Here is a 67,153-nt window from a genome sequence, read left to right on the forward strand (position 1 = left end):
GCCAATCAGGAGTGAGTATGCAAATTAACCCAACAAAGATGGCGGGTTAACTTGCATACACAGGCACGGAGCAGCCGGGCAGGGCGGGACACCTGCTATGAGGGGGAGGGTGGGGGGGCGGAGGAAGCTACAGGAGCAGCGCTCCGGCCAGAGTGGAGAAGACTGAAGGTTCCGGCCGGAGCAAAGACAGAAGGCGGTGGCCAGAGCAAAGGCCTGGGTCCCCGGTGCCGGAGGAAAACTGGTGCCGGCAGCCAGTGGAAGGAAAGCCTATTGCACGAATCTTCGTGCAATGGGCCTCTAGTATATATATAAAAGTCAAAACAAAACGACAAAGTCAGCCTGGCTGGCGTGGCTCAGTGGTTGAGCATTGACTTATGAACCAGGAGGTCACGATTTGAATCTGTGGTCAGGGCACAGCCCGGGTTGCAGGCTCGGTCCCCAGTGGGGGGCGTGCAGGAGGCAGCCGATCCAGGATTCTCTCTCATCATGGATGTTTCTCTCTCTCCCTTCCTCTCTGACATCAATAAAAATATATTTTTTAAAAAAACATAAAAGACAAAGTGAGAACAGAGCATGCGTGACCACTCGCGCTCAGTGGCCCCCGGATGTTTATTGCTGACCTGCTCCAACTGGACGCACAACATGTGTCGGGAAGGAGCCACCCCCGTCCGTGTGCCCCGAGCACCGCGGCTCATTGCAAACAGCAGGGTCGGGCGGCGCGCTCGGCGGGCATCCCGACGTGTAAGAGGGTCAGCGTCGCCCCCAGCTTCAGGAGGGGCAGGAAGCCACCCCGTCCTCTCCTGTTGGTGTTACGGCCCCGTTGTTGCCTCCCGCGGGCCCCGGACACGCCGCGGCCGCCGTCACCGGCTAAAACAGCTGAATGATCGAGTCCCGGGACTTGCCGACACCAACCCATTTCACTGAAAGGGAAAGGTCGTTCAGGCCGGGCACGCGGGGAGGGGCGGGGGGCCGGGCGCAGGGTGCGGGGCACCCACCTGCCACGCCCACGTGGTTCTCCACAAACCGCACGTAGCTCTGGGCCTGCGGGGGCAGGTCCTCCCACTTCCTGGCGCCCGTGGTGTCCACCTTCCAGCCGGGCAGCGTCTCGTACTCCACCTCCACCTTCTGCAGGATCTCCTGGTTCGCTGGGGACACACACGGGGCGGCCAGGCCCCTCAGACCTCACTCTGCCGCGGGCAGAGGCTGGGTAGCCGGGACCCCCAGCCTGGGGCCTGCTTCCCTGGGGGCTCAGCGACCAGTCGCCCCACTTGGTTTCCTCAGGGTCCTAGAGGGGTTCTGGGACACTGGCTGTACCCCTTTCAAACGGGGCGACCTCCGCCCGCACGCGGATTTGCCGTGGCTCTGCTGGACGACCCGGCTGACTCAGCTGAGGAGGCCACGGAGGCCGCTTGGAAATTCTAGCAGGAGCCTGGCCGGTGGCTCGGTGGCTCTGAGGTTTTATTTATTTTATTTTATTTTTTAAATATATTTTATTGATTTTTTACAGAGAGGAAGGGAAAGGGATAGAGAGTTAGAAACATCGATGAGAGAGAAACATCGATCAGCTGCCTCCTGCACACCTCCTGGGGATGTGCCCGCAACCAAGGTACATGCCCTTGACCGGAATCGAACCCAGGACCCTTCAGTCCACAGGTTGACGCTCTATCCACTGAGCCAAACCGGTTTTGGCTATTTATTTTATTTTAAAAACAGATTCTTATTGATGTCAGAGAGGAAGGGAGAGCGAGAGCGATAGAAGCACCCATGATGAGAGAGCAGCAGTGATCGGCCGCCTCCTGCACACCCCCACTGGGGACCAAGCCTGAAACCCAGGCCTGTGCCCTGACCGGGAATCGAACCGTGACCTCCTGGGTCACAGGTCGATGCTCAGCCACTGAGGTGGCTCTGAGATTTTTAACGTGTTAAGACCTCCTGAAGGAGCTATGCCCCGCCCCTCCCGGGCAGGGGCCCCACGGGGACGGGTCCCCTGGGCTCACAGGTGCCAGCCACCCGTGACTGATGGGAGACGCTGGAGCAAGCCGGCTACCCCTGGCCCTGACCCTGGGGTCACACCGCACTTCTTCGCCCTCTCAAAGGCCAGGGTCAGTAGGGTGAGCCGGGGCCCTGGAGTCGCTGGTGGGTCTACACCAGGGGTGGGCAAACTTTTTGACTCGAGGGCCACAATGGGTTCTTAAACTGGACCGGAGGGCCGGAACAAAAGCATGGATGGAGTGTTTGTGTGAACTAATATAAATTCAAAGTAAAGGAGCGGAGGGGAGAGCAAGAGAACCGGATAGAACAGCCGGATCCGGCCCGCGGGCCGTAGTTTGCCCACGGCTGGGACAGGGGAGGGCGGGCGGCCCCATGGCCAGCGCCGGAGGAGCCGCTGGTGCCGTGGGCCCAAGTGGAGCCAGGATCCAGCCGGGGACGTGTGAACTCAGGAAACGGTGCTTTTGGGGGGCAGGGGCGGGGGTGGGGGAGCCCAGCCAGGTCTCCCACAGCCACGTGAAGGGTTCTCTTAGGTCACATTTTCATCTCGCCATTCGCGGAGTTTTAGGCTCACCTCTGCTACCAGGAGCTGGGCTTTGACACCCAGGTGCCCGCGGATCCCCAGGGCCTGGGGTTGGTCCCAGTAGCCTCCCACCTGCCACCAGGCCGGTGCCTCTGAGCCCTTCCCCTCTCGCCAGGCCCCAGGCCGTGGGCGGGCACCCGTGCGGCTGCCCAGGGCGGGAAGCCCCTGCCCTCGTACCTGGGAAATAGGGGATCCTTTTCCCGTTCAGCTTGTAGGAGATGCCGACCTTGATCTCGTCCAGGGCGTCCAAGATGTCCAGCTTGGTCAGGGCCAGCCTGTCGGGACCGGAGGACACAGTGGAGAGGCGGTGGGCCCGGTGCTCGTGGCCGTCGGCCTCCTCCACGCTCCCCACCGCGGGGGGGCAGCGAGCAGCGGGGCGGCGCAGGGCAGGCGGGCACACTCAGCGCCCGGGCGGCACTGCCCTCCCGCCCTCACCCGCCTTGTCGGGGTCTGAGCCCGGAGCCTGTGCCCAAGCTCATGCACCTGCTCCGCCCCCCGCTGGGCTGCCATGCAGACCCAGCCCTGCACCCCCCATGCCACGGCGGCACCCAGCTTCGTGGATCTTCCTCCCACAGGCCCTCACCCTCACCCACACCCGCTGCTCTCTTTCCTTCCTCCCGTCAGCCCGCCAGCAGCCCCATCAGCCGGACAGGACTCCGCATCTCCCCGCTGTCGCCCCGCCTTGCGCAGGGTCTGGGTGGAGGGATGCCCACTGGGGAAGGCTGGCCCTGAGCCCTGACGCCCACTGCAGGGGCCCCGTGGGGGCTGGGAGTCCGGGGGTCCAGGTGGGGTCTGGGAATTCGGGGGTCCAGGTGGGGTCTGGGAATTCGGGGGCCCCATGGGGGCTGGGAGTCCGGGGGCCCAGTGGGGTCTGGGAGTCTGGGGGTCCAGGTGGGGTCTGGGAGTCCGGGGGCCCCGTGGGGGCTGGGAGTCCGGGGTCCAGGTGGGGTCTGGGAGTCCGGGGGCCCCGTGGGGTCTGGGAGTCCGGGGGTCCAGGTGGGGTCTGGGAGTCCGGGGTCCAGGTGGGGTCTGGGAGTCTGGGGGTCCAGGTGGGGTCTGGGAGTCCGGGGGTCCAGGTGGGGTCTGGGAGTCCAGGGGCCCTGTGGGGGCTGGGAGTCCGGGGGTCCAGGTGGGGGCTGGGAGTCCGGGGGCCCCATGGGGTCTGGGAGTCCGGGGGCCCGTGGGGGCTGGGAGTCCGGGTCAGCCCCGTGTGGACGGCGCCCGCATGGCCATGCAATGACAGGTGCTCACGCGGTGAAGCCGTTGACCATGTGGGCGTATCGCAGGATGACCAGGTCCAGCCAGCCGCAGCGCCTCTTCCTGCCGGTGGTCACCCCCCACTCGTGGCCGCGGTTCTGCAGCAGGTCGCCGATCTCCTGCGGGAGGACGGGAGCCTGGCGCCTCTGGGGACCTTCCCTCAGCCCGACCTCCCCCGGCTCGCGGCCACGCTAGCAGCTGCACCCCCTACGGACTCCCTGCTCCTAGGCCACGTGCCCCTGGCGGAGGCTCACCCCGGCAGGCAGCGGGTCAGAGGGCTCTGTCGGGAGGCAAGGCCCGGCGCACCCCCTCCCCTTAGCGCTCGGGGGCAGGCGGGAGGGCAGGGGGGCCAGTGCTGTCGCTCTGCTGGGGCCTGCGGTCTGAGGTGACTTCTCCTGGGGTCCCCTCCCTATCCCCGGGTCCCCTGCCCCTCAAAGCTGCCAGATTCTTCCGGACGCAGCACCCCTCTCCCCCCTCACCCGCCCTCACATACACCAGCTCAGGACAAGGGCCTCCTGTCCTCAGGCCACCAGACACCAGGCCAGGCAGGCTGGGGGCCCCCTGAGGACCCCTTTCTGAGCCAAGAGGGGCCCTGACCCCACTCGCCTGCCTGCAGCACCCCCGGGGAGCAGGGCTGCGTGGACACGCGTGTGCACCGCACGTCCTCAGCACCAGGCCACAAGGTGCCACGCTGCCAGGGCCACGGCCTCACATGTGTCCCGCACCCAGGGCACGGCCTCCCTCCCGCCCCGCCTGCGCCGGGGACTCACGTTGATCTGCTCCGTGGGGAAGGCGCCGATGCCCACGCGTGTGGTGTAGGCCTTTACCACGCCGTACACGTCGCCCACGTTCTGGGGCGGGATGCCCAGCCCTGTGCACACACCGCCCACCGTGCAGTTGGAGGACGTCACAAAGGGGTAAGTCCCTGCAAGACACGACCGGTCAGGGCCCCCCGATCACCCAGCCCGGGCCCTCCCCCCAGATCGCCCCAGCCTGGGACCCTCCCCCACCACAGATCATCCCAGCCTGGGGCCCTCCACCCCCAGATCACCCCAGCCTGGGACCATCCCCCCCCCAGATCACCCCAGCCTGGGACCCTCCCCCCCACAGATCACCCCAGCCCGGGACCCTCCCCCCCACAGATCACCCCAGCCTGGGACCCTCCCCCCCAGATCACCCCAGCCCGGGGCCCTCCCCGCCACAGATCACCCCAGCCCGGGGCCCTCCCCCCCACAGATCACCCAGCCCGGGGCCCTCCCCCCCAGATCACCCCAGCCCGGGGCCCTCCCCCCCAGATCACCCCAGCCCGGGGCCATCCCCCCCAGATCACCCCAGCCCGGGGCCATCCCCCCCAGATCACCCCAGCCCGGGGCCATCCCCCCCAGATCACCCAGCCCGGGGCCATCCCCCCCAGATCACCCCAGCCTGGGACCCTCCCCCCCAGATCACCCCAGCCCGGGGCCATCCCCCACAGATCACCCCAGCCTGGGACCCTCCCCCCCAGATCACCCCAGCCCGGGGCCCTCCCCCCCACAGATCACCCCAGCCCGGGGCCCTCCCCCCCACAGATCACCCAGCCCGGGGCCCTCCCCCCCAGATCACCCCAGCCCGGGGCCCTCCCCCCCAGATCACCCCAGCCCAGGGCCATCCCCCCCAGATCACCCCAGCCCGGGGCCATCCCCCCCAGATCACCCCAGCCCGGGGCCATCCCCCCCAGATCACCCCAGCCCGGGGCCCTGCCCCCCAGATCACCCAGCCCGGGGCCCTGCCCCCCACAGATCACCCAGCCTGGGACCCTCCCCCCACAGATCACCCCAGCCCGGGGCCCTCCCCCCCAGATCACCCCAGCCCGGGGCCCTCCCCCCCACAGATCACCCCAGCCCGGGGCCCTCCCCCCCAGATCACCCCAGCCCGGGGCCATCCCCCCCAGATCACCCCAGCCCGGGGCCCTGCCCCCCAGATCACCCAGCCTGGGGCCCTCCACCCCCAGATCACCCCAGCCTGGGACCATCCCCCCCCCAGATCACCCCAGCCTGGGACCCTCCCCCCCACAGATCACCCCAGCCTGGGACCCTCCCCCCCAGATCACCCCAGCCCGGGGCCCTCCCCCCCACAGATCACCCCAGCCCGGGGCCCTCCCCCCCACAGATCACCCAGCCCGGGGCCCTCCCCCCCAGATCACCCCAGCCCGGGGCCCTCCCCCCCAGATCACCCCAGCCCGGGGCCATCCCCCCCAGATCACCCCAGCCCGGGGCCATCCCCCCCAGATCACCCCAGCCCGGGGCCATCCCCCCCAGATCACCCCAGCCCGGGGCCCTGCCCCCCAGATCACCCAGCCCGGGGCCCTGCCCCCCACAGATCACCCAGCCTGGGACCCTCCCCCCACAGATCACCCCAGCCCGGGGCCCTCCCCCCCAGATCACCCCAGCCCGGGGCCCTCCCCCCCACAGATCACCCCAGCCCGGGGCCCTCCCCCCCAGATCACCCCAGCCCGGGGCCATCCCCCCCAGATCACCCCAGCCCGGGGCCCTGCCCCCCAGATCACCCAGCCCGGGGCCCTGCCCCCCACAATTCACCCAGCCTGGGACCCTCCCCCCCCAGATCACCCCAGCCCGGGGCCCTCCCCCCCAGATCACCCCAGCCCGGGGCCCTCCCCCCCACAGATCACCCCAGCCCGGGGCCCTCCCCCCCAGATCACCCCAGCCTGGGACCCTCCCCCCCCAGATCACCCCAGCCCGGGGCCCTCCCCCCCAGATCACCCCAGCCCGGGGCCCTCCCCCCCCAGATCACCCAGCCCGGGGCCCTCCCCCCCAGATCACCCAGCCCGGGGCCCTCCCCCCCAGATCACCCCAGCCCGGGGCCCTCCCCCCCAGATCACCCAGCCTGGGGCCCTCCCCCCCAGATCACCCAGCCCGGGGCCCTCCCGCCCAGATCACCCCAGCCCGGGGCCCTCCCCCCCCAGATCACCCAGCCCGGGGCCCTCCCCCCCACAGATCACCCCAGCCCGGGACCCTCCCCCCAGATCACCCCAGCCCGGGGCCCTCCCCCCAGATCACCCCAGCCCGGGGCCCTCCCCCCAGATCACCCCAGCCCGGGACCCTCCCCCCCACAGATCACCCCAGCCTGGGACCCTCCCCCCCAGATCACACCAGCCTGAGACCCTCCCCCGCCAAGATCACCCCAGCCTGGGACCCTCTTCCGCCAAGATCACCCCAGCCTGGGACCTTCCCCCCCAGATCACCCCAGCCCGGGACCCTCCCCCCCAGATCACCCCAGCCCAGACCCTCCCCCCGACAGATCACCCCAGCCTGGGGCCCTCCGGGCAGAGGGCATGGTGGGTAAGCCCCCCCTCACACAGCCCTCAGGGGGTCTCAGGGACAGTCCTGGGGGAGTGGCCCCCATAGGGTGAGGGACAGGAGGGGAAGGTCACTCTGCAGCAGGTGCCTCTGTGCTGTGTGTCCCGGGGGCGGGGGAGGGAGGGACAGTCGGGGTGCGGCTCTAACCATCCCCGCCATCCCCGCCCCGTCCTGGTCTCTCGGGTCCCTCGGCCTCTCATCTCCAGCCCACCTCCCCCTCTCCCAGAGGGTGTGTTGATCAGGTTGGAGGCAGGGATGAAGGCCACGCCCCTGTCCCCCCCCCCCCCCCCCCCCCCCGCAGACAGGACGGAGCGGTGCGCTGGGGCCGCCTGGGGTCGCACCGAAGTCGATGTCCAGCAGGGCGGCGTTGGCGCCTTCCACCAGGATCTTCTTGGGGGCGCCGTGCAGCGCCTCGTACATGAAGTGCACGCCGTCACGGACCATGGGCCGGATCCTCTCGGCAAAGCCCTGCGGCGGGGGGCGGGGGGGCGACTGTGGGGCCTGGGCAGTCCCCCCCTCCCAGCTCTCCCGACCGCCCGGCTCACCCAGACATCCCCCCACCCCAGCTGGGCCTGGGCTCAAGCCTGACCCCCCAGGGCGTCTGTGAGACTCAGCGCCTCCTCAGTGACCATGGTGGGGGGAGGTGCGTCCCCCAGTTCATCCGCTGGAGCCCGACCCCCAGGACCTCCGGATGGGGCTGGGCTGGGGTCATTAAAGCTCAAGGGAGGTCGTGGGTGGCCCTAATCCAGCGGACTGCGTCCCTACGCTCCGCTCTGTCCTCATTTCCAGCCCAGACACGGCAGGAGGAGCGGGATCCCCGCCCGGAAACTTCCAGAAGGGCTCTGTGCTGACATCGCCCTGTCCCCTCCGACCCCCCGCAGGTGAGCAGGGAGGGCCACTGCACCTCCTGCCTCGGCTGGGACAGCACCACCTCCCGCCCCAGCACGTCCTGGGCAGGTCCCCAGAGAGGACGTGGCTGTGGCCCCAAGAAGGCCCGCCACCCCATGATAACCCCGAAACGGGTGCACCCCACGAGGGAGCCCAAACTGCGCCCGCCCTCCCTCCCCCTACCTTGAGCTTCTTGAGTTGGCCGTCGACGTCGATCTCCAAGGAGGGGAACATGGACTGGTGCTGGTGGGCCAGGTTCTTGAACCTGCAGAGGGGACAGCGACGGGTCCCCGGGCCCTGCTGGGTCCCGAGCCCCCGCTAGCCGGTCCCCCACCCCGGGCTGGGCGGCCAGGTACCTGGTGGAAAACTCGTCGAAGTCGGCCAGCAGGTCGCAGATGCGCAGGCCCGTGCGGGCCGCCTTGGACGAGTAGGCGGGTCCGATGCCCTTGCGGGTGGTGCCGATGCTGAGGGGCGGGCGGCGTGAGCACGGGGAGTCCCCCCGGCACCCCGGACCCATTTCCACCCCGGATGCCATGGAAGGGCCTCCCGGCTGTGAGAAACGACTGGACTTCTCACGCGGCCCCCGGGGGCTCAGGGACGGCGCTGGGCAGGGCGCTTGCACCCCCGGGCCGCTTGCACCCCCGGGCCCCAGGCTCAGCCCGCCACCTGTGTCCGGCCAAGCTGTGTGTGTGCCTGTGGGTGTGCGTGTGTACGCATGTCAGCACGTGTGCCCGAGTGTGTGTGTCCGTGTGTGCGAACGTGAGAACCAGCCCCGCCTCCTGCTAACAGGGTGGGGGGGGGGCGTGGCCCGTGGGGGGTCAAGGCCGCGGGGTCCCAGGGACATGGCAGACGAACGGCAGGTGCACGCCCGGGGTGGCAGCCAGTGGGGGAGCCCAGAGAGGCCGGGGTGAACCGAGGGGGCCGCCCCCGGGGGCTCTGGGTCCAGGTCCCCCACCCGTCGCACTGCCCAGGACACGCCCAGGACCCCAGCCCGTGGCCGAGCCCCGCGGCAGCGCCCGCACTCACTTCTTCCCCTCCTGCGCCTGCCGCTGCACCTCCTGCAGCCCGTCCACGGCCTGGTGGAAGTCGAACACTGTGGGGGTACCGGGCCAGACCAGGTCGAGTCAGACCACCCCGCTGCCCAGCCCCATGGAACCCCCCCAGGCCCTGCTGCCCCAGCCCCGCTGCCCCCCAGGCCCCACTGCCCCAGCCCCATGGAACCCCCACAGGCCCCACTGCCCCCTGCCCCGCTGCCCCCACAGGCCCCGCTGCCCCCCGCCCTGCTGCCCCCAGCCCCTCTGCCCCAGCCCCGCTGCCCCCAGGCCCCATGGAACCCCTCAGCCCCACTGCCCCCCAGGCCCCGCTGTCCCCCCAGGCCCCGCTGCCCCCCAGGCCCCATGGAACCCCCACAGGCCCCGCTGCACCCCACAGGCCCCGCTGCCCCCACAGACCCCACTGCACCCCACTGGCCCCGCTGCCCCCACAGACCCCACTGCACCCCACAGGCCCCGCTGCCCCCACAGGCCCTGCTGCCCCCCACAGGTCCCACGGAACCCCCACAAGCCCTGCTGCCCCCACAGGCCCTGCTGCACCCCACAGACCCCACTACACCCCACAGACCCCGCTGCACCCTATAGGCCCCGCTGCACCCCACAGGCCCCGCTGCCCCCACAGACCCCCACAGCACCCCACAGGCCCCATTGCCCCCACAGACCCCGCTGCCCCCACTGGCCCCACTGCACCCCACTGGCCCCGCTGCCTCCATAGGCCCTGCTGCCCCCCACTGGCCCCACTGCACCCCACTGGCCCCACTGCCCCCACAGACCCCACTGCACCCCACAGGCCCCACCTGCCCGGGGACCGTGAGCCCGGCCGCCCTGAGCTCTGGGAAGGCTGCGTGGCGGAGGGTCACTCACCGAGGTGGGCTCGGTCGGAGATGATGAGCCTCTTCTCCCAGTCCCTGAGGCCTGCGGGGCGCAGAGGGGGGCTGAGGGGCTGGCTCCCCGGTTCGGGGCAAGTGACGGGCCCTCCCCTCGGGGCCTGTCCGCCTGCGGGGGGTCCCAGACCCGCACTCCGAGGGCACGCCCACCCACAGCCGCCCGGGCACCTATGTCCCCGCAGGGCCTCCCTTCTGGCACCTCTTCCCGCCCACTTCCCAGCATCAGGCTCCCACGAGCCCGTGTTGCACCTGCTCTGACCTTGAGGCCTGAACTGGAGTCGGGGGCCCAGGCTCTGCTTCCTTCCTGACCCTCTCGGGCCTCAGGGCGGCTGTCCTGGTCACCCTCACGGGGCTCCCTCGCCAGATGCCCTGGCTGTGGCCCCGGGCACTGCCCACCTGCCTCCATCCCCAAGGGGTCCCCAGGAACCACAACGCTCCCCGAAGGCGTGGCCGGCCACCGGAGAAAACCCACAGGAGGCGCCAGCCAGCACGGCCGCTAGGGACCCTCGGGTGTCGGGACCAGGCGGGTCTGCGGGATCGGACCTACCTTTCTTCTCATTCTTTTCTGCTTCCTCAAACAAACCCGGTAAGTGGACAACCACTCCGTTGCCTGCAACACACGGACGGGAGGCTGAGACGGACGCCGGGACTCAGGGTTACAAGGGCATGAAATTGGCACTGCCGCCCGGCCGGCGTGGCTCAATGGTTGGCTGTCGACCTATGAACCAGGAGGCTGATTCCTGGTCAGGGCACATGCCCAGGTTGTGGGCTTGATCCCCAGTTGGGGGCCTGCAGGAAGCAGCCAATCAATGAGTCTCTCATCATGGATGTTTCTCTCTCTCCCCAATTCTCTGAAATGAATCCTGTACCCTGAGTGGCCAGATGATGATGATGTCTGAACGCATAATAATCTGGCCACTCAGTATATATATATTAGAGGCCCGGTGCATGAATTTGTGCATGGGTGGGGTCCGGCCAGCCTGGCCAGGGGGAGGGGACATGGGCGGTTGGCCAGCCTGCCTGCTGGTCCAACTCCTGGTCAAGGGGACAATTTGCATATTAGCCTTTTATTATATAGGATCTACACTGAGTGGCCAGATTATTAAGCATTCAGAGATCATAATAATCTGACCACTCAGTGTGTTATTAAAGTCTAATATGCAAATCAGCCGAATGGTGGAATGACCAGTCACTATGACACACACTGACCACCAGGGGGAGACGCTCAACGCAGGAGTCAGTGCACTCCCACAGGGGGAGCGCGCTCAGCCAGAAGCCGGGCTCACAGCTGGCGAGCTCAGCCTCTCCCACCTCTGCGGCAGTGTTAAGGATGTCTGACTGATGGCCTAAGCCAGTGGTCGGCAAACTCATTCGTCCACAGAGCCAACTATCAACAGGACAACGATTGAAAATTTCTTTGGAGAGCCACATTTTTTAAACGTAAACTTCTTCTAACGCCACTTCTTCAAAATAGACTCGCCCAGGCCGTGGCATTTTGTGGAAGAGCCACACTCAAGGGGCCAAAGAGCCGCATGTGGCTCGCGAGCCGCAGTTTGCCGACCGCGGGCCTAAGCCGTCAGTCAGACATCCCTGGAGGGCTCCAGACTGTGAGAGGGTGCAAGCCAGGCTGAGGGACCCCCCCCCCAAGTACATGAATTTCGTGCACTGCGCCTCTAGTACAAATATATTTTTAAAAAGAGAGAGAAAGAAATAGGCATGGCCACGTTCCAGGGGCAACAGTCACAGCCGCTGAGACGTGGACACAAGCCAGCGTCCTCACGAGGAGTGGGTCCCCTGACGTGGCCCCTCCACGCCGTGGAATGCCACTCAGACTGAAGAGGACCGACGTCTGACACCTGCTACGACGCGGATGGTCCGCGAGGACGCCGCGCTGTGGGAAACAGCCAGACGCAGACCCTGCGCTGTGGGACCCACTCCCACAGGCCCCTGGAGGAGTCACACCCACGGGGACAGACGGCGATGGTGGGGCCCGGGGCTGGGGCGGGGCGGGGGGTAGGGTTTAATGGGACAGAGGCTCCGTCGGGGAAGGTGGGGAAGTCCCGGGCACGATGGTAGGAGGGATGCACAGCGCTGCGGACGTACTTCACACCTCTGGCCTGTGCACGCACAGGGGCTGAGACGGCACGTTCATCTGTCTGTGTTTTAGGTATAAACACGGCTAGCCCACCCGGCCGGCCGGCGGGGCTCCGTGGGTGAGCGTCAACCTATGAACCAGGAGGTCACGGTTCGACTCCCAGTCAGGGCACATGCCTGGGCTGCAGGCCGGTGTGGGGGTGGGGGGAGGGCGTGCAGGAGGCAGGTGATCCATGATTCCCTCGCATCATGGATGTTTCTCTCTTTCCCTCTCCCTTCCTCTCTGACATCGATAAAATATATTTTAAAAAAACCCACACAGATCAAAACAAGCTCAGCCCGGAGCATGTGCAGAGACAGCAGAGTGGCAGGGGCTGGGCGGGGGCGGGGGCAGCCGATGGCATGGGGACTTCTGGGGTGACAAGTGTTCTTGATTGGGGGTGACACTGTGGGTACACTTCTCGGCATGCACGTTATGCCTGGAGAACGATGCAGGGCTATTTGATATCTAACGGCCTGGAAACGGGAACGTGGCCCCGAACCCTCCAGGGTCGGCTGGTGCGCGGAAGCAGCCTCCCAGCACGGGCAGGGGGCCCAGGTCACACGGTCCCGTGGGGTCCAGGTGAAGCTGGACGCTGGCCCCTTCCTCCAGGCCCCCAGGCCCTGGGCCAGGGCCACCGTCTCCGGGGCGCCCCCCTCCCCCGGGTGGGCAGTGGGGGGCTCAGCGAGGAGACGGTGTGGGTGCGGGTGGGAGTGACTCAGACACTCCGCAAGCCACAGGGAGCACAAAGGTCACTAAATGCCAGGCGTCCTGAACGGCCTGGTGGCAGGGCCCGGGAGTGTCGCAAGCGGAGGGCACAGTCTGACCCCGCGCCCTGGGCCCTGGCTAGTGTGAGTCTGGGCACACGCTGACTGACTGACAGCTGCCCCTGCCGACACCGCCCTGCCCCCTCCCCGACCGTGCAGCCTGGGCAAGCGCCCCACCCCTCCAGGGGTGCCTCCTTGGCCTTGCTTCCTGCCGAGTGGGGGGCGGGGGGGGCAGGCTGGTGCTGGGAGGGGCTGCCTGCAGGGCCAGGCCAGGCTGGGGCGCAGACTAGGGCGTCCGCGGGGTCCTGAGCCACACCTGGGCCTGGGTCTGCTTCCGCGTGAGGGGTGAGGGGCGCTGGCAACCTCCTGCTCCGCCCCCTGCTCGCAGCCCCACCCCCCACCCCGACCCCACTTCCCTTCCAGGGCCCCCCCCCCCCACCCCCCCACCCCGGTGCCATCACTGGGCACATGCCGGCGGCTGCTCCCCCGCTTCCTGAACGGGGAGGGAGGGTGGGGGCAGATGAGTCATGAGTGTGGCTCCGTCACAGAAAGAGCTGGAAGGAAAAGTACTGGGAGCTCAGAGAGCCGTCCTGGGAGCTGCCTGGCTGGGGGGGGGGGGGATCGGGGGAGGAGGGAGAGAGGGAGAGAGGGAGAGAGAGACCAAGCGGGGAGGGGAGACCCACAGGGCCCTGGAGCAGGTGCCTACAGGGAGGGCAAGGGCTGGGAGGGCAGGAAACTGCAGGGGGAGCGAGGAGGGCGCTGGGCAAAGCTCAGCCTTCCCGGGGGCTCAGCTCGGCCACAGCAGGAAGCCAGGCCTGTACATGCATGCTCACACACATACACATGCTCACACACATGCACGCTCACACACATACACATGCTCACACACACATACACATGCTCACACACATGCACGCTCACACACATACACATGCTCACACGCATGCTCACACGCATACACATGCTCACATACACATGCTCACACACATGCACGCTCACACACATACACATGCTCACACACATGCTCACACACATGCATGCTCACACACATACACATGCTCACACACATACACATGCTCACACACATGCACGCTCACACACACATACACATGCTCTCACACACATACACATGCTCACACACATGCACACTCACACACATACACATGCTCACACACATACACGCTCACACACATACACATGCTCACACACATACACATGCTCACACACATGCACGCTCACACACACATACACATGCTCACACACATGCATGCTCACACACATACACATGCTCACACACATACACATGCTCACACACATACACGCTCACACACATACACATGCTCACACACATGTACACTCACACACACATGCTCACACACACATACACATGCTCACACACACACGCACACACGCACACCTGAGCAGGCGTGCTCCATCACGGGCGTGCACACGCACAGCACACTCACCCACACATGCACATGGGCTTGCTCAGCACCTGGGGGAGGGGGCGCCCAGGGAGCCGGCACCTCGCTCCCTCTGGCCAGGCTGGCCGAGTCCTGGTCCCCCCCCCACCCGCCCCCGTCCCTCAGGCTGAAGGCAGGCTCCTGGGGGTGACTGGGACCTGGGGGGGGCCTTGCTGAGCGGGTTGTGCAGCGACAGCCGAGGCCCAGCCCCCTGTCAGCGGGTGGGCGGGCGGCCCCGGGCGGCGGGCACTCACCGATGAAGGACACGGCCTTGGTGTTGATGATGCCGCTGGGCAGCAGGTGGAAGTCGTACTCCTTGCCGTCCACCACCACGGTGTGGCCCGCGTTGTTGCCCCCCTGGGGACGGAGACCGCTGAGCGCCCAGGCCCCCGGAGAGCCGGCCTCACACCAGCCCCGCCGCCCAGCCCCGCCCCCCAGGGTGGGAGGTGCCGTCTGCACCTGGCCTCGGGGAGTGGGCTCTGCGTGTCTGGGGTGAGCTGGGTTGGCACCCTGCTCCCCCAAGGAGGCGGGGCCCAACACCCACACGATCTCAGGGGCACCCGATGCCCCAAGGGGGTGTCTCAGTGCAGCCCCTGACGCCGGGGCCCTCCTATCATGAGCAACGAGGGTCCAACCCCTCCTGTGCACAGGCCCAGCCCCCAGGGCCCCAACGGCGGGGACGGGGAGGGGACCGGTGCCCCCCCTGGAGGTCCACGCCTTCCACTTAAGAATGAAAAGGAAAAGGCAGTTTGGAGGCCAGCCCTGTTCTGGGGCGCAGCCAGGGATCCCTTCTTTCTGGAAGGCTTGCTGACCTGGGCGGGGGCTGGCAGGGAAGGTCACGTCCCGGGGGAGGCCCGGCCGCAGCCCCATGTCCTGCCACTGGAGGGCCCCGTGGTCCACGGGGCCTGGGTGGGGGGCCCCTCCCAGCTGCCCCCACTCCTGGGTCCCCCAGGGATGAGCAGAGCCCAGGGAGGGACACATGCCCGCTGGTGCCCAGCCCGTGACCGGTCCTTTGTGTCCACTCCGTCCCCAGGACCCTGAGCCCAGCGGGCCCCCCCTTCCTGCCTCCATCTCCCTAAGACAGGCTTACTGTGGGCCCTGCTCCACACGCTATCTGACCACGGGGGTCATGGGCTGAGACTATGAGGCCCCCCGCGTACCCCAACCCCTGCCCCCCCCGCGTGTCCCCCAACCCCTCTCCCCACCTGCCGAGAGCATCACTGGCTTTCCTGGCCCCTCTCAAAGTTCCTCCAACATGGGGGGGGGGCAACTGGGGGCTGTGAGGGGCAGACGGGAGACAGTCCCCAAACCACTAAATGAAGCGGCTGGAGCCCTAGCCCTCCACCCGCCAGAAACCCATCCGGCAGGGGTCCCGGGGGGCAGGGCATCCCGCTCACAGCCGGCCCCCACGCCACGGCCCCGGGTGTGGAGACGGGGCCTCCCCGTGGTGTGACCTTCCCTGCCACCCAGCCCAGGTCCGCAAAGCTGTCCAGGTGTGCACCCTGGGGCCCTGCCTGTCCCACAGCTCAACCCCGAGGCCGACCGGCTGCCTCCCCAGGCCCCAAGCATCCCTGGGACCCCCAGGTGCTGGCTGTGGGGACCGCGCGTGTGCAGGGGAGGGGAGGAGAAAGGGGGTGCTGGGGCCTGGGACCGAGGAGGGGCTGAGTGAGAGCGGACAGGGCGCCAGGCCTGGGGGCTCCGGGTGGAGCCCATGTTGGGAGGGGAACTGGGTGAGCCTCCTAGGAGACCGGGGGAGGGAGATGCAGTTGCCAGGAGCGGGGCTGGGGGTGAGATGGGCTTTGACCCCCAGACCCCCCCGGGGGGATGGGCCTTCCTGCAGGCCGGGGGGCCTGGCCTGGGTGCTGGTTCAGTCCCCCAGGAGGGGTGACTGAGACCCAGGTTGTGGGGTCCCTCTACCTTCCAGGGTGCGTCCTGGCTCTGCCCTGTCTCCCCACAGGGGCAGTCCCCCCCTCAGTGGGCTTCTCTGCACACGAGGCCACACCCACAGCCGTCTTTGCCACCAGAAGGGCAGCCTGGGGGCGGGGCGTGGTCCCCAGGACAGATGGGGAGACTGAGGTCCCCAGAGAAGGGAGCTGGCAGCAGGGCCAGAGCAGCCGCCTCCCTCCCTGCCCAGTGCCCACGTGACCGACCCCTCTGAGCCCCGCCCCTTTGCTTGGGGTAAACACAGGCCCGGGAACAGGCGTCCCCACCCCGCCCTCGAAGGAGCCCCAGCGGGTGCAGAGCCAGGGCCAGCTGGCTGCAGGGGCATCGGGAGGCCAAGGAGGAGGGGCTGAGGCTGCTCGCTGGGCAAAGCCACGTGGAGAGGGTGGCCTGCCGGAGTCCGCAGGAGAGACAGGGGGTGGCCTTCCCGGGGTCCGCAGGAGAGACAGGGGGTGGCCTTCCCGGGGTCCGCAGGAGAGACAGGGGGTGGCCTGCCCTGGTCCAACCTGGCCTCCAGGCCTCGGCCCTTGCCTCCTGGGCTGCTCCCCATCTCCCTGACCCCGCTGCGTGAGCCGGACCATCCCGGGACCTGGGCAGCCCTGGGGATTCCCACACCTGACTTCACGCCGCCCAGCAGCGCCCGGGAGCCTGCCGCCCCCACCTCCGCCCCCCGGGGGACTGGCAGTCAGCCTGGCCCCTCAGGCTCCGCCTCCTCCAGGCTCCCCGGGTGCTGAGGCCACGCCCCCCGGCCCTGCCACTCAAAGTCCCTGATGGACACAGCTGCCTCCCTGAGGTCAGGGATCTAAGAAAAGGGGGCCACCTCACTCTCAGACCTGGGGACCAGACCAGGGCCCGGGCCAAGGCCGGCCACTCAGGAATCTGACCAGCCTGACCTTTGCCGGGCCTGCAGGCATCCAGCCGGCGCGGCGCAGCCACGGGCACAGCCTGTCCCCAGGGAGCAGCAGTGGTGACCCCGGGCCATGCCACATGCCCCAGGCTCTCCCCGCTCCTGCATCTCCCCGCCCTCTGTGGCCTCTGCACCCTCCTTGGCACCCCAAGGCTCATGCAGCCCTGACACCCAGCCCTGATGTCCCTGCTGGGGGCACCTCGCCACACCCCTCCTCACCCCCATGTTCCACATTGGGGGGGGGTGTCCCTGGATGGAGCAGCAGTGCAAGTCTTGTCACCCACCCCTGCCCCCAGCCTTGCTCTCTCGTGTCTGTCCTGGCCCTGCGTACCCCACTATGGGCGTGGAGGCCTCCTCTGACCTACCAGGCCCCCCACCTCTCCCGCCCACTCAGCTGCCGCCCTCTCCCCATTCCTCCTCGGACCCCACACAGGTCTCCTCGATCCCGGGACGGCAACTTAGGCCACAAAGTGCCCCCTGGACCCAGGTTCCCAGGGTGGCGCCCCCCCGGCCTGTCTCCTCTGGGTGCAGCCCCTGCCCCCCATCCCCGACGTCAGCACCCACGCTCTCGGGACAGGAACCAGCTCTGCAGCCTGTGTCCACCCCAGCCCTGGCCCGTGTGCAGGACGAGTGGACAGAGGGAGGAGCGAGGGGAGCATGCGGCTGGCTGTGTAGCCGCCAGCCTGGCGTGGCCGTGGCCGTGGCCGTGGCCCTGGTCAGGGAGCCTGCTGGGCTGGGGCAGCAGCGGGATTGACAAGATCGCAAACAGCACGCAGCCCTGCGGCGCTCAGGGTGGGGACAGGTGACCTGGGTCCGGGAGAAGCGGGGAGCCCCCCACCTATGCAGGGCTTCTCTGTGTGGGACCCGCTTGCAGTTTCCATCCATCCATCCATTCACTCAACCCCAACCAAGAGCTGCTCTCCCACCCCCCCCCTCCGCCCCCCTGCTCCCCACCAGGCCCTGGAGCGAGGCCTGGGACAAAGGAGGTCATGCGGACTAGGCCATCAGGCCTTCGGGCCAGGAGACAGGAGGCCACCCAGAAACTCATCCGGGAGGGAAGGAAACAGCAGGAGGAACCCAGCCCGAGACAGGACCACGGGCCCCAGACGACTGATAAGAGCAAAGCACGCCCAGGTGTGGGGACCCAGCTGTGGGGTGCAGCTGTGGGTACAGCTGTGGGTACAGCTGTGGGGTCCCAGCTGTGGGGTGCAGCTATGGGTGTAGCTGTGGGTACAGCTATTGGGTCCCAGCTGTGGGGTGCAGCTGTGGGTACAGCTGTGGGGTCCCAGCTGTGGGGTGCAGCCGTGGGTACAGCTGTGGGGACCCAGCTGTGGGGTCCCAGCTGTGGGGTGCAGCTGTGGGGACTCAGCTGTGGGGTGCAGCTGTGGGGTGCAGCTGTGGGTGTAGCTGTGGGGTGCAGCTGTGGGGACCCAGCTGTGGGGTCCCAGCTGTGGGGTGCAGCTGTGGGTATAGCTGTGGGGTGCAGCTGTGGGTACAGCTGTGGGGACCCAGCTGTGGGGTCCCAGCTGTGGGGTGCAGCTGTGGGTGCAGCTGTGGGGTGCAGTTGTGGGTGTAGCTGTGGGGGATGCAGCGGTGGGGATGCAGCTGCCGCGAGGGAAGGCCCAGCCGGGGACAGGCCCAGGCTGGGGGACCTGGTCACGGTCACTGGGGCTGCCCGCCGCTGCCCTTTCAGGAGCCGCCCAGACAGACTGGCCCCGCCTGCGAGGCCCGTGGTTGTGTCTTGGAAGTGAGGGGCGTGGGTGGGCTCGGCCTGCGGACCCAGCTCGCTCCAGAGCCATCTCTGCAGCCGGTGGGGGAGCCCACGCGCCGGGAGGCGGGAGTCCACGTCACTGCAAAGGCACTTCGCGGAGGGAGAGTCTCCCGTGGGGTGGGCCGCCTGCGTCCCTGGAGCAGACAGCAGGAGGAGGGGTGCCCAGGAGGGGTGCCCCCTGCTGGAGCGGGAGGGAGGAGCAGCCCGCAGGCCACACCCCCCAGGCTACAGAGGGGCAGGGCTCCTGGCTCACACAGCAGGGACTGGGGAGGGGCCTGGGGCTCTGGCGGGGGGTGGGGTGGGATTGCTCCCCATGGCTTAGGACGGAGAGAGGGGGGGCCTTCCAGGCCCGGGGGCGCCAGACGTCCAGGGTCAGCGTGGCAGAGGTGGTCCCGCTGCTGAGGTTCCCTGATCCAGAGCATCAGGCCGCCCGCTCAGCGCAGCCCAGCCTCCAGGCGGGAGCTCAGGAAGGCGGGCGCCCCTCGCAGCGGCCCCGCCCAGCCCGGCGCAGCCTGTCCCGGGAGCGGGGGCGCAGTGGTGACGGAGCGCTGGTGCCTCTGGGTGCTCAGGAGAGGCACAGGCCGGGAGGAGGCGGGCACCCCTTCCCCTTTTGAGACAGCATCCTTGCGGCGGCTCCAACCCTGGCAGCGGCAGTGTGCACCCCTCTGCGCCCTGACCTGCCAGCCTCAGCAGCAGCAGCAGCAGCAGGCACGCGGCCCTGGCCTGGACAGTGCCCCGAGGGAGTGCCCAGAGTCGTCACCCAGTAGCGCGCAGAGGCCCCGCCCTGGGCCCTCAGGGGGCAAAGACTGCGGGTGGCCTCCCGGTGGCACTGCCAGCCGCGGGCACCCAGGCCAGAGGTCCGGGCTCCTCCCTCTCCCTCCGTGCCCTGCCTTCCTCAGGTTCTCGCTGGCCTGCCCTCCCTCTGCCTGCTCTTGGCCCAGGGTCACCCCCTCCTTCTGGCTCCCCCCTGGGCTCCCCAGCACCCAGCCCCCTCCGTGTCATGACCCCTGTGTGGGGTCAGCCAGCCCCATCTCAGACCCAGACAGAATGAGGAATGGGGTGTCTCCAGTTGTCCTCAAACCACCCAGGAGCTGGGGTCCCCGCCTCCTCCCCCCCTCCCTGGAGGGCGAGCCTCATGCCCACGGCACACCCCACCCCCTGAGGATCCGGTGTCCCCAACTCAGCAGGACTTGTATTTATAGCTCTGCCCCGGCCCACGGCGGGGGTGGGGGTGGGGGTGGGGCTGGGTGGGGAAGGCGGGGTCCCTGGGGAAGGGGTGTCCCGCGCAGGAAGGGGAGCGTGTGTGAGCGGGTGGGGGTGGCGCTGGGAAGGTGTCCCGGGGAGCAAGGGCTCGGCCCCCGGCGGCGGCGGAGTCTGGGTCGTGGGGGGGCCCGCCGGGAAGGGGGGAGGCCCGCGCACCTGGCAGCGGCTGATGATGTCGGCGTCCGTGGCCAGCAGGTCCACCACCTTGCCTTTGCCCTCGTCCCCCCACTGCGCGCCCAGCACCACGGTCACGCGGGAGCCGGTCGCCGCCGCCTCCTGCTGCTGCCGCCCCCGCTTGACGCCGCCGGCGCCCGGGGGCCGGTCGTTGGAGGCGCGGGTCGCAGCCATGCCGCTGGCTGGGCCCGTCCGGCGCTGGCGCTGGGCTGCCCGAGAGCCCGCCCGCCGAGGGCCGCCCGCCCGCCGTTAAAAGGCGCCGGGGGCGGGCCCCGTGACGCTCGTGACCTCCGGCCCCGGTCCCGCCCCCGCCGCCGCCAGGAGTCGGGTTGGCCCGCGGGCACTTCGGGGCGCACGGACGGACGGCGCGCACGGACAGGCGGCGCGCTGCGGGGTCCCTCCCGCGGCCCCGCCGGGCGCCCCGGAATGTCACGAGGGCGTCCGCTTCCCCCCACCCGTCCCGGACCCGGGCAGGCCTGGGCGCTGCGAACCCACCCCACGGAGCCGGACCTGGGAGATCCAGAAACGGCGGGGTCCCCTCCTGCGCGGGGTGCGGCTGCAAAAGGAGAGCCTGGTCCCTGCGCCCCACCTGGCGGGTCCGCCTCCCCCGGGCGGGGGGCGCGCACCTGCCCGCGGCGAGCCCGGCCCTGGACTGGCGCGCGCCCTCTGGTGGCCGCGGAGAGGACAGCGTCCCCTCCACGCGCGGGGCCAGGCGTCCAGCGCAGGACACACTGTGGGGCCGTGCCTGGCCGTGGGGGTGTCACACGTGGGCTCCGTCCGCCCGGCTGCCTCGGTCCTCCCACCGGTGCTCGAAGGGGCGCTGGGGGGCAGCCAGGATGCGCAGGGCCAGGGACTCTGGGAGGCCCCACGCCAGACCTCTTTCCCCTCCGGCCTGTGGAGGGACTGGGTGCCCGGACAGGCTGTGTGACCATCAGCTGAGTTCCCAGCTGGGTGCACTGCCTGGGCCTCCCCCGCAAACCCCCCCCCCACTCCCCAAGGGACTCTTTTAAAAATATGTTTTTACTAGTATTGATTTCAGAGAGGAAGGGAGAGGGAGAGAGAGAAACATCAGTGATGAGAGGGAATCATCGACTGCCTCCTGCACAGCCCACATTGGGGACTGAGCCCACAACCATGGGGGAAGCCGGCATGTGTCCTGACCGGGAATGGAACCGTGACCTCCTGGTTCATAGGTCATTGCTCAACCACTGAGCCACCCCGGCCGGGCCCCAAATGGACTCTTGCTTGGGTACGGAGAAAGGGCCAGCGATGGGCCCCTGGAGACACCCTGAGCCCCTCTTCCCTCCCTGGGCTCTGTCCCTGCAGAGGGGCCCAGAGCCCGTCCACTCACCCCTGGCCAGGGCTCGGCGAACCGAGGGCTGGGGGCTCCTGGTGCTCCAAGGTGGGAGGGGGGGGGGGCCGGCACTCCCTGGCAGAAGGGCGGGGACCGGGCTGGTCACACATGGTCACTCATGGGGTGTGAGGTCAGCCCCGCAGAGGGCTGCACTGCCCAGCGCCTCTCCCCGCTCCCTGCCATCCTCCAGGTGGGAGCGTGCTCTGACCCTGGGCTGGTCACTCGGCCCCTCGGGGCCCAGCCCTCTGCTCGCATGGGGACACCAATGGTTCCCGTCCCTCAGCACGTCGGGGATAAACACCGCCATGTGTGGGTCAGGGTTCCTGTCCACAGCTTCCCGGTGACTGTGGCAGGTGGGGGGGTCCTGGGACCAGCCCTGGGGGCAGTGGAGCAGGGCCAGAGGGCCGGGCATGAGGTTCTGAATGCCACCAAAGGCCGAGCGGGTGAGGAGGGGCCCCCGGGGGCTCGGGGATCCAGGGGGGAGGGATTTGGGGCTGGCTGCGTGGCCGAGGAAGGGGCTGGGTGTAGCAGGAGGGACCCAGAGGTTCTGCAGGTTCCTGTTTGCTGCTTTCCAGATGAAAGAAGCCGGGCTGTGCATGCCCGCCGGGGCCACGCAGAGGTGCTGGGGTGGCGGCAGCTGAGGCGTGCTTCCCTCTGCCACTCCTGGGGGCGCTGGCTCTGAGCCCTCCCTGAGGAAGACCCAGGTGGGGACCACGGGACCCCGCGGGGTTTGACGGGGGCTCAGCAGGGCCGAGGCTGTGGCAGCCCGCCCAGTGCGTCTATAAATAGCGGCCCGGGAGCCTGGCCGCCTATAAACAGCCCTGGCGCCAGCAGCTGGACGGTCACACGCACAGCCTGAATTAGACCCTCCCCCCTCCCCCCCTGCCCCCCCCCCCCCGCGGCCCTGCGCAGGGGCCAGGCACTACAGATCACCGAGCTTGGCAGTATGACCCCTAGCATGGCTGTGTGACCCCCCCATCTGGCTGTGTGACCCCCCCACCTGGCTGTGTGACCCCCCACCTGGCTGTGTGACCCCCACCTGGCTGTGTGACCCCCCACCTGGCTGTGTGACCCCCCACCTGGCTGTGTGACCCCCCCACCTGGCTGTGTGACCCCTGGCTGCCACCAGGGAGCAAGTGGACCCGGCCACTGGGGGGCCACAGCCCACGTGGGCATTGCACCCGGCCACCAGGACGGACGCCCGCCCACGCCTCACCTGGAGCTCGGAAGGGTGCGCGGGAATGAGAGGTGCAGCCGCTTTGGGAGCCAGTTTGGCAGTTTCTTAAAAAGTTAAACGCAGCCCCGGCCGGTGTGGCACCATGGGTAGAGCGCCGGCCTGCAGACGGAAGGGTCCCGGGTTCGATTCCCCATCAGGGCACAGGCCTGGGTTGTGGGCTCGATCCCCAGGAGGGGGCATGCAGGAGGCAGCCCATCAATGATTCTCTCATCAGTGATGTTTCTCCCTCTCCCTTCCTCTCTGAAAGCAATAAAAAAAAAATCGATAACAAGAAGTTAAATGTAGCCAAAACCGGTTTGGCTCAGTGGATAGAGCGTCGGCCTGCGGACTGAAGGGTCCCAGGTTTGATTCTGGTCAAGGGCATGTACCTTGGTTGTGGGCACATCCCCAGTGGGGAGTGTGCAGGAGGCAGCTGATCTATGTTTCTCTCTCATCGATGTTTTTGACTATCTATCCCTCTTCCTTCCTCTCTGTAAAAAAAAAAATCAATAAAAAAAAAATAAAAAAAAAAGAAGTTAAATGTAAACGTGGTCTCTGACCCCCCGGTTTGAATCCCCGAGAACTGACCACAGGTGCCCGCGAAGGCCAGCGAGCAGCGCCACAGCCTCTCCCAGAGCCTCCCGGAGCGGCCGGGCCCAAGACAGGCCCCCCGCAGGAGGCCAGGCAGCGGCGCCAGAGGGGGACCCCTCCAGCAGGGCACCTCGGAAACATGCAGAATGAAGGCGTGACGAAGGCCACGGGAAGTGTCCAGAAAGCAGATGGACAGACAGGGCCGGGGGGTGGGGGGCGCTGGGAATGGCGGCTTGTGGAGGATGGAGGTATCTTTTCGTTGCTGTTAATCCTCACCTGAGGATCTTTCCCATTGATTTAGAGAGAGAGAGGAAGGGAGAGAGACAGAGAGAGAAACATCGGGCCCGGGATCGAGCCTGCAGCCGAGGTACATGCTCTACCAGAATCGAACCCGGGACCCTTCAGTCGGCAGGCTGATGCTCTATCCACTGAGCCAATCCGCTAGGGCTGATGAGAATATCTTAAAAGTGGACCACGGTTAGAATTTTATGACCTTGTACATCTGCTGAGGTCACACGGGGGGGGGGGGAGGGTGCTTATGGGTGTGCATTGTGTCCCCAGAGGGCCGATAGGGGCCGTGTGCCATCGGCTCTGCCCCTGTCATGAGCGCTCAGTGGCTCCAGCCCAACCCTCTGTCCCTCCCCCACCTGCGAACCCAGCCCTCCCTCCCTCCGCCTGTCCATCATCCAGTCACCCACCCACCAGGGCCAGGCCCCACCATGCTCACCGGCAGCTTCTGAGCACCGCAGGCCCACGCCCACGCCGGGCCAGCTCGGGGATGTCCTGGTCCACACCCCGCCCCCCCGCCACTTCTAGCCTCAACGGGCAGCCAGCATGCCCTCCACCCCCGGCTGCATCCTCCCGGTGCCCTTGGCCTCCTCTGTCCGGAGGGAACGCAGCCCCGGAGCAGCGGGTGGGCAGCTCAGTGGACAAGGCGCCAGGTCCGGGCTGCGGGGCGGGCAGGCACCTCCCATCCTCAGGCCTAGACACGTGGGAGGGGGGACACTCCATGGGGCCCCCTCCCCTCTGCTGAGCAAGGGGACCCCGTCCTGCCCCAAGCAGTGCCTGCCAGCCTGCTCCTCCCAGGGCCCCGGAGCCCTTCTCCCTCCACCCCCACCCCCCACCGAGGCACCACGAATGGCAGAGATGCACCCACAATCACGTTTTTGTTAAAATCACTCTGTTCCAGCCCAGCTGAGCACCCAGCGGGCTGAGCTGGGGAGCAACGGGGCATCGGGGGCTCCAGCCCCGCCTGGCTCCTGTGGTTTTGGGGCAGGTCTGTAACAGGCTGTCTCCAGAGGAATCTGGGTGCCAGGTCACTGGAAAGTAGGTGCAAGCTGAGGTGCCTGGGGATGCGCCAGCAGTACCCCTCCCCGGGTGGGTGCCAGGTGCATGCGGGGGCGGCCCTAGTGTTAGAGCTGGACCACGAGGACCAGGCGTGCGGGCAGTCCAGGGGTGCGAGGCGGGCAGTCCAGGGGTGCCAGGTCGGCAGTCCAGGGGTGCGAGGCGGGCAGTCCAGGGGTGCGAGGTCGGCAGTCCAGAGGTGCGAGGCGGGCAGTCCAGAGGTGCGAGGCGGGCAGTCCAGAGGTGCGAGGCGGGCAGTCCAGGGGTGCGAGGCGGGCAGTCCACAGGGTGCCAGGCGGGCAGTCCAGAAGGTGCCAGGCGGGCAGTCCAGGGGTGCCAGGTCGGCAGTCCAGGGGTGCGAGGCGGGCAGTCCAGGGGTGCGAGGCGGGCAGTCCACAGGGATGCGAGGCGGGCAGTCCACAGGGTGCCAGGCGGGCAGTCCAGGGGTGCGAGGCGGGCAGTCGAGGTGCCAGGCGGTCCCCGCGCCCCCGGCTGGGTAAGGCACGAGCTCCGTTGTCCCGGGCGCAGTCCCAGCCCGGCCCTGGCGCTCCCGGCTCAGCAGCACTCCCGGGCCCCTGAGGCGTGGAGGCCGGCCCGCGGGCCGTCACTTGGCTCTGGGCTTGGGCCTGAGGCCTGTGGGAGGGACAGGAGGACGGTGAGGAGCAGCCTTGCTGGGGCAGCGCCAGGGTGCCCGCGGCTGGGTCCCAGGCCCCAGCTGTCTTTCTGTCGCCACTGCCCCGGGGGCTGGGCTGCGTCCCGGGGTCCCGGCCCTTCCTCCGGCAGCGAGGCTTCCCTGGTGGCAGGCAGGGGCTGGCGCCCACCCATCTGTCTAGGCTGCGTCTCCCCTGCGGGGGTGGGGTCCTGTGTCCCATTCTCCGTGCCTCAGACCCTCGCGGCCACGTCCACGCCCCTCGGTCCCATGCCACCTCCTCCCCAGGGCTCCCTCAGGCACTCTGCCCCGGCCGGACGCCCCCTGCCCCTTCTTCCTCAGCTGGGGCCTGAGGGCCCCGGGCCCCTGCCACCTGCCCCCCCACACCCCCGCCCACCTGTCCCCCTGCCCATCGATGCCCGTGGCACCCTCTGGTCCAGGGGACACGGCCTTGTGCTTGGGAGACACACGGGGGGGGGGGTGGGGGCAGCTCCGTGCTGCCTACAAGTAACTGTGAGGTCACTCAGTAAAGTGGGGGGCGGGGGGGGGCACCAAAAAGGAACCATTTGCTGTATTTTGCAAGTTTGGGCCATTCCAGGGTGAAAGGCTGGGGGTGTTCATTTTAACCTCCTTGCCAATTTCCTGCCAGGTCCAAGTTTTTCCAAATAAAAAGTGGGATTCTGGCCGGGATGGCTCAGTGGTTAAGCGCTGACCTATGAACCAGGAGGCCACGGTTTGCGGGCTCCATCCCCAGTGTGGGGCGTCTCTCTCATCATGGATGTTTCCATCGCTCTCTCCCTCTCCCTTCCTCTCGGACATCAATAAAGACACGTTTTTGTTTTCTGTCAAGTGGGGCTCCTTCCTCCTGCCCTCAGCCACGGGGGTGGTAGGTGGGGAGGCGCAGCTAACTTTTGCACCCGCAGCGGGGCCACGAGGCCGCTCCCTGGCGCCCGCAGGGCCTCACCTCTGCGCCCTGGGCCCCTCGACGGGAGGCGTGTGGGGAACAGACGGCCCTAAGCTCAGGTCGGGAGGGGGCGGGGTTCCCTGCACTGGGGCCCCAGCTGGCCAGGCCAGGACACAGCAGGGACCAGCCCGTCCACGTGGCTGCATGTGAGAGCCTCTCAGGCCCCTGCAAAGCCCCTGCCTGTCAGGAAGGGGGGTGTAAAGGAGGGAGAAGGGGGTCTGGGGAGGCCCCTGCTCTCAGCAGACAAACGGCCTCCAGAAAGGGGGTGCTGCAGACCCCCCTGAGGTGCCTGGCGGCCTGTCCCTGTCCCTCCCTGCCTCCCTGCGGACAGGAGTGGCCAGCACCAGGGCCAAGGAGGGCTGGGTGTGCCCTGCAGACGGACCCAGAGCGAAGGTGTCACCCTGGGGGACACGGCGGCGGGGGAGGGGGGGGCGGTGTCAGTAAAGCCCAGGATTAGGTAGGTTAGGCACAGAGCAACCTCAGCCCGTTCGCCAGGCCCAGGAGGCCCCCGCCCCTCCCCCGCCCAGGAGCCTTGCTCCCGCAGGCACCCAGGTAGGCCCCGTCCACCCGCCCTCGCGAGGCTGCTTGTCCAGCGGGCAGCCGAGGCCGCACCAGCCACAGCAGAGGGACAGCAGCCACACGGCACGGCCCTGCCCTCCCGGGGACGGCGGGGTGATGCCCCCCTCAGGCGGCCCAGGCAGGGGGGGGGGTGGGGTGCTGCTGAGGGGCAAAGCGGGTTAGTGAGAGTGTCTGGGCAGCCGGGCAGGGCCGTCCTCGCCACCAGCGCCACCGCCACGGCCACCAACGCCACCGCCACGGCCACCAGCGTTAGTGCGAGGCAGGCGCGGACCTACCTTACTGGATCACACAGAACCTTTTAGACTTATTATCGTCAGAGTCAGGGGCAACCTCTGCTTTCAAATAAAAGAAACACACTCACCTGCCTGTCCCCCCCCCCCCCCGCCCCCGCCGAGCGCCCTAACGCAGAGCCGGGCTGTGTGGGCACTGAGCTGCGGCGTGGCTGCACCCCCGCCTCCCGCCGGGCAGCCTCCCTGGTGCGGGCGGCGTGGCAGGGCTCAGTGGGTTAGGGTGCAGCGAGCAGGCGGTGCCCCGCACCTGCCCCTCCCGGGGCGGAGGCACCGCTGACCCCTCACCTGCAGGGCTCGGGGGCCTGGGAATCCCCCATCTCGGGGGCAGGGGGACCTGCGGCTGCAGGGAGAGGCCGGGTCCTGGCGTGAATGGATCAGCGGACCCCACGCCGGAGCCCAGAACCCCGTGGACCCACCCGCCCGGTCCTGCTGGGGGACGAGCTGGGGGCCCCACCTTACCTTCCTGAACCCGAGTCGGGCGCTTCTTCCTCCGCCTGCCCGTCCCCTTCGAGGCCCGGCCCTGGGCCCTGGGGAGGGTGCCGGACCCCGAGGAGTCGGCCACCGAGTCCTCGGAGAAGGATCTGTCCAGGGACGTGTCCAGCGCGGAATCTGGGGCGGCGTCCTCCTGGTCCTCGTCCCCGCCGGGCGCTGCGGCGGGAGGGCCGCCTCCTTGGCCCTCTCCTGTGCTGTCAGCTTCGGCCCAGCTGACGCCCCGGGGGGCTGTGGGGGCCTCAGCATCCACGCTCGAGCCCAGGGCCCCAGGGGGCTGCTCACTGGAGAACGGGAGGGGCTCCAGGGCCCGCGCGTCCCCCAGCACCACGGGCCAGGCTGCTGCCGGGGGCTGGGAGCTCAGGGGGTCCTCCGTGGGCAGGACATCGCTGGCATCCACGTACCAGGAGGACCGCCTCTCCTGGGGCCCGGGGCCGGCCTCCTCCGACGGGTCTGCAGGGGGCTTCGGGCTGGGGGCCGTGGCGTCCGTGAGGTCCCAGTCCTGGGACGGCCTGGCTGCCACCACGTCGAGACCAGGCCCGGAGGCCGAGCCGCTGGTGCCGCCCCTGGGGCCTCCTGGGGGGCCGCGGGAGGCCACTGTGGACGGGAGCACGGAGCACGTGTAGGCGGAGGGCAGGGCGTGGCCAGCGTCCTGAGGGCACCCTCCTCGGGAACAGTCTGAGTGTGTGTGTGTGGGGGGCCCCCTCCAGCTCAGCTTCCCTGGTGGCCTCCAAGCCTGGGCCCCACAGGGCAGGCCCGGCCTCGGCGTCCTCAGCCTGTCCACAGGGCATCTGCCCATGGGCCCCCGGGGCTGGGCAAGTGGCCTCTAGCCCCACCTCCCGCCGTCCCCTTCTCAGGGCGGCCAGGGGAAAGGAGGGCTCCCTCGTGAGGTCAGGGAGGGCTTCCCGGAGGAAGGGAGTGCCGGAAGCCACTTCCAGCATGTCATCATTACAAGAGTTTCATCAAAAGGTGGATGGAACTTGGGGGCTCAACAAGGGCTGAGTCACATATGTAATCCCCTGTTGGACTGGCTAAAAGGCACTTCCCCCCAAACCTGAATAGGATGATTGCTGTCAGACGGCTCAGGGCATCTCAATCTACATGTTATTGCCTCCTGTTGGCCAAACACCTGATCAGCTGTAGGCTCTTCCCCAATCTGACAATGCTTCTGTACCCTACCCTTGGAAGTGTATTATCTCCACCCTGCCTTAGGACAAATTGTGTTAATAAAAAGCAGGGGTCCTGAGACAGGAAGAAGTAAGAAGTAAGAACTTAGAATCTTTAGCTCCTTTAGCTGAAGCTCCTCTGACCCCCAATGCCTTTCAAAATTATCTTTCGTCTTTGGATTCTTATTTAATCTACGCACAGCCTTTCTCCAGATTGCTGAACCCTCTGTAATGCTGGGACAAGAACTCCGGCAAGGGAGGTGTGGGCCGAGGGATGGCACAGGCAGGGATGGCGGGAAGCAAGCAGAAGAGGAAGGCGAGGGTCTCACCAGGCGCAGCGTCCCGCGGGGGGCCTGCAGCGGCCGCACGGCTGCCCCCTTCCCCGTCGCCGCGGCCGCGCGCCGTCTTCCGCAGCTGGAAGCCCTTCCTGATGTCGGCCAGCAGCGCGTCGATGACACACACCTCCTCCTGCTTCTTGCCTCCCTTCCTGACTGAGAACCCAGGACCCTCAGGCACCGGCTCGCAGGGCCAGAGCCCCCCGACCCCCGGGGCGGCGCAGACACCACGGCGGTTGGAGGAAGGAGGGCTGTGGCCACACAGCTCAGGCTGTCCCAGCCCCACGCCTGCCCGGCCTCACCAGGCTTCCCGTCCTCGCCCCTCGGCCTCCGCGCCTCCTCCTCCGCCAGCTGCCGCTTCCTCCTCTCGGCCTTGGCCGCCTGCTCCTGCCGGTCCTTGTTCTCCTGCGGGGCAGACACGGAGCCCGTGACCCCCGCCTCCCCATCACCCCACAGGCCCTTCGGCGAGGCCGCAGGGGCGGGGCCCACCTTCAGGGCGCGGAGGAAGAGGTCCCGGAAGGTCTTCATGGTGCTGAACGTGTCCTCCAGGCTCAGCTGCTGGGCGTCCTCGCACAGGTAGTTGGCCAACGCCAGCTTCTTCTGCTCCACGGCCTCGAACACCTGCTCCAGCGCCTGGGAGGCCTCGATGCTGGCCTGGGGGCACGGGCACCACACGGTCAGGGCCTGGGAGGCCCCACAGCAGGTGACCCGCTGGCACAGGGCGGCGGCCCAGGCCCGTGGCTGCGGGAGGGTGAGGGCCAGGCCTGCAGACAGCGGTCCCTGTGCAGGACCGGGGCTCTGGGTGCTGGGCCTGGGGTTCAGGGGGGCTCCTCGCAGGACCCCTTCTGGGACCGGGACCTGCTGCAGGGTCCCCCCCAGGCCTGTCCTCCCCCACCCTCACCGGCCTCGCCCGGCCTCTCCTCTCCCGAAGGCACCCCAGGCGGGGCGGACGCCCAGAGACCACACTCAGCACAGATGGAGGCCTCTCCCCCGGCCGCGCACTTGCCTGCAGGCGCTGGGTGTACTGCTCCCGCACCTCGGGCTCGGAGGCCGCCACCTTCCGCTCCATCTCCAGCAGCCTCTTCAGGTTGCCGCTGGCCTCGGAGCGGATGATCTCAAGGTTGATCCTGAAAGGCCGGGCGGGGTCAGGTGACAGCTGATGTCCGGCCTCGCTGGACAGAGGGGCCCTCGCCCTGCACCCCGAGGCTGCCAGAAGCACGTGGGAGCTCTGGGCCGGCCGGGCGGACAGGTGGTGCGCCGGCCACAGCAGGTGCTGGGCCTGCAGGTGAGGACCAGAGAACCGGCCGCAGCAGGGGGCGCGGAGCTGGGCAGCCCGCTGCCCCCAGAGCTGCCCCTGCAGGCGGTGGGGACCCCACGAATGCACCCCCCTTCCTGGCCCCGTCTGTACAGTGGTGGTGGCAGGGATGCGGGCCGCTCAGGGGTTGAGCTTCGTGAGCCTGGCCTCTCTCAGGCCTCAGTTTCCCTCTAGGTCAGCCGTGGGCAAACTACGGCCCGCGGGCCGGATCCGGCCCGTTCGGCTGTTCTATCCGGTTCTCTTGCTCTCCCCTCCGCTCCTTTACTTTGAATTTATATTAGTTCACACAAACGCTCCATCCATGCTTTTGTTCTGGCCCTCCGGTCCAGTTTAAGAACCCATTGTGGCCCTCGACTCAAAAAGTTTGCCCACCCCTGCTCTAGGTCATGGGGGACAGGTGTGGGGGGCAGCCGTTGCTGGGGGTCCCGGGTGGTGCTACAGCCTGCGACCGGCCTGGTCCAGCCCCTCACTGGTGCGGACGGACGGGCAGGGCCTGGCTGGCGAGCGGCGCGGGGCAGAGGCACCTACCCGGCCGCCTGGGCGGGCTGCTCCAGGTCCCGGGGCAGCTGCAGGAGGTCCGGCTGGCTCTTCTCCACCTCCTGCAACACCGGATCCAGGGAGGTGGCCGTGGCCGCCCGGCCCGGCCCTGGGGAGGCCCGTGCCCAGGCCTCCCACCCTTCCCCTGGGCCTGGACCTCGGGGACCGGAGGAGGGGGTGGGGGAGGCAGGGGCCCAGGTGGGAGGTTCCCGAGCGGGGCTGGGGCTGGGGCTGGGGCAGCGAGGGTGTGGCCCCTCCCGAGGCCCCTCCCGCGCCCACCTCCAGTACGTGGTGCAGCAGCGTCACGCGGCTCTGCTGGGACTTGGTCTCCGTGAGCTTCAGCAGCGTGCTGACCTTGAAGCCGTCGGCGTTCCCCGTGTGGCTGCCCTGGAGGGAGGAGGAGGGAGTGAGTCTCTCTGCCTCCCGGTGGGGTGGGGCGGGGCAGGGTGGGGACGGGGCAGGGTAGGGGTGGGGCAGGGTGGGGATGGGGCAGGGTGGGGCAGGGTAGGGGTGGGGTGGGGCAGGGTAGGGGACGGGGCAGAATAGGGGATGGGGCAGGGTAGGGGTGGGGTGGGGCAGGGTGGGGACGGGGCAGGGGAGGGGACGGGGCAGAATAGGGGATGGGGCAGGGTAGCTGTGGGGTGGGGCAGGGTGGGGACGGGGCAGGGTGGGGCGGGGCAGGGTGGGGATGGGGCAGGGGCAGGGTGGGGTGGGGCAGGGTGGGGATGGGGCAGGGGCAGGGGCAGGGTAGGGGTGGGGATGGGGCAGGGGTGGGGCGGGGCAGGGGAGGGGACGGGGCAGAATAAGGGATGGGGCAGGGTAGGGGTGGGGCAGGGTGGGGACGGGGCAGGGGGCGCAGCGCTCACGTAGTTGAGGAAGTTCCCGATCCTCAGGATCAGGTGGCAGAAGACGGGCAGCTGGCGGCTGGAGAGTAGGCCTGGGGGGCGGGGGAGAAGGGGGGCTCAGGGAGGTTCGGGCTCAGGAGGTGGGTCCCTTAGTGCTTGCCCACCTCCACCTCACAGCCCACAGCCGTGGGGGAGGACGCGGAGCGGAACCTTCCAGAACCTGTGGCTTCCCTGGTTCTCAGCAAACCATCCAGGGCCCGGGGGTGGGGGTGGGGGCCTTCCAGAGGGTGTCCCTTCTGCCCCGTCCCCAAGATGGGCGTCCACTGCTGTGTCCCCGGCAGGAGTGAGCGGCACCCGGGGGCCAGGGCTGCAGCGGTCCCCGCCGACTCCTCACTCAGAGGGCGGTGCGTGCGCAAGTCCGCGTGCACACACCTGTGTCTGCGTGTGAGTCTGCGTGCACACGCATGGACCCGTGCGTGCCCACGTGTACACGCAGAGTTTGCCTCAGAGCCGGGGGGGGGGCGGGTGGTCTGTGACATGAGGAGGCTCAGCACCCACAGGCGCCCTCAGGGGCAGTCTGGATGCTGGGGTGCAGGGGCTGGCGGCCCCGCCTGGGTGGCCCCCCCGGGCTGCGGGCCCACTCACTCTCGCAGGCGCTGAGCATCAGCTGGGCCTTGGGCCGCACCATGTCCAGCACCACGGCCGTGCCCTCGCACAGCAGCATGCACTCCACCCGCAGCTGGTAGCTGGGGGCAGAGCGGGAGGTCAGGGCCCGGCCTGACACACCCCTGCCCCGGCCCCGCAGTCCGCCGGGCACCGAGCTGGGGTCCCGCGCCCGCCCCTGCTCCAGGTCACACTCCGCTGGGCCTCAGCAGGTCTGGGCGGGGCCCAGGAAGGGGCTGTCTGACCAGCACCCTGGGGGCATCCCTCCTCTTAGAATGGCTGGGGTCTCTGAGGGAGGCCACAGGGGCCCTGCCCCCACCCCTCCCGCCTACCCCCCGAGCTGCTGAGCCCTCAGGTCCCCTGGGAGGTCCCATGGCCCGGGTGCAGGAGTGAGGTGGGCACGGGGCGGGGATGGCCCAGCTCACCAGGGGATGCCCAGCAGCAGGAGGTAGAACTGGTCGGCGCTGGCCAGCTTGGCGCGGTCCTCCGTGAAGGAGCGCAGGTTTTCGATCTGCGGTAGGTGGGGGGGGGGAGGCCCACGCGTGGGTGTGGCGGCCAGGGGGGGCGGCCGGCCCCTCCCAGCAGCCCCTGCAGGCGCCGCCCCCTCCCAGCAGCCCCCGCGGGCGCTGCCCCCCCTGACCTCGTGCTTCTCGGGAAGGAGTTTGAGCAGCTGCTTGAGCACCTCCACGTCAAACTTGGCCGTGTTCCCCGCTCGGATCATGGCGGCGACCTCCTCGTTGGAGCTGCAGGGGGAGAGGACGGGCGGGGCCGGGGGGGGGGGGCGGGTTGGAGGTGGAAGAGAGACCCTGCCAGGAAGGCGGGGGCAGCCCTCGGCCCGCGTCACCTCTGGTCACACCGGGGGCTCCTCCCACACCCGTGGGGTCGGGGACACAGAGAAGGTGAGCCCCCCGCCCGCCCGCACCGGAGCACCCTGTGCCTCCCCTCTGGGCGGCTGCTCAGCACCCAGGGGACGGCCTGTGGGCTCCTGCGGGGAGGAACTGGGGGCGGGCAGGGCTCTGGGTCTGCCTCCCCAGGGAGCCTGGACTGGGGTCTCCTGGGCCCCAGCTGGGGCAGCCTGGCTATCACCCCACTGTCTGGCCGGAGCCGGGATGCGCACCGCCCAGGGCGGCCTGCAGAGGGCACTGCTGAGCCCAAGGTGAACAGCGGGGGAGGCGGGGCCCGGCCAGGAGGGGGCGACCCTGAGCTCACCACTTGAACTGCTTCAGGAAGATGTTGAGGTTCAGGCTCTTCTTGGAGTCCAGGAAGGTGATCTGGAAAACAGCCCGCCCGTCAGCTGGTCCCCGAGGGCAGCGGGGGGCAGCGGGGGCACTCCCAGACCCCAGGCCCAGGCCCCACCTCCTTGGGCTCCTTCCTGGCCGGGGCCGCCGCCGGCTCCTTGGGCTTGGCCACGGGGAAGGAGAAGAGCTGCTCGATGCTGGAGAAGTCGGGCTCCACGGCCTCGGCGCCCAGGCTGCCCAGCGAGGCCCACATGGAGCTGTGCTCTGCGGGGGAGGCCCGTCAGCTCCCGCCCCGGCCTCACCCCGGTCCAGGCAGCAGGCAGCCCGACCTCCCGCCGACCTTGGCTGTGACCTCTGAGCCCACAGCACCCTGGCCCCCAGGATGACGAGCACCCAGGGCAGCCCTGAGCAGGGCAGGGCTGGGGTATCAGACGCCCACCGGCTTCAAAGGTGTGTGGGAGGGCAGGGCCGCTCGGCTGACCTCTGACCTGCTCCTGTCCCCGCCCGCCCTGGACCACACGGGGGCCGAGCCCAGAGCAGGGACAGACTGCCCCGGCCCGGGGCCCGGACAGGAGCACCCGTGCCACAAGTACCCTGCTCCCCTGACAGCAGGGCCCCCCCCCTCCCCACCCACCCAGGAGGGAAGCCACCTGTGGGACCCCGGTCCTCACCTTGTGCCACGTGGGACGGCAGCTTCTGCCAGTTCAGCTTCTTCATGCGCAGTGTCGGGGGGGTGACCTGCCGGTGGCTGGGGACCCGGGCGGAGCCCAGGCTGTGGTCCACGTGGGCCACAATGGTCTCCTCCACGCCGCCCACGGCAGGGGGGGCAGCAAAGCCCGGTAGGGGCGGGGGCGGTGGCGGGCACCCCATGCCCGGGGGTGGTGGAGGTGCAGGGGGTAGGGTCCCACTCAGGCCAGGCAATGGGGGGGGTGGAGGGGGAGGTGGGGGTGGGGGGAATGAGGTTGCTGGACCTGGGAGGGGTGGGGGTAGGGGTGGGGGTGGTGGAGGGGGAGGTGGGGGTGGGGGGAATGAGGTCGCTGGACCTGGCAGGGGTGGGGGTAGGGGTGGAGGGGGAGGTGGGGGTGGGGGGAATGAGGTCGCTAGACCTGGCAGGGGTGGGGGGGGAGGTGGGGAAGGGGGAGGGGGCCGGGCCGGGGAGCTGGGGGAGCTGGGTGCCGGCAGGGACGGGGTGGGCTTCTGTGGTTCCAGGGCCGCTGTCTGCTCGCTGCTCGAACTCTGGACGCTGACAGCCCGCAGGCCAGCGAGGGTCCCTGGCTGCTGGCCCTCCACACCTGCCTTTGGGGCGCCCATGTTTTGGGGGGAGCTGCCCTTCTGGCTCTGGCCTAGGTTGGCCTGGACACTCTTGTGGGCCTTGTCCAGGGAGCTCGGGCAGGGCCGCCTCTTGACAGACGCGAGCCGCTCGACCATCTCGTCCAGGGTGCATTCCTGGGCTGCGGTGGGGACCGCTGGGGTCAGAGGGGGCGGGCAGAGGCCGACGGAAAGGCGTGGCCCCCTCCCTCAGGCAGGTCGCAGGTCAGGGGTCAAGGATGGTCACCCCCCCCACGATCTAAGACCCCCGTGTGTGCCCACCAGGCGGGCAGGAAGGCAGCGTGGGCGGGCAGCCGCTCACCGTCGCTGGCCAGGAGCACGGCCCGGTTCACCAGGCGCTCCAGCGCCTCCCAGAGCAGCTGGCTGGGGCGCAGCCCGGGGTCCAGGTGCAGGAGGCCCTGCAGCACGGACAGCAGCTGGGCGGACGCCGGGGAGCGGCTCACCTGGCGGGCAGAGGGGTGCGGTCAGCGGCCACGCCCTCCCGGGGCGGGCTGACCACCCCCGGCCTCGGTTTGCCTGAAGCGTCCCCCTGATGACCGTCTGTGCCTCACAGGGGCCCTGGAGACAAGCCTGCCGCAGGTTCCCGGGAGACCCTTGGGCCGGACGGCTCTCTGGGTGGGGCTGCGCTGTGCATTGTGGGACGTTTAGCAGCATCCCTGCCCACGTGGACAACCCAAAGTCTCCTGTTTCTGGTGGCCACTGGGGACGTGGGCCCTGGTCTGAGAACCACGGCGGCCGCGAAGGACGGCGACCCGCCGGCGAGGCCTCCTGGGTCTGAGGTGCCCTCTGCCCCTCCTGGTGGCAGCCCGCTGGGCCAGGACCACACAGCCTCCTCTGGCAGCCCTGGCCTTGGCCCGCCCCCGGAGCTCTGGCTGCTCCCCGATTGGCTCCAGACCTGCCCCGCTGCGAAGTCATGGAGGGGGACGGGCGGGGGGGGGGGGGGGCCCACCTTGTGGAACAGGGACGCGAAGACCTCCTGGTGGCTGCTCATGTCCACGCCCCCGCACACCTGCAGCAGCTCCTCCTCGTCCTCCGCCTTGGCCTCCTCGAAGGCCTCGAGCTGGATCAGCACGTCGGCGTCCTCCAGGTCCCTGTGGCGGGGGGCCGGGCGGCTGAGCCAGAGCCCCACCAGCCGCCACCCCAGGCAGGGCGAGGGCCGTGGGGCTGGGCGGCAGGGTCAGGGGCAGAGGCTCATGGATGGGAGCTGGGAGGTCAGCAACCAGACCTCACCTGAGGGGGACGGGGGTGGGGGTGGGGGGGGGGGCGCGTCCACTGTGGGGGGTAGGGCTTCCGCCAGAGCAGGGGAGCTCGATTGTTCATTGGGCCCAGGACCTGCCAGTCATCTTAGTCTGGCCAATGAGCTGTGCATTCAGCGGCAGGGCAGGCCCTCTCAGCACCCCAAAGACCTTTCCTGGGGGCCAGTTCAGCACCAGTCACACCAGCCTCCCCTCTTCCTCCTGGGGTCCCCCCACCCAGAGCTGACACCCCGGAGAGTGGTCCGATGAGGCCTCGGATGGAGGTTCTCAGCTCTGTGGGTTCCCAGGTGCCCCGTTAAAATGGAATTTCAGAGAAACTTTGAACGGCCTGGCCGGTGTGGCTCGGTGGCTGAGCGCTGACCTAGGAACCAGGAGGTCACAGTTCGATTCCCGCTCAGGGCACAGGCCCGGGTGGCAGGCTCGATCCCCAGGGTGGGGCGTGCAGGAGGCAGCCGATCCATGATTCTCTCTCTTCACTGATGTTTCTCTCTCCCTCTCCCTTCCTCTCTGACATCAATAAAAATACATATATGAAAAAGAGAGAAACCATGAATGGTTTTTAGCCTAAGTGCGTCCCTGCACCAGCTGGGACATGCTTACACTACAGCCACGCTGTCTGTCTAAAGCCAGTTTAACTGGTGTCCTGTCTGCCTGTGGCAGCCCTAGCTTTAGGGGCAGCTGCCCAGCCCGCAGGGCAGGGGAGGAACGGCTGTGCCAGCCGTGGGCAAACTACGGCCCGCGGGCCAGATCCGGCTGTTCTATCCGGTTCTCTTGCTCTCCCCTCCGCTCCTTTACTTTGAATTTATATTAGTTCACACAAACACTCCATCCATGCTTTTGTTCCGGCCCTCCGGTCCAGTTTAAGAACCCACTGTGGCCCTCGAGTCAAGAAGTTTGCCCACCCCTGGGCTGGGCTCTTACTGGGCCCCGGGCCCCCCGCCCCCCTGGAGGCGCTGCCTGGCAGCCAGGGGGTGGCAGGGCAGGAGCAGGAGCCGGGGACTCACCGAAGCCGTGTCAGGACATCCAGCAGCTGCAGCCCTGAGGAGGGACGGCGGGTCAGCGGCCCCCCCTCCAGTCACTGTACCTCGGACGCCCTCCCTGGGCCCCTCCCGACACCCCGAGCGCCAGCGTGGAGTGGGAGGGTCCCCGCCACTCCCACAGGGCGCCCCGGGCAGGAAGCTCAGAGGGAGACTTCTCGGGGGACACTCGGTGGTGACTGTCCAGTGGTCCCTGTCACCACTGGACCGGGGTCAGGACCCCACCTCCCACCGAGAGCCTCCGGGCTAAGGTCCGGGGTCCCGAGGCCCCTGTCCATGAAGGGAGCAGCTGGGGGGGGTCAGGCTGCTTCCAGGGCCCGAAATGGAGCCTTCCTCAGGGGCCCAGTGGGGGGTCGGGGAGCAGGGGGCTTCTCCCGGGGCGCAGCGCAGGGGGCTGACCGATGAACTCGCCGCGCAGCTGGGTGCGGGCGCGGAGGTCCTCGGGGCCCAAGATGATGGCGTTCACCACGCTGAGCAGGGTGGCCACGTAGGGGAGGTTGTCGCTGCCGGACAGCTCCGTCATGATGACGCTGAAGCGGTACTGCTGGCTGCACACCGTCTGCGGGGGGGCGGGGGGTTCAGCCTGCGCCCAGGCCCTGTCCCAGCCCCGCCCGCCCGCTCCTCACCTTGTAGTGGTCCAGGGCGTCCAGGGCCAGGGCGTGGCCCTCCGGCGAGTAGATGCACAGGGCGGCCAGCAGCTCAAACACCTGCTTCTTGACCATCACGTTGGATGTGTCCAGAGCTGCCGAGGGCCGGAGGCAGGGGGGGGGGGGAAGGGGGCGTCTCAGTGGGGGACCCAGGCCTCCCCCTCAGCTCTTCCCCCACCTGTGCCTGCCTCCGCCCAGAACTGCCACACTTCAGCCAGGAACGCGGGGCAGCAGGCAAACACCAGGGGGCGCTCTGCACCCACCCACCGCCCACAGGGTCTTCTCCAAACTCTACCACCTGCCTCCCGCCTCATCCCGAGCCTGGAAAGTTCCGGGGTGCCCCTCGCCTGGCCCCGCTGAGCACATGTCACAGAGGACTCTACATGCAGACGGGCATGGCCAGGCCTGGACGGGGTCAGACAAGAATGAAGTGACCACTATCTCACTCACCCACTCAGGCACCCGCCCGCCGCTGCCCCCCGGAGCCCCAAGCAGGAGGGACTCGGTCACTCCCACGGACAGCAGGTCGGCGGGGGGGGGGGGGGGGGGGCGCCAGGGACACAGTGACCTCGGGGTCTCCCGAGGCTGAGGTCGGCCTCTGAGACTAACGAGGAGGTGACAGTGAGCTGGGACTCACAGGGGAGCAGGACTGTGCAGACGCAAGCAGAGAGCAGCCTGCTGTGGAGGTGGGGCCCCAGTCAAGAAACCCCTGAGTGCAGGGGGCCGGGGGGGGGGGTGTGGACGATGCCGTCAGCAGGTGCCAGCCAGACCAGAAGGGCTCGGGGGGCTAGGGTCGGGGCTCGGAGCCAGGTGGAGTGCAGTCACTCGGGTGGACTCTTGTTTTTGACCCGTGACTCCAGCTGCCACCGTGTGGACGGGGCCTGGAGGCTCAACACCAGGGAGCCGGGGGGGCGCGGGGGAGTGGAGCCTGAACCAGCAACAGGCTGGGTGGAGAATTGGGGCAAAGCCATAAAACAGAGGGGGCAACGAGGTGCAGCTGGTGGAGGGACCAGGGCTCCAAGGTGACCTGGCTGGGGTGGGGGTGGGGGTGGGGGTCTCAGGCTTGGGGCAAACAGGGAAACGGGCGCCTCCTCCAGGAAGCCCTCCCTGCCTGCCCAGCCCCGCTGTCTCCCCCTGTGCGCCTAGCCCTCCCGCCACCGGGCATGGCCGCGGAGCCTCACACTGAGCAGCTCAGGGCTGCCTTTCCGTCCGAGGCCCGCCGCCCTCGGGCGCCCAGCACGGCTCACCCTGGGAGAGCTGGCGCACGTAGGCCTGGTTGCTGAGGATGTACTCGATGCCCTGCTGCGAGTTCATGACGGCGCGCACGCAGCTGACGCAGGTGAGCTGCAGCAGGGCGTCGGAGATGCGGGCCACGCCGCGGCCCGACAGGCGCGCCAGGGCCTCGAGCAGCAGGTCCAGGCCGCTCTGCTCCAGGAACTGCACCATCCAGCCGCCGTCGCTGCCCTCCAGCCGCTTGCGCAGGCCCGAGTAGTTGACCACCGAGGGCATCTGCAGCAGCCGGATGCAGAGCTCGGGGTCCGCGTTCTCCAGGTTGGCCTCCGTGGGGTCCGCGTCCTGAGGCCCCAGCTTCTCCTTCAGCGCCGCCCACTTGCGCTGCGCGCCCTCCTTCACCGACATCTTGCCGAACTGCGGGGCCAGAGGGCGGGGGATAGGGGGGTCAGCCAGGGCCCAGCCAGGGCGGCGTCCTCCGCCTGGTACCCCCACCCACCCAACGGGTTCCAGTGCTTCCCGGTGGCACCCCACAGCACACGGTGCAGGCTCCCCGTGCCCGGCGCTCCTGCACCCACTCCTGACTGAGTCGCCCCAGTAACCAGAGGCCGCAGCACTGCCCTGCTGCGTGCACCTCGACCTCACAACCACCCCAGGCTGCACCCCACGGACCGGTGGGACAAGGCAGCCAGCATGCGGTGTCTGGAACGCCCTTATCTCCCCAGGGTGCGGCCCCTGGCACCCCAGGCTGCCCCAAGCGCATGAGCGGGCCTGGGGGGCCGCCTCGAGGGGCATGCACAACGCCCATCCGGTTCTGGGCAAGACCAGGGCCCCGCGGGGAGCAGCCCTGCCAGGTCCTAGTTCTGCAGGCCTGTGTGCCACCTGCGTGCGGGTGGAGGACCGGGCGCCCCAGGCCCTCTGCTCGCGGAGGTCACCCGGATCCGTGTGACCCAGCCCAGAATGTCCCCCCAGCACATGCCTCTGTGTGATCGCCACCACCCCGCCCCCTCCCTGGCACCCTTGGCAGCGACGCTGTCCTCAGCCACAGCCCCTGGGGACTGGCCCCGAAGGGCAGGGGCGGCCCACGCTCTCCTGCAGCCATGTATGGCTCGCGTCTTATATTTAGCGGCTGAGAAGGGCCGTGTGGAGCCGCTGGGAGAAGCCCGAGGGACGGCACTGCCCACCCCCAGCCCTCAGCCTCCCACCACCCTGAGGCAGGAGTGTACTCCCCACTCTACAGGAGGGGGGGGGCACCCACAGAAGCCAGGCCATGTGCCCTCCGCCCCAGAGCTGGAAATGGCAGAGCCAAATGAGCCCGGACCCCAGGGGGCCCTGGAGCCGCGGGGCCTCGCCGGCTCTACAGCGGCTGCACCGGGGAGAGGGGAGAGCGGGGGCCGTCCGAGGTCAGGCAGGGCACCGAGGCTGAGCCGGGACGAGAGCCCAGCTGCCTGCCCCTCCTGGAGGCCCCGCGCCCTCTGCCTGGGTGTGTGGGGGGGTGTCCTCCCTCGGGCTCCGGTAACCCACCCCGGGGCCTGCTGGGAGCACGGAGCACGGAGCACCGCCTGCGGGCCCGGCATCTCAGCAGTCCCTCCTGTTTGCTGTGGGTCTTCCCAGGAGGCAGCCCCGCCTCCTCCCCCCCGGCCAACTGCCCTTCGGGACCCCCGGGGTCCGCCCGCAAGGCGGCCTGGCTGACCTGTGTGGGCGCCCAGCTCTGGCCCGTGCTGACAGACTTTGGCCAAGTCCCTGCCCCATCGGAGCCTCCGTTTCCGCCCCTGCACCTCCGGCACACCAGCCCGCTGGAAGCATCCGACAGGCAGCAAAGGGGGTGTTGGGGTGCTCACAACACCCCCTCCTAGGCCCAGCCCTCTTGGCCCCGCACCGTCCACTCACCCAGATGCGCAAGACCTTCCGGCTGCCTCTGCCCACCCATGCCAGGCCCGGCCGCGGGCTGCCCCGCACGCACTCCTGGCTCCTCATGGCCGCAGCCCGGGTCCCCCCGGCGGCCTCAGCACTGTGAGGCGCACGGCAGACGGGCCCCAGCGTGCACAGGGCCACCCCCTGGGGTGCTGCTGTTTAAAGAGGCGCCCAACACTGGCCCTCCCCTCCTGGCTCCCATTGGCCCGAGTCCCTGCTTCTTTGGCACAGGCTGAGCGGACAGAACTCTCCCAGGCCAGGCTTCTGGCCTCCCAGCTGACCTGCGTGGCCAAGAGCCCCTGGATGCAGGAAAGCTGGACAGCCAGTGTCGCCTGGACCCCCCCGGCCCTGCCCAGTGCCCCTGTCCCCGGCCATGGCTCACTCCCCGGAAAGACCCCACTTAGGGGGTCCCTTTGGTCTGCGGGGGGCGGGGGGGGGAGGTGACCGATCCCATCGGCCCACGAAGACCCTCTGCTCTGCGTCCTGGAGCCGCTTGCACAGCTGGCCAAGCCCATTGGACACCGGGGGGCGGGGAGCGAGCGTGCGCTGGGCTCCGCTGGCCAGGGGGTGGTGTGGACGGTGTCCAGACAGGTCAGTGAGCTCCCGGGGACCCCAGGTGGGAGGGGGCAGCCTTTCTCCCACCGGGATGCCCACCGGCAGGTCCCGGGCAGAGCACGCCTCCCTAGAAGCATCCGCCGGTTTCCAGGAGGAGAGACTGAGCTGGAGATGGACGAGGCCAGGCCACATACAGAGATAGTGCTCTGACCGGCAGCCCGCCAGGAAGCCGCCTCCATCGGCAGGAACCAGCCCAGGAAGCAGCGCTCCAGGGGGCCTGCAGGAAGTCAGACCTCCGGCTCCAGGGGCAACACCCTGGCTGATGGGTAACTGATGGGGCTTCTGGAGTTCTGCCCCCTCTTCCAGCTCAGGACCCACCAGGGACAGCCAAATGTGCTCCCCAAACTGTCACACAGGGCACCCCAGCCCCGTCAGGGCACCCCTCTGGTTTCTATATTTTAACCTATCCACATGTATAATGTAATGTGTACATGTATTACATGCATGTTATTGCACGTACACAGTAACAATGAACAAACACACACACAATAATACTACAGAGCCCCCTCCCGCCCCTGCCTGCCCTGGAGGCCGACTCCAGCAGCTGGGCATCTGGGTGGCAGGGGGCACGGGCTGAGCGGGCAGAGCTGAGCTGGCCCAGGCCAAGCCTCCGGGTGGGGGGTGGGCGGGGCGGGGAGCTGAACCAGCCCAGGCCTTGCACCCTAAGGAACTGCTGGTGCCGCTCTGGAGGTGGGGGACGCCCTCCCTGACAACGCCCGGCCCTGGGAGGCGGCTCCTTGGAGGAGGGCTCACTGGCGAGGCCCCGGAAGGGACAACTCGCTCTCCCTCTGCAAACAGACAGCAAGTGTCCCCGAGGGTGTTCGGTGGAGAAGCTGGACCGGGTGGGCGAGGGTGCTCAGTGCTGCGACAGGTCTGCGGACGCTGGGCCTCCACCCTCTTCCCCCGCCCGGCCCGGCCCTGCCCGCGGGCTGTGTCCGGCTCCCAGCTGGGCCTGGCGCCCGGACGGCGGGCCTCCGGGACTTTCCCGGCTCCCTCTCACGCGGCGGGGCGTGGCCTCCCGCGGGGAGGGGCGGGGCCTCCCGCGGGGCGGGGCCCAGCTCAGGAATGCGCGCCGTTCTCAGGGCTCCCGCGGGGCGGGGCGGGGCCTGCGCAGGAATTCACATTCACGAGCCTTTGGCGGCCCGCACGCCTGGCTGAAGCAAGTGGAGCTGGGCCATCGGGGCTCCCAGCACCCCGAGGGGCAGGCCCGCTGGCAGGTCAGGGGCGCTGCAGGGCCCCCTCTTGCCCGCTAGGCTGGGCACCCCGCCCCCTGCACCCGTGGAACTTCGGGGGAACGTTGTAGATGGAGCCTGTGAGGCTGAGCTGAGTGGGACGGCTCCCCTTTTTCTACCAATAACGTGGGGTCACCCCTGGGCGGGGCGGGAGGGCTCCTGAAGGTAGGGCCTCCCTCCGAGCCGTGCTGGGTCACCCGCAGTCCTGAGGCCGGGCCGAGTGCCCCAGAATGAGACAGAGGCTGAGCCTGGAGGAGACCGGACAGGACACTTGGCCGCCTCCGGGGACACAGGCTGGCGCGGCGATCCCGGCACCTCCGTCTGGGCGCCCACATGCCTGGGCAGCTGCGGGGACTCCCAGGAGGCCAGAGGGCGCCGCCCTGCCTGGTGGTTGTCTGTCAAGCTGGGTGTGTGTGTGGGGGGGGGGGGGGCGGGGAGAGACAGGGTCAAAGCTGGGCCCCCCAGACTTCAGAGACCTGCTACTCCGTCTGTGCTGTGCAGATGGAGAAACTGAGCCATGGGGTGAGCCTCTGAGGCTGGCATGGGGCACGGAGCTGTGTCCTGGGCACAGGCCTACCTCGCTGTGGGCAGCCTGGTGGGATGGGGAAGCCGCCGAGGGGCCAGAGGTGGGCCCCTTGGGAAGGGGGTGTTGTCTCTGTTCCTGGATCCCTGCCAGTGTTGGCAGAGGGGCTCAGGGGACCAGGGCGGGGGGTGGGGGGGGCAGGGCTGGCTGGGGCCATGGGCACCGGTGAGGGAGGGGGCTGCCGGGGTGGGAGGCAGCTTCAGGGGTGGCCCTGCCAGCGCGCTCACAGGACTGGGTGCCTCTAGGCCCTGGGCCCGCGGGCGGGTGCAGCGCGAACCTGTCTTCCCCCGGGGTGGGCGGGCAGATGGCAGGCGCGGGAATTCCGGAACGGGGAGCAGGGGCTGCCACTCTATTTTTAGCTCCTCCAGGAACCCAAATTTTTCCACTGCCTGGCAACCCTTGGATTTCGTTCCTGGAAGCTCTTGGCGCTCGGGGGCAGCCCGGGCCCCGAGGCTGAGACGGCCTCACCACAACCCCGTGTCTCTCCTCCCACCATCCCGGCTCCTGAGCCTCAGCACCCGTGTCATCTCCCCGACCAGGCCTGAGCCCTGGCGAGCCCTCACTGACCCGTGGGTCACCTGAGAGGCTCATCCCAGGTGGAGGTGGTGGGCGCAGTGCCCAGTTACCACGGAGATGCCAGTTACCACGGAGATGAGGAGCAGGGCACGAGCTGGGCACCACACGTGGGGACTAGGACATGTCACACACACACACACACACTAACCGAGGTTGCATCGGGTGAATATGGTCGCTTTCAGAATTAGAACGAGAGAGAAGACAGAGCTAAGAGGACCCACACATCTCCGGAGCGGCTGCCCCAGCTCAGGGAGGAGCCAGGAGCGGGGGTCTCCATGGCACAGACAGGAAGCCGGGCAGGGGGAGGGGCTGGCGGGGCTGAGAGCTGAGGGATGAGCCAGGCCAGGGCTTGGCCCCCTGTGACCCCCAGGATCTGGGAGCAGGTCAGACACGCTGTGGCCAGGCCTGGCCCAGCCACGTCCTCCATGCACCCCACCCGCCTGGGTTAGGGGAGAAGAAGCTGGAAGGCACAGAGGTGGGCAAAGGACTTGGGCAAACGAGAAACAGCACTGGAGGGGGTGGGCGGCGCCGCCTCGGGCCTGCCCCGTGCAGGGGTCCTCCTGGTGCAGCCCTAGAGGGGGCGCTGCTTCCTGGGAACGGGCTGGGAGCGCCCCCATCCCCCGCGGCTGACCAAGCCCTGCAGCGGGAGGACAGGAAGGGTGGAGGCGCCTTCGCCAGGAAGCTCGGCTTTCGCTTCCACCTGCGCTGAGGGCTGGCAGCGACCTCTGCCCTCGCCTCCCGCTGTCACCCGCGGGGGCCCGGGCCTCCCCAGCTGCACAGGAACAGGGCAGGGGCGAGTTCCTAAGGGCCTGGCACCTCCAACGCCCTGGGGGCAGAGCCTGGCAGCCCCAGCCTGGGGCGCGGCACGGGCCCAAGGATGGCAGTGCCCGCTGGCCCCGCGTGGCTGAGTCAGTTCCGACAGCGGACACTGGAGGGAGTGATGTGTGCAGACCCGTGGTCCGGGGCGGGCAGGGCGAGGGCCTGGCGGGCCCACAGTGGTCAGCGTTTGACCCGACCACAGCTTCCCCCACTGGCTCCGAGGGCGCAGGGAGGACGCTGCTGGGTCCCCTCCCCCAGAGCAGAGGCAGCTCTGCAGCGCCTCGCCCAGGAGCCCAGCATCCCTCCTGGTCCCCCTAGCCCTCAGAAAAGGCCGCTCCCGGCCCCGAGGACTCAGTGCCCAGGGAGAAGGGACTGGCCGAGACAGGCTCTGAGGTGTGTGCGCTCTAGGCCTCCGGGTGCCAGGGTGGAGCTCCAGGCTGTGTCCCAGCTCCAGGCTGCCTGCCCCCAGCCGGTCCCGTGTCCCAGCTCCAGGCTGCCTGCCCCCAGCCGGTCCTGTGTCCCAGCTCCAGGCTGCCTGCCCCCAGCCGGTCCTGTGTCCCAGCTCCAGGCTGTGTCCCAGCTCCAGGCTGCCTGCCCCCAGCCGGTCCTGTGTCCCAGCTCCAGGCTGTGTCCCAGCTCCAGGCTGCCTGCCCCCAGCCGGTCCTGTGTCCCAGCTCCAGGCTGCCTGCCCCCAGCCGGTCCTGTGTCCCAGCTCCAGGCTGTGTCCCAGCTCCAGGCTGCCTGCCCCCAGCCGGTCCTGTGTCCCAGCTCCAGGCTGTGTCCCAGCTCCAGGCTGCCTGCCCCCAGCCGGTCCTGTGTCCCAGCTCCAGGCTGCCTGCCCCCAGCCGGTCCCGTGTCCCAGCTCCAGGCTGCCTGCCCCCAGCCGGTCCTGTGTCCCAGCTCCAGGCTGCCTGCCCCCAGCCGGTCCTGTGTCCCAGCTCCAGGCTGTGTCCCAGCTCCAGGCTGCCTGCCCCCAGCCGGTCCTGTGTCCCAGCTCCAGGCTGCCTGCCCCCAGCCGGTCCTGTGTCCCAGCTCCAGGCTGCCTGCCCCCAGCCGGTCCCGTGTCCCAGCTCCAGGCTGCCTGCCCCCAGCCGGTCCTGTGTCCCAGCTCCAGGCTGTGTCCCAGCTCCAGGCTGCCTGCCCCCAGCCGGTCCCGTGTCCCAGCTCCTTGCTGCCTGCCCCCAGCCGGTCCCATGTCCCAGCTCCAGGCTGTGTCCCAGCTCCAGGCTGCCTGCCCCCAGCCGGTCCCGTGTCCCAGCTCCAGGCTGCCTGCCCCCAGCCGGCCCTGTGTCCCAGCTCCAGGCTGTGTCCCAGCTCCAGGCTGCCTGCCCCCAGCTGGTCCCGTGTCCCAGCTCCAGGCTGCCTGCCCCCAGCCGGCCCCGTGTCCCAGCTCCAGGCTGCCTGCCCCCGGGCAGAGAAAACAAAGCAGCAGATTGAAGGGGAGGAGGGCCTCGGCCGCACAACCTGGCACTGCCAGGGGCTGTGGTCAGGGCCGGCCCGGCAGGGGGCAGGCAGCTCAGATTCTGGGTCAGACCGGGCTCTGCGGGCCCCGATCCCATCCTCCAAGGGGCATGAGCATGTGGATGCTGACCCCACCCCGCCCCACCCCCAGGCTGCTGGGCCCACGTGGGCAGCGCCAGGAGCCTGACCCAACCGGGCCAGCAAGGTCCTCAGCATCTGGCTCTGAATGCGGGTGGCATTCCTTGCTGGGTGCCCGGCGGGGGCGGGGGGGAGGGGAAATGCGGGGGGGCAGGCCCCTTCCAGACGCACTTTCCTCATCTGTAAAATGGTCACGAGGGTCTACTCCAGGGAGCCTGAGTCGGTCGCGCCCGTATCACCAGCACGGCCCCTCCCTGGCTGCTCCCACACCTCCTCTCCGAGGGGACCCCCTGGGTCCCACGTGGGGGTGTCTGTTCTGGCCGACCTACCATGCCATCGCTCTGCACCGCCCCCCCCCCAGGTGGGGCAGCCTAGCAGTACCAGATGGGCAGGGTGCCCTCAAAGTGGCAGGGTTCCATCTGAGCACCGGGCTCCCTTCCCCGCTGATCAGGGCTGTGCGCTGGGGAGCAGCCGCCCCCACCGGGGGGGGGGGGGGGGGGGGGGGAGGAGCAGATGTCTGCCTCTGCTGCTGTGCGCGGGCGGCCGGGAGCTGTGCTTGGAGCAAAAGCAGGACGGGACGTGGATGGCGGGGGAGGCAGGCTGCACGCCGAGGCCACATCCGGGGAGCGGGGACCGGGGGACCGGGCACAGATGGGGAGGTGGAGGCTGCTCACACGCGGGCAGGGGCCCACCAACACTTGGCAAAGGCCAAGATCAAGTCCAGGGACGGGCGGACCCTGCCCCACGGGCCAGGTCTGCGGGGACTCCCTGTGTGTGTGTAGGGGGGGCGGGCACTGGCTGGGCACAGCTGAGGGGCTGGCCTCCGCCCACAGCAGCCGAGGGCAGGCTCGGGGCCGTGCAGGGACACCTGGCCGCCTGGCCCTCCCCTCGGACCCCGTGCCCTTGGTGAGCCTCCGCACTGGGCTCCATGTGAGGCACTCAGCGGCGCCAACTGGAAAATGAGAACTGCCCTGACCGGTGTGGCTCAGTGGATAGAGCGTCGGCCTGCGGACTGAAGGGTCCCAGGTTCGATTCCGGTCAAGGGCATGTACCTGGGTTGCGGGCACGTCCCCAGTGGGAGGTGTGCAGGAGGCAGCTGATGGGTGTTTCTCTCTCATCGATGTTTCTAACTCTCTATCCCTCTCTCTTCCTCTCTGTAAAAAATCAGTAAAATATATTTAAAAAGAAAAAAAAAAAGAAAATGGGAAGTCTGCCCCCTCCCCTCTCCTGAGGCCTTCCTTCCACAGCCCTGGCCTCCCGGGAGCCTCGGCCTCCCTGTGGGCTCAGCTGGGCCCAGCCTCACGGGAGCTGTTGACCCTCAGCCCACCCTCCTTCCACCGGGGCCCGGGCACCACAGTGGGGACGAGGGGCGGGGGGCAGCCGGGCTCTAGGGGCTCCGCCCCAGCCGGCCAAGCGCCTTCTGCCTGCCAGTGTGGTGTACACCACCCTCCAGCCCAGCTGCGAAGGCTATGCACACAGTAGGGGCTTTATACACGCCTCTTGCAAGACGGCGGCACTGATTCTGTAACCCGGCCCCCCCAGGTCACAGGTCACCCGTGAAACGTGACCGTCACCATAACCGACCCTTGGCGGCGGGCAGGCGTGAGGGCGGGGGCCGGGGCAGACTGGCGGCAGGTCCGTTCAGCTCGGGCCCCCGCTCGGGGCGCCGGGTGCGAATGCCGATGTGGACAGACCAGGCTCGGGGCTGAGGTGCGCCGGGCAGAGGGGCCGGAGCAGCTCCTTGAATCACGCCTCGGAGGCGGAGGTGCTGAGAGGACCAGCTGTGCCCCCCCCCCCGCCGGGGACAGGCCCTCCTGCCCCCTCCCTGCCTGGCGGGGGAGGCAGGTGCGGTCACCAGGAGCTCCCCTCACCGCGTGGCCTCTGGGCTGGCAGCGGGGACGGCCATGCCCACAGACCCTGCGGCCTCAGGCTGCCCGGCGTCCGGAGGGGGCCTGGCAGGACCCCCCTTACGGGATGAGGCTGGCGGGAGTGGGGCTCCCTAACAGGAAGCCGCCGGGTCGATGCTGTTCCCACCTCGGGGGGCGGGGAGCTCACCCCCTCCCATGCACTCCCTCCTGCACAAAGGGATGAAGCCAGCCTGTTCAGCCTGGACATGGGGTCCCCAGGCCTGGCTCCACCCCCTGGGGACGGCCCTGCACACTGGCTCCTGCTTGGCCCCAACCCCCCCCCGCACCCCCCACCCCCCGCCCTCCTGGCCTGTCTCCCCCAGACACACTCCTGACCACCGTCCTGAAACAGACGTAAGCGTGCCCTCCACAATGCACTGTGTCCACGGGGCCTTGAACCAGGCAACGATTAGACGCCTGCTGTGTGCCACACTGCGGTGGGGGGAGGGGCCGGGCAGCGGACAGTCAGGCCTCACCCGTCTTCCCGATCCTCCCCTGGGCACCCTCAAAAGTCAGGGACTGAGTCCACCTCCAGGTCCGGACCCAGGCCACTGGCCCGGAGAGGGACCCCCGCCCCAGGCTGGCTGCATGGCGCCCTGCACCCACAGACGGCACCCGCCCCCACAGGCAGCACCCACCCCCATAGGCAGCACCCACAGGCGCGCCCCAGTTATGTGCACCCCTCCCGCAGCTCTCCCAGCTAACTTGCACCCTGGAACACGGGTGCTCTCTGATGGAAGGCGAAGTCTATTAAGTCTATTTAAGGCGGGAGCTTCCAGGTCCCGGAGGAGCTGGTGTGTGCAGGTAGCTTCCCAGCTGAGGTGACAGCCCATCAGCACCTCCACAGAGGGCCCCCCGCGGTGAGGGCCCGGGGGAGGGGGGGGCGGGGAGGCAGACAGGCTTCCTGGGTGGGGGCAGGAAGGCAGCCACCTGCCCACCTCAGTCCCCTACCCCAGCACCACCCCTCGTGCCTGGGGCCCTCATGACCGACAGCCCCGAGCAGGGGGCTTGCAGGGAGCGGGTGGGAGGGCAGGGCCTGGTCAGCGGTCGGTCGGTCGGGGACACCTACTGCACCGACTGCTGACCTGTGGGGGGTGGGGACAGGGAGACGCCTCAGACCCAGACCCCCAGTCCTCACCACCGGGGCCGCTCCCTAAAGGCCCCCCGCTGGCCCTGTGCGGGCACGGGCTCTGAGTCCCTGCCTCCTCCCCTGCAGGGCCCCAGGGAGGAGGGCCCCGCCTGAGCCACTGACCCCAAAACTGAGGCAAGCGTCCCGGCCAGGTCCCACTGCCAGAGGAAGCAGGGGGCGGGGCAGGCTGGAAGGAACTCGGGGTGCCCTCCTTTCTGCCACTCTGGCCCCTGGCGGGTTGGTTTGGGGCAATAGGCTGGGGTCACAGCCTCCCCCGATCGGCGGTCACCCCAGCTTTACTCCTGAGGTCCAGTCCCTCCTGGTTGCCTCAGCAAGGGGGGCGGGGAAGGGGCTGGGGAGCAAAGGCCAGCCTGTCACCTCGCCTCCCAGCCCCTCCCAGGAGCCTGCTCCCCAGGCACCTGTGGGGGCGCCCACCTGCTCCAGCCGCCACAGACCCAGCACAGGCCAGGGGGACCCCAGGCTGCGCGCCTCGCGGGGCCAGAGGGCGGCGAACCCCCAGTTGAAGTTTATTTTCCCAACTGCGGCTGATTCACGGTCAGGATGTGGCGGCCGCGAGGCGGGGAAATGGTGCGGCACCGGGCGGAGTCCCAGCCCAGCCCGGCGACCCCTGACCCCGCCACCCGCGGGCGGCGCGCTTTGGGGGCGTACGGAGCGCACGCGTCGCTGGTCCCACCCCGTCCCACAGCCCCAGGCACCCTCCCCTCCAGGACTCAGTCTCCCCCACCCCGGCTCCTGGGGGCCCAGAGGGCGCGAACTTACTGGGCGGGGGCGGCGGCCAGGGGTTCGGGGTGCGGCCGAGCTCAGTCCGATGGGGCGGGGGCTGCGGACGGCGGCCCCCCGCGGGCTCCGCACGGTTCGGCTCGGCCGGTTCGGCGCGGGCTCGGGCTCCGGAGGAAGGGGAGGCGCCGCCCTGCCCCGCCCCGCCCCGCCCCGCCCCGCCCCGCCACGTGGGGAGCCAGCGCGGGCCGGGGGCGGAGCCGGGAGGGGGTCGCCGGGCGCGCCTTCGGGGTGTTTTTAGGGGATCTCCCGCGAGTATAAATACCCGGCCGGCTTCCCGCGGAGATCCGCCCCTTCCCCGCTGCGGGCCGGGCTCCTGGGGGGTGGGAGGGGGGTGGGGGGTGGGTGGGGGGCGGCGGACACACTGGAGATATTCCGCCCACCTGGGACTTCTCTGTCCGCCCCTTCCTGCTCTCCACTGCGCGCCCCCACTTCCTCCAGGCGCTCACTTCCCTCGGTCCCCACGTGGGACCCCTGCTCAGCCAGCTGATCGCGACTTCCCAGCTGAGATTTCCTCTTGGAAGATGGCTCTTCGCGGGCTTCTGGGCTGGAGAGCATCCCCGATCAGCCAGGCCTGCCCCGCAGCCTCCTCCGCGCAGCCCTCCCTGACTGCCGCGGTGGGCTCCCTGGTCTCTGGGCAGGATGGACGGGGTGCGGGGTGGGGGGTGTGTTTGCAGGCAGAAGGCCTGAGGGAGCTGCACCTGCCCCCCTCCCCAGCCCTGAGCCCTGAGGCCTTGTTCTCTGTCACCTCCTCTTCCTGTCCTGCCCCCTGGTGGTGGCACCCTGTCCATGCCCCCGCCTTGCCCAGCCTGGGGCTCCCCTCAGGAGGTGGGAAGCCAGGCCCCGCCAGCACACCAGGGGCAGATGCCCAGTGCCAGTCTGACGGGGAGGTCCGGGCCTGCCCTGAGGGCTGCGCTCACACTCTCAGCGTATGACCTCGGGCTCCGACGGGACGGGAACCGCGGGGCCTCAGTTTCCCCATCTGCGAAACAAGACCAGGGCCTCGCAGGCTGTAACAGCGTGAGACCAACAAGCAGGCACGAAGGGTCTCCAGGCTCATCTGTCTGGACTGTCTCCCCGCAGGCCTGCTGTGTGCGGGGCGTGGGGGTGTGGGAGGCAGGTGGGAGGCAGGTGAGGGGCGTGGGGGGCAGGTGGGGGGCGTGCGGGGCATGGGGGGCAGGTGAGGAGCAGGTGGGGGCAGCTGGGGGGCGGGGCCCGAGCAGGGGGTGGGGCCGAGGGAAGGGCACTGGGCGCTTCAGACCGGGTCCCGGTGGCCCCCCAGCCTGGCTCCAGCTCCTGCCCTGGGCCGACCTCATGCCCTCTGGGTGCTCAGGTGCCCTCGGTTGGCGGGACGAGGCCCGCTGTCCATTCCCAGCACGTGCAGCCCCTGCCCGGCCTGCCCGGCCCGGGGGGCCTCTGCCAGGCACAGGAGCGGCGTCTGGCCACAGGCCAGGGCTGACCGAGGGCCGGACGTGCCCAGGAAAGCGAGCGCAGGAGGTGCGCTGCCTCCGGACGCCCTCCAGCCGGGACGTGCGAGCGTGGCTCCTGTTTCTGGACGGGACTCGGGTTCTTAGAATGCGCGGGGGTGGCTCTGCCAGGAAGGCCGCCCGCCCTCCCTCCCCCAGCTCCAGGCCTCTCTCCTCAACCCGTCCCCCTGGGGGCCTCCTCAGGGAAGCCCTCCTGGGCGCCCGCCCCGCTGGGGTCAGGCCTCTGCGCGCCCCTGAGCCCCGGCTCCCCCTCCTGGCAGCACCAGGAAGTGGGGGAGGCGCGGCCAGCTGACTCATCGTCGGCGCCTGGCTGCCGCTCGGTGGGGAGGTGTGCTTGCTGACCCGGGGGATGGAGGAATGCCGGGGAGGAAGGGGGTGACCTTCCGGCCTGGCCTGGGCGCGAGGATGGCCCAGCTGGGGGTCCGCCTCTGCCCTGACCCAGCTCTCACCCGCCTGGGCCTGGGCAGCGAGCAGATCCTGAGCCTCGGCCTGAGACAGCCTGGCCGGTGCCCTGGGAACTGCCTCAGAGGAGGCACCGCTGCCTGCACCCTGGGGGTCAGCTCACCGCCCCCGCGCCCCTCCGCCCACCCACAGGGCACGGTGCTGGGCCGGGACTGGCAGCGCCACCGGGCGGCCCAGGCCCCAGGGAACCGGCGGGAGCTTGTCACTGCCTCCTGCCGGGAGCGGGTACTGCCAGCCGGAGCCTGCGGGCCTTCCCAGCGCAGCTCTTGAGGCGAGGTGCCGGCCAGGGCAGCCCGGTGGGGCAGGCACCTCCCGCGGAGGGGGTTTCATTTCGCTGATCGGTTTTATCCTCACCCAGACGCTTCTTTTCCTTCTACAGCATTTCCCGTCTGTGTCCCACAGGGATGCCCGCCACAGCCTCCATGCCGCCACAGGAGGAAGCCAGTGAGATCCTGCCCCCCCCACCCATCCCTCACCCCCCTCACCCATCACCCATCACCCCCACTCACCCATCACCCCCACTCACCCATCACCCCCCTCACCCATCCCTCACCCCCCTCACCCCCACTCACCTATCCCTCACCCATCACCCATCACCCCCCACTCACCCCTCACCCCCACTCACCTATCCCTCACCCATCACCCCCCACTCACCCATCCCTCACCCCCACATCTCACCCCCCACTCACCCCCCACTCACCCATCCCTCACCCCCACATCTCACCCCCCACTCACCCCCCACTCACCCCCCACTCACCCATCCCTCACCCCCCCCCACTCCAGGGCTGGTGGCCCCTGGTCAATAGGAACGGGGGTGGGGGGCAGCCCTGGTACCCCGGGCGGCCATCCCGCTCCAGCCAGGTGGGCGTGGTGGGGTCGCAGCTGTGAGCCTGGCCTGTCCCGCCCGCCGTCGCCCGGCCTCTCCTCGCCCTGCCTCTCCTCGCCCTGTCTCTCCTCGCCCTGCCTCTCCTCGCCCGGCCTCCCCTCGCCCTGCCTCTCCTCGCCCGGCCTCTCCTCAGCCCATTGCTCTGTGGCCGGTGCTTGGCCTGGGGCCTGGCAGAGCCTCCTGCAGGCGTTCGCTTCCCAGAGTCTCCCTGCAGCGCCTGCAGCCGGCCTGTGGTGGGGGAGGGCGCGCTGCTCCCCGAGGGGCAGAGGGTGGGGGGCGGGGGGGCAGGCAGAGGCTGGCGGGCGGTAGCCTCCCCGTCTGAGCATCATCTTACGGAGGTTCTCGTCACTTGCAGATTTTGTTTTTAACAAAACTCCATAAAATGTGTTTAAAACCCAAAATCAATAACGCTCTGCTGCAATTTGTGGACGTGCGCAGAGCGGCGAAGATGGAGACCCCAGTTGATGCCCAACAACCCCAACCCAACCCAAACCCCAAACCCTAACCCCTAAACCTGAGCCCTAACCCCAAACCCTAAACCTTAATCCTAATCCTAACCCTAAACCCTAACCCCTAACTCTAAACCCTAACCCTAACCCTAACCCCAAACCCTAACCCCTAACCCTAACCCCTAACCCTGAGCCCTAACCCCAAACCGTAAACCTTAATCCTAATCCTAACCCTAAACCCTAACCCCTAACTCTAAACCCTAACCCTAACCCTAACCCCAAACCCTAACCCCTAACCCTAAACCCTAACCCTAAACCCTAATCCTAATTCTAACCCTAACCCCAAACCCTAATCCTAATCCTAACCCTAACCCCAAACCCTAACCCAACCCTAACCCTAACCCTAACCCTAACCCAAACCCCAAACCCTAAACCCTAACTCTAACCCAACCTAAACCCCAAACCCTAACCCCTAACCGTCCTCCTCCGCTTCCCTCTCCCCTCCCCCTCCCCCTCCCGCTCCAGTAGGGACAGCTCCTCTGCTGACCGGCTCAGTGCCCTGTGTTTGCACTTGGGGGCGGGTTTCACGGTTTGGAGCCTGAGCCCAGGCTGCAGCGCCCTGGGGTCCTGGGTGGGGAGCGGGCTGGCCTCGCACAGGCCTCCCCAGGTGAGCTTCCCGCGGGAGCCGGAGCCGGCCGCAGGCCCTGAGCTCAGTGTTACGGTCTCAGCCACACAGGAGTCTGTACCCAGAAACACAGCAGCTCACACCTGGGGCTCTGGCCGCAGGGAGACCCCTCCCACTGCTTCCCTCCCTCCCCCCCCCCCCCGGCAAGGACCCTCCACTGCACCTCTACCCCCCCGCCCCCCCGCCTCGCAGGCCCCAGAGGGATCCCTGACCTGCCCTCTGTCCCACTGACCCCGGCTCTCTGGCCTGGGGCTGTGTATTGCGCCATCTCTTTCCCAGGCCCGGGCTGGCAAAGGTCAGTCCTGGGAGGAGCCATGGGGGTGGGGGTGAGAGGTGAGGGGTGAGGGTGGGGGTGAGGGGTAGGGGTGAGGGGTAGGGGTGAGGGTGAGGATGGGGGTGAGGGTGAGGGGTAGGGGTGAGGGTGGGGGTGAGGAGTGAGAGGTGAGGGGTAGAGGTGAGGGGTGGGGGTGAGGGGTAGGGGTGAGGGTGAGGATGGGGGTGAGGGGTGGGGGTGAGGAGTGAGAGGTGAGGGGTAGAGGTGAGGGGTGGGGGTGAGGGGTAGGGGTGAGGGTGAGGATGGGGGTGAGGGGTAGGGGTGAGGGTGAGGATGAGGGTGAGGGGTAGGGGTGAGGGTGGGGGTGAGGAGTGAGAGGTGAGGGGTGAGAGGTGAGGGGTGAGAGGTGAGGGGTGAGAGGTGAGGGGTGGGGGTGAGCTCTACCCAGAGCCCCAGCATGAACCCCACTGTCCCCACGTGTGCCCAGCACTTGGCCCTCAGTCCCTCCAGTGGGGCTCAGGCCTTCCCCCCCCCCGGGAGGCCCCCAGCGACACCCGTCCCCCGCCCTCCTGGCCTGGGCGCGTGGAAGGAACTAGAAATCAGCTCTCATTGGACGAGCAGAGCAGCGAGGAGCTCGGAGGCGCAGCCGGGCTCTGCGGGTTGAGAGGCCTGGGAGGCGCAGTGGCCGCCTGGCTGGCGGGGGGGGGGGGGGGCACGCCGGCCGCTCGGGGCCTCCCACGTCCAGCCCAGGAGCCGGGTGGCCAGGGGCCGGGTGGCCAGGAGCCGGGCGCCCAGGGGGCGGGCGCCCAGGGGCGGGCGCCCAGGAGCCGGGCGGCCAGGAGCCGGGCGGCCAGGAGCCGGGTGCCCAGGAGCCGGGCGGCCAGGAGCCGGGTGCCCAGGAGCCGGGCGGCCAGGAGCCGGGCGGCCAGGGGCCGGGTGCCCAGGGGCCGGGCGGCCAGGAGCTGGGCGGCCAGGAGCCGGGTGCCCAGGAGCCGGGCGGCCAGGAGCCGGGCGGCCAGGGGCCGGGTGCCCAGGGGCCGGGCGGCCAGGAGCCGGGCGGCCAGGAGCCGGGTGCCCAGGGGCCGGGTGGCCAGGGGCCGGGTGCCCAGGAGCCGGGCGGCCAGGGGCCGGGCGGCCAGGGGCCGGGTGCCCAGGGGCCGGGTGCCCAGGGGCCGGGCGGCCAGGGGCCGGGTGGCCAGGGGTGGGCGGCCAGGCTCGGCGCTCCAGGAGCACATGCTTGTCTCTTCCTTTCCGTGGCGCCAACGGGATGGACGTGTTCACTGAGCACGGAACACGCGTGGGACCCAGGTCCGAACCTGCGGGGGGCAGCGGGCTGCCTGTGCTCCGGCTATTTCCTCCCGGGCGGGTCTGGATCTCCCCCCGCACCACCCGGCCCCGTCCCTCCTCCCTGCCCAGCCCTGGGCCTGGCTGAGGGCAGTGGGCGTGTTTGCCGAGTTGGCAGGTAGCTCCGTGCCTGCTGGGGGCACACGGGGTGCAGCCCGGGGACCCCACCTCGCTGTCTGTCTCTCCCACCAGCGCCCTGAGGTGGCGTTTGTGCGCGTTTTCCCCGGAGAGGAGGCGGTCCCGGCTCCAGTGCCCCAGCGAGGGGTGTGGGCTCAGTCCTGGCCAGGGGTCCCTGCTGACCCCAGCTAGCGGAGCCTGGACCCCTCTGCGCCCCCCGCCCCCCGGGTTGGCACAGGGATGGAGCACCCTCCCTAAGCTGCTGACGGAGGCCTGAGTCATCGCCGCCGTCCCGGCTGCAGGCAGAGGGTGTGGCGGGGAGGAGCAGGCTGGGCCGGAGTCGGAGGTGCCGCCTGGGGAGGCCCCACGAGAGGCTTGTGCACCCCTTGGACGCGGGCAGTGTGGCCCAGCGCAGCCAGGGCACTGTCAGCTGCCGCCCAGCCCTGCTCTGAGCTGAGCGGCCGCCCCGCAGGCCCTGGGCTGCAAGGAGTTGGGGCCCTGGGGGGCGGAGTGGACAGAGCGTCCGCCTAGGCCGCTGGGGGCCGAGGGCAGGGGGAAGCCCTCTGGTTGGGTCTGTGGTGTGAGAGGGAGCACGAGGTTCTCCAGAGACCAGGCCCAGCCGCCAACCGCCCCTCAGCGACCGGCTGCAGTGCAGGGAGAGGCGAGGGGAGGAACCTGTAGAGGGGGGAGGGTGGATCAGGGCAGCTCCCTGGACATGCTGAGTGAGGGGAGAGTCTGTGGACACGGCCTGGCAGGGTGAGGTCAGAGGGCAGGGGAAGGTGTGAGCAGGGCTGGGCTGGGCTGGGCGGGGACCTGACAAATGGCATGAAAGACCCCTGGACAGAGGGGGGCGGGGGAGAGGGGGCGGGGGAGGGGGTGAGGGGGCACGGCCAGAGAGGCTGTGATGGTGGTTAGACTCGAGTGTGCATGTGTTAGTGTGTGAGTGCATATGTGAGCGTGAGTGAGGTGGTGCCGAGGGTGTGCGAGTGTGCATGTGTGCGTGTGCGTGCATGTGCATGTGTGTGTGCATGTGTGTGTGTGCGCGCGCGCATGTCGAAAGTCAGCCTTTGGTCTCAGCAAGGGGAGCGCAGGCCACCGGCCGCTGTGGGGACGACTGTGGGAGACACGTGCCCGGCCGTGAGGGCAGCCAGGCCCCCGGGGTATCAGCTCAGGATGAGGGAGACTCAGGCTTATGGGACAGCCGGCAATTTAACAGGTGGGGACACGCGGGAGCCCGTCTCTACCATCACGCATATGTGCACACATACAGGTGCATATGTGCATTCACATACATGCGCGTGTACGCACACAGGTATGCGTATGCGTGCACACGTAGGTGTGTGCGTTCACGTGTGTGCGCACGTGTGTGTGCCCGCGTCCCGGGGGGCAGCTCGGTGCCCGTGGCCCAGCAGGACGGGGAGAGGGAGAGAGGGGTGGGGTGGCCGGGAGGTGCTGGCCAAGTTGAGAGTGACTTTGGGGGCTGCCAGGGGTGGGTTTGAGGGGAGAGGGGCCCAGAGCAAGGACCGAGTTGGGTCTGGAGTTGGTGTCCCGGGGACCCCTGGGGTCCTCCCTGCTGGGCCTCCAGCCACACGCTCCTGGGAGAGGCTGGTCTCCTGGCTCCTGGACCTTCTGCTTCTGGAAACTTCTCCTCCCTCGGGGCTCCCTCCCAGGTCCTCCCTCCCTCCCAGGGCCCTTTCCTGCCCACCCACCCGGGACCCCATGGGGAGCCCCTGCTGTTCCCGTGGGTGCTGGTGCCAGGAGGCAGGAAGTGAGGGCCTCCTCAGGGTGGGCCCAGGCGTAGGGGCCGACGGGGTGCGGGGTCCCAGCAGAGCCGCCCAGCCCCTCCACCCTCAGTCGGAATGGAGGCTGGGGGCGGGGCGGGGCGGGGCGGGGCGGGCAGGCTGCGGCCTGTGGGCTGAGGAGGCAGCTGAGGGCTGAGTCACGCTCCCTCCCGCTCCCTGTGCTGAACGAGGCTGATTCCACCACCATCTGCGTCCTGGGAAGAGGAGGAGGGGAAGCAGGAGGGGATGGGGGAGGGCAGCTGCGGGCAGGGCTCCTCGGTCCTGACCCCGCCTCCTCCTGGCTGCGTGGGGTGGGGGTGGGGTCTCTTTCCCAGGGTGGCCCACAGGCCTGGGGAGCGGTTCCCAGGCCACACCAGGCCCCTCCTAGAGGCTCTGGGGCGCCTCTGGGGACCCCCTCGCCCGGTCAGGGACCCCAGGACAGCACTCCCGTCACGTCACTTATCGTAGTGGCTCAGATATCCTCTGTGTGTGCATGCGTGTGTGCATGCGTGTGTGCACGTGTGTGTGTGTGCTGGAAGTCCCTGGGCCCTGGTGCAGAGCCCTTTGAGCTGTGAGCCCTCCCATTCCCAGTCCCTGAGAACCCGCCCCCTGGGCAGCTGGGGGGGCCATGGGGTGACTGCGGGGCTCTGGTCAGGGATCCAGCCCCGCCCCCTCCACGGCTGGGTGGGTGCAGGGGTGCCCTCTGGCTGGGGCAGCCCCCAACCTGTGCTGCCTCCCAGCCTCTGACTAAGATCCCGCCGTGAGCTGTGCCATGGGGCAGCTGAGGCCCGAGAGTCTCCCGAGGACTCTCCCAGCTGGGCCTGTGCCTCCCAGCGCCGCCCAGCGTCTCCCAGCGCCTCCCAGCGCCGCCCAGCGTCTCCCAGTGCCTCCCAGCGCCTCCCAGCGCCTCCCAGCGCCTCCCAGCGCCTCCCAGCGTCTCCCAGCGCCTCCCAGCGCCTCCCAGCGTCTCCCAGCGTCTCCCAGCGCCTCCCAGCGCCTCCCAGCGTCTCCCAGCGCCTCCCAGCGAGCGGAGCACTGGGCATGTCTCAGTGGCGGGAGCTTCTGTCCAGGTGAAGACGTATCCAGACGCTAAACGCCTACAGTGGTCGGCAAACTCATTATTCAACAGAGCCAAATATCAACAGGACAACGACTGAAATTTCTTCTGAGCCGAAAACCGACTTCTGCGCATGGACCACGAAGTTTCAATCGCACTGGACATGCGCGCCCACACATGGTATTTTGTGGAAGAGCCACACTCAAGGGGCCAAAGAGCCGCATGTGGCTCGCGAGCCACAGTTTGCCGAGCACTGGCCTAACGGCTGAGCACCGAGCCTGGCCTGCCCTCCCGGCACGCCCCTTGAGCACCATCCTAGGTGTGGGTTTCTGGTCTGCAATGGGGCTGCGGGGGACCCTGGCCGCGCCTGACCTGTGTCAAGGTCCAGGCCAGGAAGTCAGTGGTGGAGGCGCACAGGCCGGCCTGTCCTGGTGAGGGCCGCCCCGGGCGGGCTGGGTCCTGTCCATGAGGAGGAAGTCCAGAGCCTTTGTTGCAAGAGCCAGAAGCCCAACCTGGGGAGGCGAGGAAGAGGAATTGGTTGCCGAGTCCCGAGGAGGTGGGAAGGACTCCTCCTGGGGCCGGGGCGTCTCAGCATCAATGCCCCCTTCCCCCAGACCCCCAGGAGCAGCCCCTTGGTGCTGGGGTTGAGAGGTCACCCTTTCTCCTGTCCATCATCCCTCTGTCTGTCCTTCCTGTGAAGTCAGAGATCCCAGCAGGGCTTGGGAGCCTGCAGGCAAGCCCTGTCACCCCTGCCCAGGTCAGGACACAGAGACTCCTCATCCATCCATCATCATCCATCCATCCATCCACCATCCATCCATCATCATCCATCCATCCATCCATCCATCCACCATCCATCCACCATTCATCCATCCATCATCCATCCATCCATCATCATCCATCATCAATCCATCCATCATCCATCCATCCATCATCCATCCATCATCATCCATCCATCCATCCACCATCCATCCATCATCATCCATCCATCCATCCATCCATCCACCATCCATCCACCATTCATCCATCCATCATCCATCCATCCATCATCATCCATCATCAATCCATCTATCATCCATCCACCATCCATCCATCCATCCATCCATCCACCATCTATGCACCCATTCATCCATGCATCCACCCAACATCCATCATCCATCCACCATCTATGCACCCATTCATTCATGCATCCACCCAACATCCATCATCCATCCACCATCCATCTATCCATCCATCACTCATTCATCCATCCATCCATCCATCATCCATCCATCCATCCATCCATCCATACAATCATCCATATACATCCATTCATTCACTCACTCATTCATTCATTCACTCACATCCTGAGCAATATAGAGGACGTTTCTACCACAGCAGAAGGTCCCCTTGTGCCCCTTTTTGGTCGGCACTAATGATCAGAGAGATGAATGCTGAAGCTAGAGGAGAGAAGGCGCTCACAGCTTGGGTTCTCGGAGGGGTGTGCTCGGTCATTCTCATCAGCGGGCCCTGCAGCCAGGGGCGTGTTGGAGGGCAAACCTGGTCCCCCTCCGTAGGTGCCTCTGCCTGGGTTTAGGGGGGAGTGGGGGGCTCTGCAGCAGGAGGGGGTCATGGAAGCTGCTGTGGCCGCCCAGCCGCCGAGGCTGCCATGTCTCAGCTCCCATGTCAACGCGGGGTCACCTGGCCAGAGGGACAGAAGGCCTTTGTCCTGGAGGTCATCTGCTCTGCCGCGGGGGTGGGAGGGGGACGGGCTGCATTCCTGGGCGGAGCCCCGGACACAAGGCTTTTCTTTCCCAGCTGCTGGCTGAGTGTCCAGCCAGATCTCAGCACCCGGCGGGGCCTCGTGGCCATGCGGGGGCACCTCCAACCAGCCTCCTGGGCGGCGGCAGTCAGGGTGGGGCAGAGCCGGCACCTGGGGACGCCGTGGGGCTGGGGGGGGGGCCTCGAGCGTGGTGTCTCAGTCCGCTCAGACTGCACACCAAGGCATCGCAGCCCTGGCCGGTGTGGCTCAGTGGATAGAGCCTCCGCCTGCGGACTGAAGGGTCCCGGGTTCGATTCCTGGTCAGGGCACATGCCCGGGCTGTGGGCTCGATCCCCAGTGGGGGGCGTGCAGGAGGCAGCCAATCAATGATTCTCTCTCATCATTGGTGTTTCTCTCTCCCTCTCTTTTCCTCTCAGAAGTCCATGAAAATATATTTTAAAATAAATAGAAGCGAGTGTCTGGCCCAGCCCCCACTCGGCAGCCGGGAGGGTGGGAAGGAGTGTCCTCACCTGTGCACAGGGTCCCGGCTGTGGGAGGTCACTCTTTTTTTTTTTTTTTTATCCTCGCCCAAGGACATTTTTCCATTGATTTTTTTTTAGGGCGAGTGGAAGGGAGGGGGAAAGACAGAGAAACATGGATGTGAGAGAGACACATCGATGGATTGCCTCCTGCACCAGCCCTGACCTGGGCCCGGGCCGGGGAGGAGCCCGCAACCGAGGTACGTGCCCTTGACCGGAATCGAACCCGGGACCCTTCAGTCCGCAGGCCGACGCTCTTATCCACTGAGCCACACCAGCCAGGGCGAGCCGTCACTCTCTCCTCACGGCTCCAGCCCGAAGCTCCGCTATGAAACCACCAGGACCGGGGGGCGGGAGACCCTGCGGGTGTCACCACGGGTCACTGGCCTGCACTGGGCCCTCATGAACGCATTAGCAGGGGGGAGCTCGCTTCTCACTGCACAACCAGCCAGATGGATCTTTCTGGAAAGCGTATCGCGATCGGACGCGTTTGCTCCGTCACTCGCTGCCTTTGTTTTATGGGATGATGAACCACAGGCTCCACTGGGGCCAGGGCTGCCTGGGACCAAACGGCCAAGGACCCCCGCCCCTCCCCCCTCCTCCTCTCCCCCCTCCTCCCCCTCCTCCCCTCCTCTCCTCCTCCCCCTCCCCCCTCCTCCCCTCCTCCCCCTCCTCCCTCTCCTCCCCTCCTCTCCTCCTCCCGGTCCTCCCCCTCCTCCCCTCCTCCCCCTCCTCCCCTCCTCTCCTCCTCCCCCTCCCCCCTCCTCTACCTCCTCCCCTCCTCCCCCTCCTTCCCTCCTCCTCTCCTCCCCCTCCTCCCCTCCTCTCCTCCTCCCCCTCCCCCCTCCTCTCCTCCTCCCCCTCCCCCCTCCTCTACCTCCTCCTGCTCCTCCCCCTCCTCCCCCTCCTCCCCCTCCTCCCCTCCTCTCCTCCTCCCCCTCCCCCCTCCTCTACCTCCTCCCCTCCTCCCCCTCCTCCCCCTCCTCCCCTCCTCCACCCACATCCTGGGTGGGAGGGGGTCAGGTGGGCGCACACAGCCTGTCAGCGGTTCCCCCTAATTTTGCCAGAACAGCAGCTCGTCACCCCTGCGCTCGCTGCATTCCTGGCTCCAGGTTCCAAGCAGAAGGCAATTGTTGCTCCGAGTTATTAAAACACTAACTCCTGCCCTGGCCGCTGTGGCTCAGGGGTAGAGCGTCGGCCTGTGGACAGAAGGGTCCCGGGTTCGATTCCGGCCAAGGGCACAGGCCTCGGTGCAGGCTCCTCCCCGGCCCGGGCCTGGTCAGGGCTCCTGCAGGGGGCAGCCCGCCGACCTGTTCCCCTCCCACCCATGTTTCTCTCCGTCTCCCTCTCTCCCGCCCTCTCTACGAATCAGCGGAAGAATATCTTCGGGGGCGGGGACCTAAACGTAATAAAAATAAAGACATGAACGAAACACCGTGACTCCCTGCATTCCGAGGGCGTGGCAGGCGTGGCCCAGGGCTGGGCCTCCCCAAACCTCCTCCCAGCGCGCAAAGCCACCCCCTGCCCCCCGCCAGCACGCGCAGACCAGCCGGGTGTCCCCCAGACCAGCCGGGTGTCCCCCAGACCAGCCCGGTGTCCCCCAGACCAGCCGGGCGTCCCCCAGACCAGCCCGGGTGTCCCCCAGACCAGCCCCGGGTGTCCCCCAGACCAGCCGGGTGTCCCCCAGACCAGCCCCGGGTGTCCCCCAGACCAGCCGGGCGTCCCCCAGACCAGCCCGGGTGTCCCCCAGACCAGCCCCGGGTGTCCCCCAGACCAGCCCGGGTGTCCCCCAGACCAGCCCCGGGTGTCCCCCAGACCAGCCGGGCGTCCCCCAGACCAGCCCCGGGTGTCCCCCAGACCAGCCCGGTGTCCCCCAGACCAGCCGGGTGTCCCCCAGACCAGCCCCGGGTGTCCCCCAGACCAGCCCAGTGTCCCCCAGACCAGCCCCGGGTGTCCCCCAGACCAGCCCGGTGTCCCCCAGACCAGCCGGGTGTCCCCCAGGCCAGCCCGGTGTCCCCCAGGCCAGCCGGGTGTCCCCCAGGCCAGCCCGGTGTCCCCCAGACCAGCCGGGTGTCCCCCAGACCAGCCGTGTGTCCCCCAGACCAGCCGGGTGTCCCCCAGGCCAGCCCGGTGTCCCCCCAGACCAGCCGGGTGTCCCCCAGGCCAGCCCGGTGTCCCCCAGACCAGCCGGGTGTCCCCCAGGCCAGCCGGGTGTCCCCCAGACCAGCCGGGTGTCCCCCAGACCAGCGGGGTGTCCCCCAGACCAGCCGTGTGTCCCCCAGACCAGCCGGGTGTCCCCCAGACCAGCGGGGTGTCCCCCAGACCAGCCGGGTGTCCCCCAGACCAGCGGGGTGTCCCCCAGACCAGCCGGGTGTCCCCCAGACCAGCGGGGTGTCCCCCAGACCAGCCGGGTGTCCCCCAGACCAGCGGGGTGTCCCCCAGACCAGCCGGGTGTCCCCCAGGCCAGCGGGGTGTCCCCCAGGCCAGCGGGGTGTCCCCCCAGACCAGCCGGGTGTCCCCCAGGCCAGTGGGGTGTCCCCCAGACCAGCCGGGTGTCCCCCTGGCCAGCCGGGTGTCCCCCAGGCCAGCCGGGTGTCCCCCAGGCCAGCCGGGTGTCCCCCCAGACCAGCGAGGTGTCCCCCAGACCAGCCGGGTGTCCAGGCAGGAAGGCCCACTCGGCTCGCAGAGCTGTGACCTCGGAGCAGGGGCAGCGGGAAGCAGCTGGGGCGTCCGGGCCTGAGAACAAAACAGGCGGCAGGAACCCCCTCAAAGGCAGGGTCAGCGCCCGAGCGACCGGGGCCCCTGCCAACCGGCCGGCTGCGAGGAGGAGGGTGCGGGGGTGGACCCAAACGGGAAGCAGGTCTGGGCCGGGCTGGTTGCGGACCCTGGTGGGCGGGCAGAGGGAACCGGGGTGCGGCCCTCAGCACCCCCCCCCCCCCCCGCATCTCGTAGGGAAGCGCGACGGGAGAGGCTCCCTGCAGGGGCGGAGGCTCGGAGGGAAGCGGCCAGCGGGGGAGCAGAGAATTCTGACGGAATCGAACCGTGGTCCCCAGCCGGCCCGCGCTCAGCACCCAGTGTGACAACAGCCCGTCGCCCGCCGGCCCGGGGCTCAGGGTGGAGCTCCGACCTGTGAGCCCGGAGGCACGGGTTTGGGGTCCAAGCCCCCCCGCCAGCAGCAGGCCCGGGCGGAGCAGACACCGCCCCCCCCCCCCCCCCCCCCGGAGCTCACGGCTCTTTTCAGCAGACGTTCTGGGAGAAAGAAGGAAGCTGTGCTGTCTGTTTGCTAACCCTCCCGGAGGACATTGTTTTCCCCGGGTTTTAGGGGGAGAGGAAGGGAGGGCGTTGGGGGAGGAAGAGAGAAACACGGATGTGAGAGACACATCGACGGGCTGCCTCCCACAGGTGCCCTGACCGACTGCACCGGTGGGGGGGGGGGCTGGGGGGGGTGAACTGGCAGCCCAGCTGCCTGTCCTTGACCAGGAATGGAGCCGGGGCCCTTCCGTGTGCAGGCCGACGCTCTAACCCAGGGGTCCTCAAACGACGGCCCGTGGGCCACAGGCGGCCCGCCGAGGACATGGATCTGGCCCGCCGGGTGCCGACGCGTCCCGGGCCCACAGTGCGCATAGGAATTTGTTCATAGCTTTTTTTTTTAACTATAGTCCGGCCCTCCCACGGTCTGAGGGACAGGGAACGGGCCCCCTGTTTAAAAAGTTTGAGGACCCCCTGCTCTAACCACTGAGCTCACCAGCCAGGGCAGGAGAGGCGAGGGGGCAGCTCCGGGGTCCGTGCAGGCCCCGAGGGGGAGGGTTTGCTCTGGGGCTGGCGGTGGGCGGGTCAGAGGTCACGCAGGCAGGATGCGGTCGGCTGGCGGCCGGTGCTTGTCCAGCTCCTGGCGCAAACCAAGCTCCCACACGCATTCATTCGGGATGTGCCCGCCTCGGCTGCCTCTCTGCTCACGGCTGCCCAGCGGCGAGCCTGTCCAGTCTTCCTCCCGCCGCCCCGGCCGTGATGGAACCAGGACATCCCAGGATCCCCCAGAACCGTCCAGGTGAGCTGGAAATAAAACAGAAAGGCACCTGGGCTCGTGGGGGGGGGGGGGGCCTCCGCAGAGAGCTCCTCAGTGGGTGATAGAAAGGGCTGTTAGTTCTCACCGAGGGCACCTTCTCATTGATGTTTGGAGAGTGGAAAGGAAGGAGCTGGGGGAGGGAGGGAGGGAGGGAGAAAGGTTGACGGGAGAGGGGAGGGAGGGAGGGAGGGAGGAACGTCAATGGGAGAGGGGAGGGAGGGAGGGAGGGAGAAACGTCGATGGGGGAGGGGAGGGAGGGAGGGAGGGAGAAACGTAGATGGGGGAGGGGAGGGAGGGAGGGAGTGAGAAACGTCGACGGGAGAGAGACGCATTGAGTCGGGGTCTCCCGCACAGGCCCGAGCAGGGCTGGGGATCGAGCCTGCAACTCAGGTACGTGCCCTGGACCGACAGCGGCCCTGAGACCCTTGGGTGTGTGGACCGACACCCTGACCTCTGAGCCACCGGCCGGGCTGGCGAGTTATCCTGGTTGTTCCCTGGTGGCCGCGGCTGAGAAACGCTGAGCTACCGGAAGCCCCAGCGTCCCCGCTGCCAGCGGGACCCCCGGACTCGCGGAGAAAAGGCCGATTCCGATGCGACAGTTCCCACAGCGCCGGGCAGACAGGGAGCCCTGGGAGCCACAGGCACCACGGCCGGGGAGCCCAGGCCACCTCCCTCCCCCAGGTGAGCGCGTCGGGGACCCGGGCCTCCGCCGTCCTCAGGGCGCACCCCCCCCCGGCCTTGGCAGGCAGAAGGACGGGCTGCTTCCCAAGAGGCCGGTGAGACCCTCCCCACGTGGCGCCAGCTCCTAAGTCTTGCTCTCGCCTCACCAGAACCTTCCATCCCCAGCCAGCCTTCCTGTTGGGGAGCAGCGTACTGGGGACCAGCTACAGCCGTCCTATGTAATAAAGGCTGACATGCAAATAGACCGAACGGCCGAACAACCGAACAGCTGGTCGCTGTGACGTGCGCTCACCACCAGAGGGCGGGTGTGGGCCATGGTGGGATGGTGGAGCAGGTGAGCCGGGGCGCCAGGGCGAGCCTCTGGTGGTTACCGAAAATTCTTTGCTCCCACACTGCCCTCCCCAAGCTCGCACCTGCTGCCCGCTTTGCCCCCTTTGCACCCCCTGCCCCGCCGGCCCCGCTGGCGCCCACTGCTGGTGCCTCGATGCCAGTCTTGATCGCTTGGCACCATCAGCGGGTGCGAGTGGTGGCTGCCAGCCCGGATCGCCCCTGAGGCCTTCTCCACCTCCCCCTGCTCCTGAGGGGCGATCCCATCCCCAGGTCCAAGCTGGGGGCGGGTGCAGGGTCCCCACCGGCCAGGTGGAGCGTGGGGGCACGGGCTTTGCAGAGCATCGGAAGCAGGACAGGTGGGCACGTACCCTCCACCCGAGGGGTCCTCTGCCAGGCCCGGCTTCCCTTTCCTGCCTCTCAACCCGGAGGTGGGGCGGGTCGCAGACCACACCAGGCTGGGGATCCCACCCGCTCGGACACCCAGCGCCCAGGCCGGCTGGTGCAGGGAGAGCTCCGTTTGGGGTCGAGGCGCGCCCTCTGGCGGCGAGAGACGGCATCACCTCCTTTGTCTTCGCT

At 68.7% G+C, this 67,153-nt stretch overlaps 2 protein-coding genes across 3 annotated transcripts; both read right to left on the minus strand.

Annotated features, from left to right (window-relative positions):
• Positions 1-561: 561 nt before the first annotated feature.
• ADSS1 (adenylosuccinate synthase 1) lies at positions 562-20,697 on the minus strand. Its single transcript, XM_080657603.1, has 13 exons — positions 20,415-20,697; positions 14,631-14,733; positions 10,560-10,622; positions 9,990-10,040; positions 9,100-9,166; positions 8,430-8,537; positions 8,257-8,338; positions 7,527-7,653; positions 4,600-4,754; positions 3,824-3,948; positions 2,750-2,847; positions 996-1,145; positions 562-920 (listed from the first exon to the last, which is right to left on the minus strand). Exons 1-13 carry the CDS (start codon positions 20,604-20,606, stop codon positions 868-870), a joined length of 1,374 nt encoding a protein of 457 aa, XP_080513729.1. The 5' UTR covers positions 20,607-20,697; the 3' UTR covers positions 562-867.
• Positions 20,698-24,752: 4,055 nt separating this feature from the next.
• INF2 (inverted formin 2) lies at positions 24,753-50,779 on the minus strand. 2 transcript variants are annotated; one of them, XM_080658441.1, is made up of 23 exons: positions 50,661-50,779; positions 39,524-39,923; positions 38,256-38,371; positions 38,029-38,188; positions 37,597-37,630; positions 36,286-36,427; positions 35,638-35,779; positions 34,679-35,458; positions 34,126-34,271; positions 33,979-34,040; positions 33,410-33,512; positions 33,195-33,280; positions 32,752-32,852; positions 32,128-32,198; positions 31,541-31,648; positions 31,253-31,323; positions 30,416-30,536; positions 29,899-30,063; positions 29,712-29,814; positions 29,404-29,565; positions 27,879-28,505; positions 27,405-27,461; positions 24,753-25,570 (listed from the first exon to the last, which is right to left on the minus strand). In XM_080658441.1, the coding sequence occupies exons 2-22, from the start codon at positions 39,912-39,914 to the stop codon at positions 27,406-27,408; spliced, it is 3,747 nt and encodes a 1,248-aa protein (XP_080514567.1). In that variant the 5' UTR covers positions 39,915-39,923; positions 50,661-50,779; the 3' UTR covers positions 24,753-25,570; position 27,405. The 2 variants fall into 2 exon arrangements, with proteins under 2 accessions (XP_080514567.1, XP_080514568.1); XM_080658442.1 differs by lacking the exon at positions 27,405-27,461 and having other exon boundaries at positions 24,771-25,570.
• Positions 50,780-67,153: the final 16,374 nt, after the last annotated feature.

Source organism: Plecotus auritus (genome assembly GCF_963455305.1).
Source record: "Plecotus auritus genome assembly, chromosome: 1".
NCBI lineage: Eukaryota > Metazoa > Chordata > Mammalia > Chiroptera > Vespertilionidae > Plecotus > Plecotus auritus.

What these genes read in the sequence shown, in the direction of transcription:
- ADSS1 (XM_080657603.1), bottom strand. Translation starts at nt 20,606, where the DNA reads ATGGCTGCGACCCGCGCCTCCAACGACCGGCCCCCGGGCGCCGGCGGC. An exon ending in CTCCGACCGAGCCCACCTCG is followed by an intron (nt 9,167 to 9,989) that starts GTGAGTGACCCT and finishes GTACCCCCACAG; the next exon opens with TGTTCGACTTCCACCAGGCC. An exon ending in TCCCCACGGAGCAGATCAAC is followed by an intron (nt 3,949 to 4,599) that starts GTGAGTCCCCGG and finishes GTCCTCCCGCAG; the next exon opens with GAGATCGGCGACCTGCTGCA.
- INF2 (XM_080658441.1), bottom strand. Translation starts at nt 39,914, where the DNA reads ATGTCGGTGAAGGAGGGCGCGCAGCGCAAGTGGGCGGCGCTGAAGGAG. An exon ending in CTGCTGCTGGGCATCCCCTG is followed by an intron (nt 32,853 to 33,194) that starts GTGAGCTGGGCC and finishes CTCTGCCCCCAG; the next exon opens with CTACCAGCTGCGGGTGGAGT. An exon ending in TGCTGCACCACGTACTGGAG is followed by an intron (nt 31,324 to 31,540) that starts GTGGGCGCGGGA and finishes CCGGTGTTGCAG; the next exon opens with GAGGTGGAGAAGAGCCAGCC.